The sequence below is a fragment of the Chlamydotis macqueenii genome, chromosome 10 (genome assembly GCF_036417535.1).
Source record: "Chlamydotis macqueenii isolate bChlMac1 chromosome 10, bChlMac1.mat, whole genome shotgun sequence".
NCBI classification, from domain to species: Eukaryota; Metazoa; Chordata; class Aves; order Otidiformes; family Otididae; genus Chlamydotis; species Chlamydotis macqueenii.
In genome coordinates this window covers 19,130,780-19,185,312 of record NC_141565.1, presented here as the reverse complement: position 1 = coordinate 19,185,312, position 54,533 = coordinate 19,130,780, and the positions used below count along the sequence as shown (strand labels likewise).

General features: G+C 38.5%; 1 protein-coding gene across 1 annotated transcript; it reads left to right on the top strand.

Moving 5' to 3' along the window:
* The first annotated feature begins 6,240 nt into the window (after nucleotides 1-6,240).
* On the top strand, nucleotides 6,241-52,224 carry SHQ1 (SHQ1, H/ACA ribonucleoprotein assembly factor). Its single transcript, XM_086755596.1, has 11 exons — nucleotides 6,241-6,413; nucleotides 7,447-7,511; nucleotides 8,399-8,521; nucleotides 9,318-9,469; nucleotides 10,974-11,086; nucleotides 13,094-13,239; nucleotides 17,969-18,123; nucleotides 19,214-19,267; nucleotides 21,881-22,004; nucleotides 29,682-29,802; nucleotides 50,398-52,224. Exons 1-11 carry the CDS (start codon nucleotides 6,271-6,273, stop codon nucleotides 51,044-51,046), a joined length of 1,845 nt encoding a protein of 614 aa, XP_086611722.1. The 5' UTR covers nucleotides 6,241-6,270; the 3' UTR covers nucleotides 51,047-52,224.
* The last annotated feature ends 2,309 nt before the right edge of the window (nucleotides 52,225-54,533 follow it).

Here is a 54,533-nt window from a genome sequence, read left to right as displayed (position 1 = left end):
GGCTGTTTGATCCCTTAGTTTTAAAATAAATGCTCAGTGCTACAACCATCCTGTGAAGTCCACCACTGAAGTCCCAGTGCTACCTGCAGGGAAGCAGAACACTTCAGACAGGCAACTATGTAGGCTGCGAGGACAAAGTCTCTTGTATTTGCAGACCAGGACCCTGCCAAGGTAAGAGATCAGCGCATTGTCCATGATGCGTCTTGTGCAAGAGGGTGAACCTCCTGCTGCACAGCCCTAGTCTGTAAAGTCAGGTTTACCCTTAGGCTAAGTCTTCCAAGAGTTGGTCCTTCACGACTTAAATGCATTTCACTTGGCAGTGGAGCTATGCACCCATTTCATACTGCTGTCACAACATGCCTTCAGTAATGGTATCCCAAAATGTACTTTATGTCAGTATCAATGCAAATGCAATGAATGATGACTCTTTCAGATTTCATCCAACTCAGATTTTGAGCAGATGCAAAAATATAAATTGCTTCATGCTAAAAGAAAATAGCAATACTAAATGAGAAACTACAGAAAAACCACAATGAATAAACATTCTCTTTTCTAAGAATATATGTACTGCAATAAAAACCTACAAAACCTTATGCTTAATAAAAAAATGAGTACCAGTAGCAACCCCCTGAAATCCTCAACCTGTGCAAATGTGTGCTTTTTTGCTATCAATAAATTCTCTTTCATATATAGATGTGCTAGCAATGTCTGCATAAAAATACCAAAGTAAACATTATGAAATCTGAAAAACATTCTAAGGTATTTTTAGATACTTTTCCCCATGTTTCTGTGACACGCTGTAGCGTACCGTTTACTTGCCTACTTGCACCATTTTCTTTCAAATTAAGTTGTGCAAATATAAACTCTCCCGTGCCACCAGCATGCATGCTCAAACAAAATCAGTTCCACTGCTGGACTGAGACAGAATTACATTGCACAGCTTCACATCAGTGCTGCTGAACCCACTGCACTCTCCAAAGTGCTCCACTTTGTTAGCAAAGCAATGGACTGGCCACAATGTGGAATCTTGATGCATGACCGTGGCTACTGAGATATTCAGTCAAACAGATGGCTTAGATCTAGAACAATAGTGAGAGCCAGCTTAAGGAAAACTTTACATATTTTAGACTTGAACAAATGTATTCATGCCTGGTGTGTTTGGCATAATTTGTGTTGCAGACACAGTATCATGGCATTGTCATATATATTAAAAGGCAAATAATTCAAAGGCCCGTACTATAATGTATGATTTTTTTATGTAGCTCTGTAAGGAACTAATTTAAAGCATAGTTATATTTTGAGAAAAACTTAAAAATGAAGCCTTCTTACTGATTTTTTTTAATTACAATTTCTGAGGTTGTGTAACAGGTGCTATTTTCCGCAGCAGGCAAAGATTAAAGCAACTCAATGCGAGCATAAATGGCTGTGTTAAAAGAGCCAGCCTCCAGCAAATAGGGCTGTAACAGAAATAGGGCTCTACAGATAAGGCATAGAAAGAAAAATGTGCCACACACTACCTAGTGAGTAATAAATTTCAAAAATTCACAGGCCTACAACTAAAACCCAGACTAGCAAACAAAGGTGTTCATGTGCTACTTCTGGAGTACAAGCTGAACTGCTCCAAGGGCTCTTAACACACAAGAGACCACCAGTCTGTGGACATACAGACCAAAGCTGTTTAAGAACTTGAAAGTTGCTTCAGGACAAAAAAAACCACATTTGCCACAAGTATGTGCCGTATCTGATGCGCCTGACTCTGCACTGTGCCGTGGGCCACTGATGTAAAAGCTCTCTTGTTCAGCCACAGCAGGTCGGGCTCTCACAGAGGTTCGTTAGGGCCTCTGTCACAGTTACTGGTATTACAGCTTATGCCCTTCAGTCACTAAGAAGCGAAACTATAACTTGATCTCTCACATGCAAACTTTACATACACCTACTTCAAAGCAAGCTGGACATCTGTCTAGCAGCTAACACCACAAAATGTAACACCAAGAAGCACATTACAGATTTACATCCCCAATTGTTACGATTTTATTCGTGCAAAGACTATTGCAAGTTTGATCCTGAATTTATAAAGACCACCATCCTCCCTCTAGAGACCCATGTTGTTATCCTTATCTGAAAAAGCACAGGTCTTTGTGATCCTGGATCCTTCCCTCCTCTAGAGAAATAAAATGAGAAGCTTCATTATCTTTGGATAATGGAAACTGCAAGAGGAAAGAGGAAAAATAAAGCTGTGAAGACATCATGGTATTAGGAACACAGTACTTCTGTAAGTGAAACTGTTAAGGATTATAAACTCCTTTAAAATCAAATCTCTAGGGAAAGGAAACTGAGATTAAAATGCATTAGATTTGGAGGAATGCTTCAGGCCACTTAGACAAAATAAGTCAAAATACTTGGTTTTCACTTGTTTTCAAAGTGAAAGGGAAGAATAGTATGGATTTTACTGAAGTGTGCAATGATATAATCTATTTCCATCTCAGGAAAAGCTCTCAGTTATTGTTCATTTACACTGAATTTTTGCAAAGTGTAAGTCTGACAATTATGGAACTATTTCTAATTGTTTATAAAAATTATATCACTGATAATTTAGATAATGGATATAGTTATGTATTATATTGTATTTGATAATGTAATTCACACAGAAATATATACCTACTTTATTTCCACTTGTTTCCTGGGTAGAGAAACAGTTTCATTCCTCTTTTCACTTGTTAAATTAAATGCATATTTTGTATCTGATTGCTGGTTTTATGTACATGCCAATTGTATATCTAGAACATAGTATGTATCCTATCCATGGGATTATGCCAGATTTGCTTGTTATTATTAGCCACGTAGAGGCAATTGTGCTTGTAAATTGCAAAGCTTCATGTTTCTATTTTACAAAGGGACAGGAAGTTTTAATAATTATTTGCCCAAAACATTGTAGATAATGCATTTTCATTCTTCAGTGCTCCATTAAACATATAGCAGCCAAGTTAACTTCCTAAATAAAAATTTTTAATTACAGTTCTAAAATCCTCAGCATGCTTTTTACAGTAGAAAGCAATACAAGTTCCTTAGAGATGCTCCTTCATACTTTGCTTGGATGGAAAAGCAGAATGGCTGATGCACCAGTCTCTTCACTGAAATCAGCATACAATATTCCTTTTACAAGGAAAGTACTACCAGACAAAAAAGGCTGAGAGTTCTCAGACTCTAAAAAAATATTTCTGAGGCAGTTTTGGAAAGTGTCAGTTAGACAAAAATAAACTCTCTGATGAAACTTCTTCCTGATCTTCCATAGACTTGTCTATGCAAATTTGAACTTATCCAGAGGAGTTGGCACCTACTAATTCATAATTCAGCTTCTTGTCCAGCATTCTTGCTATAGATTAAAGTGGTAAGGTTGAAAAGTTAATTAGTGCTGAAGTTCTCCGGAAATGCATGAAAAGTTTCTAATGACTTGACTGAAGCCTTGATCCAAGTCAAATCAGTGTCTGAAATTAGATGTCATTAACTTCTTAATATAAAAAAAAATGCATTTTATAAGCCATGCATCTTCAATCTCTGCATGTAAAATACTGGGACACAAGTAAGTTTAGGTCAAATATTAAAACTAACTATCCATTTTAGATCAACAGGGAGAAGGATCTATTTTGAAGTAGGTATTTCTTTTTTTTTGTGCAGTATTTAAACTGCTGGTTCAGTTCTGTACAAGAATTGTCTTCTCATGGACAGATGTCATATTCAGTGGCTTTCCAGCAAGAAAATTATTTTTTTTTAATAAAATAATTCAGTAGCCGAAGTTCAATTCAAGTAGCATTTGAATACATTTCAGAGGAGGCAGGGAGAGGAAGAGAGTCAGTAGCATTTAAAAATGTAAAGAATTATCTGGAACCTGAAAAACTTTCATGTTTTAATGACAGAAAAACCAGATTAATTCTACATTAGGTGCTATATTTAAAGATAAGTAAATTATGGCTTTCAACCAACTTTTCTGCTTTTAGCAATTTTTTGAGCTTCTTGTTGTACTTTCTCCTTAGTGCTGTATTTCTTTTGAAATACATCAGAATCTGCCGCTATTCACATTGTCAATCTTGTTCACGTTTATCTGCTGTCTTGGAAGAGAGTTATGTAATTGGGAATTCCTGTTCTGAGAGCGCTCATGGGGTCACTTTTCTGTTTAATCTATTTCTGCAGCCCTCCACTGAAATTCGATGTATTTCAGTTCTTGAAATAATTTTATTTTTACTACCTTAATTTAATTTACATTCGGTCCAAACCTTCCATTCCTATTTACACAATTCTTAACTTCATTCTCTCCTCTCCAGAGGTGTTTGTTCTCACTGCATGCTTTACTTACACATACAAGTATTTATTATATTCTGAGCTGTGAGGCACACAATTTACTGTCAGTAGCCTGTTATGTTTAAGCAGCAGTACGTGACCGTGTCAGATGCCAGCAGTTTTAGGTATGGCTGTCACAAAGGAGGGATCAGTTTAGGTTGCGTAGGCAATCCTCACACCACAGCACCCCATCCTCCCGTGAGCATTCCAACAGATTTGTCAGGATGGCAGTAGTCGAGGGTTAGGATTTTATAAAATATTATTTCGTTAGAAGTCTCTTGAACCAGGAGGTCTGGCCCGCCAAATCATCACTTTTATTAAAAAATAAGGCCAGTGGAGGGCACCTGAGGGACAGGCCCCCTCGCGGCGGGGCCCGGGGCGCCCCGACCACCACCGAACCCTGAAGGAGCGTGAAGGAAGGCCAGGCCTGAGGGGTTGGGGAGGGGGGGCCCTCCTCTGCCTCCCCCCGGGTCAGGAACCGCTCACTTGTCGCTACTACGCTCCCCCGTCTCTTCCGTTTTCGTTCTCTTACCGAAGGCAGGCGGGCGGCGGGGTCGGGCCGGGCCGGGCCAGCCCCTCGGGGCGGAGCTGCTTCCCGCCTTTCCTGGCGCTTCCTGCGCATGCGCGCTGCGCGCCTGAGCGGCAGGCACGCGGTGAGGGCGGGCTGCGGCGGGGAGCGGGGCGGCGGCGCCGCGGTGAGTGCGGCGGGAGGGCGGGCGCGCGGGCGGGCTGTTCGCCGCCTCGGCGGGACACGGCGTGGCCTGAGCGGAGCGGCCCCCGCTGGCACCCGCCTGCGCGAAGGGCTCGCTCCTCTCTCAGAGGCCTGCGGGGAGGGTGGCGGCGGCGGCGGCGGCGGTTCGCGGCCCTGGGCCGTGGTGCGAGTCTGCTGGAGGGAGCCCAGTTCGTTCCTTCCCTCGCTGTGGCCGGCGGGCTTTCTCCTTGAGTGCTCCGCGGTACGGCTTGGGAATCGGCCTTTGGCCCAGTTTAACGAGCAGCGGTGGGAAATTTTGTCTTACTGTAGTGCCTTTGAGGGAAAGCGGAGCAAAGAGTTTGTCCTTGTTCCTGCCAGCCCCTTGCTGCAACAGAAACAGTTCTGCTAGCAGGTTTTTTTTTTTTCTCTAGTGCATAGCGGTCTTTTTACAGAAAAGGCTGGGAAGCTGTATGATTTTGGGATACCTGATTTTAGATTGGAAGGAGCGCAGCTGAGGATTGAGCATTGCGTTGTTTTGGGATGGCTGTCAGCTAGCTGTTCCTAGGCTGTGGTCTGTGAAATCCCTGGAGTTTGTGTGGTAGCTTAACACATTAGTTTGGGGTCATTAATTTGTGTCAGGGATGCCAAAAGTGCAGCAGTGCTGAAAAACTCAGAGCAGGAACAGCTGGGCCTAGCTTTGGGGCTGCTGTTAAATGTTATGAACCTGTGTTTTGGGAAAATAAAAATGCAGGCTAGCATATCAGCCTTGAAGGGTCTGAAGGAGCTAGTGGGTTTTGTTGAACAGCATGTGGTGTTTAAATAGGTAAGAAGAAAGTCTACAGAAATGTACCTTGGTTCACAGGTATTCTTTCAAGCCAGGTGTTACCTGTCTTCTTACAACTCCGTGAGCACACAGCAGCTTCTCAGCCTGGAAAGGATGGGAATGTTGCCCTGGAATCAAGTGATAATGGTGAAATGGGAAGTTTTGAGTTTTTCATACCTGTCAAATGAGGTAGATTACTCATATGAATTACCTATATATTAAAAAAAAAAGTACTCTGTTAATTTAGCCCTGTTAATGGTTAATGCTCCATATTTGCTCATGAAGTTGTAAGAACGGGGATATATTTAATAAAGATAACTGTGAAGTATCTGTGGTGCAAAGAAACTACAATAATCTTTTCTTGTTTTCTTGTCTTGATAGGGCCACACAGCCAGTGCTTGCTTTTCCTGCTGGATTCATCATGATAACTCCAGCTTTTGAACTGACTCAGGATCCAGATTTTCTTACAATAGTCATCAAAGTACCTTATGCCAGAGCTTCAGAGTTTGATGTGTATTTTGAAGGGGAAGATTTTAAATTCTATGCTAAGCCGTACTTTCTCAGGCAAGTAGTGGAAGGATTTAAAAAAACTGAACTTCATAAAATAAATAAAATTCAGTAGAGAATGAGCTTCATTTTGGTCCCTTCAGAACATTCCTCATTTGCAGCTTTTACACTGTAAACTGCAGGCAGCCAATTTTGTGCAAGTAATTGTTCTTATGGATCTGACCTCTGTTCCTAGGCATTAAATCACATTAAAGGGAGTTTAAAGAAATACTTTTCTAAATTTACTTTAATAGATTTTTGAATTATAAAATGGCAAGACAGTTCTCTGGATGTATATAAGTTGTGTAGAATAAGTGTATCTCTTCCTTAGTGAGACCTAGATGCAGTATATTTGGTGAAGAATGAATTTTTATGCACTCGTAACATAAGGGGAGAGAAGTTGTGTGAGTGGAGGCAGTAGGAAGTGAAGTTCCAGGCTATATCTTTTCTCTAGGTAGTAAGTTCCCCACTACACTGTAGAAAAGGAACAATAGGCAATCTCAGAATGAAAGTATTAAGAGAACCTTTGGCATTAAGAGCTGATAAGCTATTAATTTTTCTTATGTTTTATTTCCCGTCTTCTTGGAAATGCTTCCCTTGTATACATTAGTGCACTATTAGGGGATTTCAGTGGACTAGTAAAATGCAGTGAATTAGTTATTCTGAGTAGGCAGTACAAGAGCTCTGGATGAATTCTTATATTCTGTCATTGTGCATTAGCTTATAGTTTTTAAATTGCAGAATCTTCCAAGTGGTGCACATAGTGCCAAGGGTGTTGTCTCTGTGGTGGCTGTGACCTCGTCCAAGCTGGGAAACCAGGAGTCACAAATTTTCTCTCTCTCAAATGCTCATCTGTTGTGCCAGTAGTTAGGGTAAAAGATTTTGAAGTACACGAGGATTTAACTGCATGACTTCCATTACTATCAAAAGGAGTTGTGTGGTTAAGTCCTTTGTGCTGCTTTTGGAGTGTGCCTTACGTTCTTACAGGCTGAAAAGTTAAGTTGCAGAATTAGTCAGGCATTCAATGAGGCATCTCATTTTTTGCCCACAGGTTGACACTTCCTGGGAAAGTTGTAGAAGATGGCAGAGAAAAAGCATCTTATGATACAGACAAAGGTATTAGTTAATGTTATTAGTGTACATGTTATTAAAAATGCTCTTAACTCTCCAATAATTTATACTTTGCTGCAGTGGAATTGTGTAGAACTTCAGTGAAGTAGATGATACTGTAAATAAATATCAAGTTTCTCCTATGTTATGTACTATAAAAAAATCTTGCTCAGCATTTATTGTACATTCTTAGGCCATCCTTAAGCACAAAGGATGTGTTCAGAACTGTTCTAATAATGAAAAAAATATGTACAGGTCCTCTTCAAGGCCTTTGAGGGCTAGACATGTCACTGTACCAAGATTGTTGGTCTAGTAAATCTGCAAAAGAAGTCAGGTCGTGCTGAGTAGAAATGAGCTAATCCTGAGGCAGTCTGTTGGGTACATCCTAAAAGAGAAGACATTATCCTTTCTCCACACATTAAGATGGAAGATATTTCTGGAATAAAATATGTACCTTCCAGAATTAAGGTATTCATTTAAAAAAGTGCAATAAAACCTATTATTTGCTGCTTGCAAAGCCTTTCTTACGTGCTTGACTTAAGACAATAATCAGATTGCTGAATGTAGTTTTTTGTGATCTTCTGTTGATTTCTTGATTGGTGTAAGGATTCAAAATAAAATAAAGCTTGTCTCCTGTTGGTTTATGTTTAAACAACATGAGTCAAGAGACCACAACTGATTCAATGTTCTCTTTCATGCTTTATCACTAAAACCTTTGATTTTTGTGAAACTTGTGAAGTAAGGTTAAAAACATGCACAGAGACTGATGCATAATAAAATGCTACCTGCATGTATCCCAGTTTCTGTGAGCCTTTTTCGTTAGGGGAAAACCACATATTTCTGTTTGTCTTTGATATTTTAATGCAATAACTGTATTCTGACTTTCCTTTAAGGGACTTTTACAATTTGCTTAGCTAAGGAGATTCCTGGCCAGTATTTTGAGGGACTGGATATGTTGACATCTCTTTTAGCACCAAAGAAGTCAAGATCGGCAAAACCTTTAGTCGAAGAGATAGGTATGACAAAAAAATCCTGTTTATACTAGTGATACATGTACATAATGAAATAGTTATAGATCTACATAGTGATACATGTAGAAAAAGACAGTATTTCTATTATTGTCTAGTCCAAGGTATGAGAAAAGGGTGAATGAATTTGAAAGTGTGGTTAAGTATAGGATGAAATGTGTTGTAGGTGATACACATGTTGTCTTTATAGACTTAGTTATGTTTACATTGTCCCAAAACGTGCTTAACATATGCTGATCCTGCGTAGGTCTTTGTACCCCTCTAGTGGCTGTGTAATACACGCGCATTTGAGTCTTCTGCTTTCTGCAAGCTAGCACAACTGGACTTTTAGCTCAAATTGTAGACCCTAATTAAAACCACATGCTCTAGTGAATGACCTGCTTAACATCAGTATTTAACAGATGAGAATATTTGAGTATCTGTGTTAATTTTTTTCATCTCTATTTTAAATTATTGATAACATCACTTTACTCCTGTCAGGGTTCTCTTAGCATCAAATTCTGTTCATATTGAAATCAGTGGGACAATTATTTCCGTCTATGAGGGAGTATACTTAAAACTATAGTGTTCCTGGCCTTCATTTTTTAAAGTTGGAGAATTTGAAGCAGGACCTATGGATTACTGATGTAAGCATCTGCCTGTATGACCCAGTGTTGTGTAGGATTTCTTAAAAGATGTACTGAAATGAGAGAGCCTTGTTGTGTTATCAATGTTTGCCTTTCTATTTAATCATATGTATTTTCTATGTAATAATTTTCTTTCTTTGACCATGCAACATATACAGCTGCCTCTGCTGAGTTGTATGAGGAGGAGGAAGATGACTTTGACTGGGAAATAGAGCAGACTCCTTACCAAGAAAGTGCAGAAAACACTCTACCACTACAGTACCGTTATGGGTTTGGGAATTTGCGGTCAGGGGTGTTCCAGCGGCTGCAGGTAGATGCGTTTTTTGTCTTTTCCTATCATAAAAGTTCTGGATAATGTTCTTGTTGGGTAGGCTTCCTGGCTTATCCCATATTTGGGAGGGGATCATTAGATAACTGTTCTCCATTATCTGGTTCTGTGACTCAAAATATTCTGCTTTTGCATGTAGTAGTACAGACAAATCCTTGTTTCTGCAGAAGGGAGTGGTTGACTCTGAGTGTGGCAGTCAGCAGATTGGTCTGATTCTGCAGTAGCTTCAGTGTTAGAGGGAAGGGCTGAATGGGGTTCTTGGTAAAAATGGCCTCTGGAAGTGGGCTGCTGCCAGCATGGTTCAGCTAGCCCGTGAAGGCAGGGAGAAAAAGGTCTGTATGAAGCAGGCCACATGCCAGGTGAATAGTTTTGGCAAGCTGCAAACAGTCTACAGGCTGTTAACAGTCTGCTGTTAACACTTTTGCTTTGTATTTGGTATTGTTCTCTATTCTGACTTCGAACATATGTACATCAATGTACAGTATGTTTCAGATGCCATGAGTTGTAATTTATTTTTAAATTAAAAATAAATTACTCCGAAACAAATCCCTACCCAAATAAAGCTGGCTAATCTAGAAGGTCTATTAAATTTTTTTCATTGTGAAATTAATCGTAATTTTGTACTTTTTATTTTAGACTCTGTGTGCTTTTGTGGATTAATTGGTAGGATAGGTGCTTTAAAGTGCAGTTACTTTGCTCTTATGCGTTCAGCAGTTTCTTTAATTCATGAGTAAATTTAAGCTAATCTACAACCTGTAGCATGTTAGGTAGTATAATAATATTAATAGTATACAGAGCTTTTATTAAAAAAGTAGATGATGATTTAATTTTTTGTAGTGGTCTTACTGTAAGCAATTTATGTTGTAGCTGTTTAAATCAACTTAATTATGTAGCTCTGTAACTCGTTATTGCGTGAATTGTAGTATTTCCAGGCTTTGGAGCAGAAGGATTGCTATTTATGGAAAAAGTATTTACATTCTGCTAGGATATATACACTGGCTTATTACCATGAAATTTGTGAAGTAGTACATTTCCCATCAGCATTAATGTACCACTCCTTAATGGTGCTTAAAAGGGCAGTGCAATTACCCATTAATTAATGTATGGCCACTTCAGAGTGTGAGAGTAATCTCAAAAATTACAAGTAGCCATGATTTTTATCTTGTCTTTGTTGTGGCTGTATACTTTTGTTAAACATTGCAAGTTTTATTGTAATGCAAAATAACCTGCCTGCCTTATGATAAAATGGCCTGAACAGACTTCATAATATCATGAATTCAAGGGAGCTTCAAATAATTGAATTTTCTTGGAATTTTGATGTTGTATTTGCACATTGGAGCCTAAATTGGGAAGATTTGAAAGAAAGATTGGAGAACATCTAGGGATTTCAGTGTAATGTTGATAAGCATCCTTCCTAAACTCTTACTAAATAAATCTTGCATATCATACCTGTAGCTTAGTCATAAAATTTTTATTCCATTTGCAGGATGAACTCAGTGATGTTGTTGACATTAAGGATCCAGACCAAACTCCTGTAGGTGAACGTAGGAGGAAACGCCTGGCAGCTGAGGCTGCCAAGTTTCAGCCTGATCATTACCTGTGAGCATTCATTTACTTCACCTGGTCAAGTAAAAGTACCTCAGTTGAAATATACTCACTTTGTCATTTCATGAATGATTGGTTTTAAGATTGCTTGTGGAAAGAATAGCTTTACTTTTTATTTTTCTGTTTCTTTGTCTCATCACAGCAGGCTTTAGAGGGTATTCTTAAGTGTGACACTGACACAAGACACTGCTTAGCTGTTTTGGGGTCACTCTGCTGTTTAACTACTGCTTAAGTCTATACTCAAGCAGGAGCTGCTGTGAACTGTTGCAGAATGTTGTTTCATAGTTCACCTCTTCAGCAGCTGAGTAGCCTGTCCCTGACAGCATTTTGGATTGTAGATCTCGGAACTTTGTTTTCCCCTTGTGAAACAAGGATTACTGACCCATCCTGGTCTACAAGGAAGTAAATTTGAGTTTTGAAGTTATGAAGATTTTGTCTACGCTGCTTTGTTTTTTTGCCTTCAACACATGGAACCTTTTTTTACAGCAGAATGAGGAAAAGTTCCAAACTAAGACTTTGTGTTTCTTTGTGCTTCATCCGATATAATGAAAGTGGAAATGATTCTTCGAGCCTTTCATGTTGGAGTATTTCAGGTTAAATTAGGTTCAGAAACTTCCAGATAAGTAAACTAAATTGAAGCCATGAGATCTGTTAATACAGTGATTCCTGCAAGATTGATTTAGTGGGAGAAGAGTGTAGTCCCGAGTAGGGAGAATTAATACTTGAGGTATGTTTTGTTGGGGAGAGGCAGGCTTAACCCATTTTGAGTTGTTTCAGAAGGTATCTTTGCAAACCTGGAATTTTTCCCCAGTCACGTGTTTCAGAGACAGTTGCATGTCTTTCTGTAGCACACAAAAATGAGAAGTTTCCTTGAAACATCAGTTGGAAGTGGATTTCACTAGAACTGAAGTAGTTCCTAACTTATAATGTGATGCAGATTACAGTAGTTGCAGGTTTCCATCTTAGACCCTGTGTTGTAGCCTGGTAGATGACTACAGCCATTTAGTTTAATGGCTGTGTTTTGGATGCTTTGGGACAAATGATACCAACCCTTCTTCGATAAAAATTGTTCTCCTGTGTACCCTGATGAGGAAGATGGCTCTGGGAGAAATGGTGTCAAACAAAGTGTTCTGTTGCCTTTGAGGAAGATGTACACTGCCTGATGTCTTTAAGTTGCTTCTTAAAGACACTTAAGGAAGGCGTAAAAAAAAAAAATCTGTCTCTATGTGAGAGTAAAGCAAATTACATTCTGTGTTCAGTAGACTGGGCAGGTTTTTTAAGATCATGATGAGGTATTAAGAAAAATTTCCTGCATTTTCTTTCAGTTCTCTATTTATACTATTTACATTATTGTTTGTCTTGAGGAAAAAAGCTGAAATGGTAAGAGGAGACTTAGAACTTGGATCCTTTAGTATTAATTGTCCCAGAATTACTATCATGAGATTTTTACCACAATGGCTTTGTGCTGAGATGGAGGTAATCTCTCTTCCACAATTCATGTACAACTATTATTTTTCTATCTTGCTACAACATGCCTTTGTTTACGTGAAAGTCAATCCCTGTCCCTACATTATCTTTTCCCTTCAGCTGCCTCCCCAAAGTATCCGCAATTTTAAGGTGGGAGAGCTTCCCAGTAAAATCAACTTTGTTGCCAGTGACATCTGGAATGTTTTCCTTTAAATTCATCCAGAACAAATCAGGTTTATTCACCTTCATGTCATGCTGCAAGCTCATGGATTTCTAGGCTTCTGGGTGGCTCAGGAAAGGTGGAGGAAGTAAGGAAGGGGTACTGTAAGATAAAAGAATATTGCCTATGCTTTTAACAATTACTGTTTTCTGGTTTTAAGTCAAAGAACAGATACTGGTCAAGTTTGTTCTATTTCTAATGTATGGAAAATAACCTGGAGCCAAGTCAGGTGTGTTCTATGTATGCATTAAAATATACCCATGTACACTACAAACTGAAATAAATAGCCTTTTTTTTTTTTTTTTTTTTCCTAGAGCTGATTTTTTTGAAGATGAAGCTATTCAGCATCTCTTAAAGTACAAACCATGGTGGGTTGATGCTCATAAAAAAGTGATAGCCTTGCAAGGAGCAAGTCAACAGGAACATGGCACTCGTAATTTCAAAGGAGCTGGCAGCATCAGTAAGTCGTGGCATCTGAAATCCAACCTATCTTTGCGTAGTGATTGTGATAACTAGAAAGTGAGTCCTTTGTTGCTGGTGCTTCTCTCCTCTTTTTTTCAGATTCTTGAAGCAGTTGTTCTCCCTTTCCTAATTGTATTTTCAGTGGGAAAAATACTCAAAACTGGTTTTTGTTCCCACTTCCAAATATGGTGCAGACACTTCACAGCAAGTTTTCCAAGAATCAGCTGTGGAAGATGGTGCTAATATCGGCCCTTATCTGTTTGATGAAGATAGCTTCTGTAGAATGTATTATTTACACGGTACAACAGAGATTCATGGTGTTTATAACTCTACTGATATTTTTATGGGTCTCAGAGACTTTTTTTCAAAGGAAAACCTTTGTGTTCATTTAGAAACTAAAAGGGATGGTTTCAGGTTTAGTAGATGACCTTGTAACAGTACTGTTAACAGGTAACTGAGATTCCTTTTCTGTACACAGTGATTGCAGAGAGCATTACAAGTTACTATTATGCATGTTCTTTTATTGTCCTTTGTTAATTTCCTATGTAGTATGAAAATCCAATATTACTAAAATACATAATGATAATCCCTTCGCCAGAGGTTCTTAAATATTAGTGCACTAATAATACTTGCACATTTTCTACAGGAGAACAACAATGGAATTTGGGTAAATGTTGTGTATTTTACTGTGAATGTAATCTGATCTTTATTACTGATATCTTTTCAGCCTCTGAAGCCAGAAATTTTTAATTATAGCCATCATAAGCATTTGATTTAACAAGCATTGGACAAAGGTACAAGAGGCTTGAAAACAGAGGGGTTTTTTTTTGTTTTTAGCCATTCATTCCTTAGTAAATGAAATACTGCTAATGTTTGCCTGTGTTACGGAATATAATGAAAATGAAGAGCTGCTGGATGATTTTACTGATAAAGAATATTTTTACTCCAAATTGAAATTCTGAAGAAAAACGCATACAGGTGTTGCTGGGTCTTAAGGGCAGCAACAACAAACAAACTACTTGGAAGCCCAGCAAGCTGACTAATGAAAGTTATGCAGAAAATGGTGCTACATAAAGGATCATATTTTCTCTAAACCATTTGTTATAACAGATGTATATTTAGTAAGGATGATAAGAGATTTAGTCTTCACATGACTTCACTTCACATGACTGAGTGAAGAGACTCATGTATTTTTGTGGATCTTGAGGCAATGTAAGTAACATAGGAGACTATCTGGTGTTTGGGTTATGTTACTGACAGCAACCCACCTTTTCCCTGAAAGACCTCAGTTTTGAAAACATTCTTAACTGCTGTTTGAACAGCAGCAGTGGCTTGGGGATGACAAGCTGCTGAATGAGGGTCTGAAACTGTTGGAGGATCCTAAACCAGTGAGTTGTGGTGAAAGAATCCACCATGAGAGGGAGTACAGGTTCCACTTGAAGGTCTCCTGTGAATGGAAATGCGAAAGGGCAGGACGTGGGTCAAGGCTGTTGGACCTGGATCATCAGGATGAATTCCCTGTGGTTTTGTATTCCTTTTATGCTTTATCCAGTCAAAGGGATGGTCCAGCTAATCTGAGTTACAGATTCAGGAATTCTTACAAGCTAAATGCAATTTAAGTACATATCTGCATTGATATGTATTCCAGTATGCAGGCTTAGTAAGTGGAAGTAACATAGAAAAGGCACATAAAAGAAACAACGACTGTGCTAAGTGAAGGACCTTCTTTACTACTTGAGAAATTTTATGTTATTTCCACTAGCAGAGGGGAGAAGTCTGACTGCACTAAGCCAAGGTGTGCTATGCAGCTAGAAGGGTAAGGAGGCTGTTGTTGGTATTAGAGTGTGCTTGTAGTAAGAAGCCTTTGAACACTAGTGCTTAGATATAAAAAGCTGAAGGGTACTCGAGCGTAGAAGCTCTAGGGGCACAAACATGATATGTATTGCAGTATGTTTAAAGGTATTTTATGAAGTGATGTGTGGTAAGTCTTTGAGCCTGCGTATGCATGTATTCCCTTGAAAGTAGGTGTGAGGTCAAACTTTTTTGAAACAATAATGAGATACAAATGTCCCCTGTTTACTTTTGAACCTGTTTAAGGGCATAAAGGGGGAGGAATTGAAACCTTTGTGCAGTTTCTTTTTATTGCTTATGGAAAACAGGCATAAAATGAAGAGTACTGTACCCAGATGTCTTACTCTTCTGGAGTTCCAAACTTATGTCTTATTTTAGAGGCTTTCCTTAACACAAGGTAATTTCCATCATCTTCCATTATGAGGTGAGGTACTTCCAAGCTTACAGCTTGAAAAGAGGCTTCAAACATTGGGGTGTTTAAAATCTGTACACCTTGTGAAGGAAGATTATGTTCCTGATTAAATGTCTGCTGTCCAAAGCCATTACCCAAGAACATGGAAACTAAGAGATATGGAAACTACATGTTGTCAGATGTGCAGCATCTCATACTGGGGAAGTCTGCTACCCTCAAAGATGATCAGAGGGATGGAGCACCTCTTCTATGGGGACAGGCTGAGAGAGCTGGGGCTGTTCAGCCTGGAGAAGAGGAGGCTCCAGGGAGACCTGATAGTGGTCTTCCAGTACCTCCAGGGGGCCTGCAAGAAAGATGGGGAGAAGCTGTTCAGTAGGGCCTGTTGCAATAGGACAAGGAGTAATGGTTTTAAAATAGTGGGGGACAGATTTAGATTGGATATTAGGAAAAAATTTTTTACAATGTGAGTTGTACAACACTGGCCCAGGTTGCCCAGAGAGGTGGTGGAAGCCCCATCCCTGGAAATGTTCAAGGCCAGGCTGGATGAGGCTCTGAGCAACCTGATCTAGTGGGGGATGTCCCTACTCCTTGCAGGGGGGTTGGACTAGATGACCTTTGAAGGTCCTTTCCAACTCTAACTGTTCTATGATTCTATGAAGTCTGCAGAAAAATAAGAACAGTAAAATTGCAAGTAGTATTGTTGAGACAGGATCACTAGTAGCTCAAGGATTCCAGAGGGAATTAGCAATGTGAAAGACAGAAAATCCTAAACTGGAAGAACAGGGAACCAAGTTGGGGCAGGAACTGTTGGGTTATCAGGTCAAGTCCTTAGTGCTGATGAAGCTGCTGGATGATGACAGCTCAGCAATATTCAGCGGTCTGTCTGTGGGAGCCACCTTCCCAGGTGCCTGCCTCATCTCAGTATGTTAATCACTAATTGTTTTGCACTTTTAAGTTTGTGCATCTTGCCTACAACTCTTCTTCTGCCCCTAGGTAAGTATGCCAGAACATAGTGACTCCAAACAGAGGTGGTAAAAGAATAATTGAAGAGTCATTTCGATATTAATTGTAAGATTTTGGCTTTGCTGCCCCCCTCCCCTGAATAAAGAATTAAAATTCAGTGAGTTAAGGGGTACATCGTGTATCTACCCCTAGCACTTAGGCTTTGTTTTGAAAGTGTCACAAGACTGCCACATTAGCCTTGTTCTGTCCTCAGATAAATCTCCTTGAATGAGTAGTATTTTAAACTCAGGCTGCCTCCAGTGTTACTGACGCTTGAACAAATCACAGAGTGGGACTTTGTCAATGCAACAAAGCATCAGCTGTCAAGCTAACAACACTGCTTTCTCCTGTCAAGTCACCTCATGCCTGTAACTTTCTTCTGTGATGTGACCAAAATGTGCTCACTACATCTATCCTATTCAGTAAATCGGAGCCTGTTGACATGGAATGCCTGAGCTCCGTGCAGCTTGGGTGAAAATCTCTTAGCTCTGCCTTCTGGCTGTTTCAATTGTAATAAATGGCTTCTTGATTTACTTTGGGTTTGTACAGAGATGGCTTCTAGTCAGTTATCTGCTTAATCTCTACTGTTACTTCAAGGGAATTCCACCATCCTTTCTGAAGTGTTTTAAATACTCTGTCTATACCACGCTTTCCTAGAGAAATACTTTGATGCGTTGTCACAGCATGCCTGCTATGTTGTTGTTGTCATCTTTCTTATGCATCCCAAAGAGAAAGTACTTGGTGAGAAGGTTCTTTGGATTGGCTCTCTACAGCCATTCTTAACTGAATGAGGTGCACTGAAGATAAGCAAAATGTGGTGGTCACTGGTGGTGGTCACCGTAACTGTTTGGAAGGAAATGCAGCTTTCATCAGTGGGGATAGGATTCTGATCTATCTTTTTTCTTCCTCACACACTGGAAGGATGTTATCAGTCAGCATAAACAAAGATCCTGAATAATGCCTAGGTCATGAGTTGAAATCAGTGAGGCTTAAAAATACATGTAGCTTTCCTTTTTTTTCCTTCCCTGTTTCTTTAGTTCTTATCCTTTTCTACAATAAGTAAATATAATTGGGTTTGTTATCCTGTTCACTTACTTTTATCCCATACAATGTGGACTTAAAAAACTTCAATTTCCTCTGATCTGATTGTGCATGTATCTGTATGAGATACCCAGGCATCCACAGAAATCCTTGGCACTTTCAGAGCGGTTCAGAATTGGCAGTGTGTACATGCAGTACTTTGCAGGGTTGGAACTTGACTTTGAAAGGACTGTGTCAGGGTGTAATAAAAGTTAAAAATGAAAGTAAGAATGATTTAGGCTTTTTCTTGAGGGGTGAGTGATTAGGCTTGTGATTAGTAACACACTTCTTTTTAAAGAGACTGTTGAAGTAGTATTACCACCTATTAAAATGAATGTGCCAGCTTTAAATTCATTATCAATTATCCTTTTACTTTTTATAGTTGTCTTCTCTGAAGAAGAGAGAGAGCAGCTGAGAAAGTTCACAAATAAATCTTATCTTCTGGATAAAAGAAGCCGTCATCGTGTATATCTTGGTTTAATTGATATCCTTCTGGCGTATTGCTATGAAATCCGTGTCAATGAAGGAGACAAGAATGTAAGTTTAAAAAAAAAAAAAAATTGATATGCCTTAGGAACCTAGTGCTGGACTCTGTACTGTCATTTAGGAATCTTACCTTTTAAAGTGAACTTACTTCCAAGCATTAAAAATATATAATTGAGTCAGTTAAAATGAAAGACTTTGTATGTCTAGATTGAGCTGTTGGGATGTATTTAGGGATTAATATGATTTCTAAATACTTCTATTCTTCTGGAGCATCATCTTAGCTGTAGGAGAGAAGTGAAGATGCAGGAGACTCCAGACAATTCTGTTTCTGATTTGCTTTGTGGTGTGATGAGTCGTGATTTATGTAAATGCAAATTTCACAAAAATAATTGTCTGTTTGTCTGTAATAATACCATTACTGAGTCAGATTCTGAAAAAGCATGGGGAACCATTAAGGCTGTACAGCTGAAACTGTGTTTAATATTTTTATATGCTACCATTATATGCTTTTAACAAAACGGAATTTTTCTTTTCTTTTTTCTTTTATTTTTTTTTATATTTTTTTTTTTACCCCCTTTTTAATAGGAAAACCAAGACATTCAGGCCACACAAATCTTTACTAGAGCCAGGACTATAGATCAGGGCTTCTTTGCTTTTTGCCCGTATCATCCCACTAGACCAGACTACCACACAAATACTATGAATCTGTCACATTTTAAGAATGATGACATTTTACATGTACTGCTGGCTTTAGGACCCTCTCTGAAAGCCAAAAGCCTTGAGCCTTTTTCTTGAAACAAGGCATTTTAGCTTGAGCTTTGTTGATTCAAGTTTGTTGCTTGGTGTAAAGGGACAGAATTCCACTAAAATACTGTTTTTCTGTGATTGCTGCTGTATTTTAAAGGCTTTGTGCATGGGCCAGATATTCCCAATACGGAAACCAATTCAGTTATTTAACATCTGCATTGCAATATGATTTTTAATGCTGTCCTGTGGCCATTTCAATGCATATAATATAATTACTGTTTTATATTCACAAAGGTTCTTAAATTGCTGCCAGAATGTTATCTTAAATAGTTTGCCAGCAGTCTTGAATGTTGAATTAGATAATACTTGTTTTACGGTCTCCTCTTTAAATCAGGTTGAATCATCTTGGAATGTCAGGAAACTGAGTGCAACGTTGTGCTGGCTGGAGGTAACACAAAACTTAAGTTCTGCGTTATGTGTTTGCTGTATTACTTGGTTTTAGTATTCTGTGATGCTTTTGTGGAAGGCTTACTCTTTCAGTAGTGAAGATGAATTAAGTGTATGTCATCTTTTTAATAAACGTTACAAGAAATTGCTCATGACTCCTGGGCTCCCGGCTACTAGTAGCCTCAAGAGACTGGAGTGTGACCTTTTGTCTGTCTGGGTGCTGGGCCACCTTCTGGCCAGTTCTGGGAAGCTAAGTGTAGGCACTATGAAAAAGCTACTTGTCTACACACTCTTCCTAGCTCCAGGACTTGATTCACAAGTCCTGACCTTTACTTAGGAAGTAACTGTAATTATTCGTCACGTATGTTTGCAGTATGTGTCTGCAAGTCCGTGCTTAGGGCAAGAAAATACAGCCTTCTAGCTCCTTGGTCAGGAGTCGTAGATATCTTCCTGTTTAGCTGGCTGAAGCATGTTAAAATAGAAAGGGGATAAAGGGCACACAAAGCAGGGAATGTAATTTCTCAGTGTTGTTGTGTCTTTTAAGTCCCACCTCAGATACGTGTTTTACTGTCTTTTGGAGATGGCAGCTTATTGTTCACTTCTGGCGGTTTTGACTGCTGAGCCTTTCATCAGCCTTCCTTGTTCATCACTCGGCAGATCTAGCTTTCTCTATTTTTCTTGGCTGCAAGTCAGGTGGCTTCTGGCTTCTCCTCCATTCTGCTGTGTGGATTCAGAGTACATTGGAGAGTGGAACTGGGAAGCCCAGAAGTAAATGCAAACCCAAAGTAGGAAAAACTCTTAAACTCAGTCAAAAGGTTTGGGTGTGGTTTTTTTACCTATCATGGAGAAGCTGAATTCCATATTCTTGTAGCAAAAAGACCTCAGTTCTGTAGTTGTAAAACTGTGGTCTCCTTAAGGCTTTAACGATTGTGTGATTTTTTTTTTTTTTTTTTTTGTTGTTGTTGTTTTTGTTTTTGTTTCAGGCAAGTGCTGAATACTTTCAGGTTTCTTGCAGAGTTAGTTGGTCAGTGGGCATGTGTTGCTTTACTCACCCCCTTCTTTTCAGCATTATTTCCCCATCCCCATTTGTTTAGTTGCTGCTAGCCCTTTGAAACCCACATAGACTAGAGGAAACAAACTGAATTATAGTATTTGCACTTTCAAGTTGTTTACTGAATGCACACATGCCTGTGTAATTAAGTTGTTACAGAGCTGGAAGTGGAGGGGACTTAACCTAACTTGTAATTCATTACTACTTATGATGGCAGCCGGCTAGAAAGGACTGTTCCACTCTCTTTCCTGAAATTACTGAGCCAAGTCTCAGTTTGCAGGGTCAAAAATGAAATTTCTGACCGGATTTTTGGGTTCAGTCCTTCAAACGATTCTAGTAGTGGCGAATATTATATTCAGTAATAATTTGTTCTGCGGTTTAATTTGTTTCCAACTGAATGTTCTGCAGCAGCAAGTCACAAAGGAGAGCAGTTAAAATGCAGTGATTGCCTTAACTCAAATTTTCTTCAGATCCATATCCTACCATAGTGAAGGAGTTTTCTGCATGTGCTTATCCTATAATGTAGCAGTTCTTGGCGCAGCCTGTACCAACAGTATATTTCACACCCAGAAAATTCAGTCTCCTGGCACCAAGCTGTTAATAAGTATATCTGTTACACAAACCATGTAGAGGCGGGTGTTTTCATCAATCTGTAAACAAAATTGCCTCAGCTAGGGTTTGTTTGAACTGACTGCCATTTTGCTGTGCATGACATGTACACACTTTAGACTCTAAATATTAAATAACAAAACATAAATTATTTAAATGCTTACTGGCCGTCCATTAAAACGAAAAATGGGTTGAAGTAGTCGTATACTGCAAAAAAAGTACTGGCTGTCAGCAAAGTGTTTTTGTTAATTTTAATAAATTGAGAGTTCAAGATGAAATAGGTATTTTTATATGAATTCATAAATGGAATATTTTGTCTTCAAAGGTGAATGCTGGAAAGGAAATCACTCTCTTAAAGTCTTTAATAACTCATTAATGCCTCTGAGTAAATTAGAGGTCTTCCTCACTTGTAGAGAAGGACAATGAACTGCTTTCCCTAGGCAGAGATATTTATCCCTGTCTTGAATATCTGTAACTTTCATGAAAGGCAGTCATGTATCATTTTTAAAAATCTTACATGTACACATGTATTTTGTTAATATCATATGGTTTTAATTTTTCTTTATTCTTAAAAGGCTTTTTATAGTTTCCCCTTAAAATATATAATAATGTGGGACAGATGTAATTTATTGCTTTAATCTAAAGAATGGTGAAGTCTTGAGTTAGATCTTTTACTCTAATGTTCTCTACGTTCTTTTTTTTCATTCAAAACCACTAAAGTGTATAGGACTTCTGTTATCCTGCCATGCAAACTAAATGTGCAGTGTCTTGTTTCTATTTAACATCTTGATTTCCATATCTATTAAAATACAGATTTTTAGATGCATAATATTAAAAAAAATGTGCTTTTTATCTATGCTGCTATGACTTTTTTCCTTAAAGGCAAAACAGACAAGCAACTAATTCTTTGTATTGAAAGGCACACAGACTAATTAAGATTTTTCACTGATACAGAGTTTCACTAGCATTCATGATGTCCTGGTGTCTTTTGGAAGAAGAGTGCTATGCTATCCCCTATACAGACATTTCGGATTAGTGACACGTGCCCTCAGTGATACAGTCATGATACTGCAAATAGGTAAGTTCTTTAGGGATTGCAAGTGATGCCTATATAGACACATTGTCTGTACTTCTGCTTTTTTGATATCTTTTGAATATTTTGGCCAGTTTCACCCAAACTTGACATATATCAAAATTTCTGGACATCTTATGGATTTGTGAAAATGAGGCTGGGGAGAGAAGAGAACAAAATTAGTGCCCTTACCAGGAAAAAGCCCCAGAAGGGACTCCTTTACTAGCCAATGGGTAATACGTGCAGTTGTGGTGTAAATTCAGCTGTATTATTTGTGCCAGAAAAATCCACACAGAAGAAATATCTTATTCTTCGAAAAATCTTTTATCAGATCTTCTGTCTTGATAAATCAGGATAATCCACCCATGATTTGTAAATCTTTAGGGAAAAGGTCTTCAGATAAAATAATAGTTTGCAATTTTTCACACAATGTTTGTTTTCAAAATCTTTTTCTCTCTACTGTGTACTTGCCTGTCTGCAAAGAGATTTTTCTGTTGGAAAAGACCTGGAAGATACTGTAACTGGTTTACACCCTGTTCTAAAGGTGTCTTAAGTTTTTATTGCAAAGCAGGGTCACTTATTGTTACAAGTGTAGCATAAGTCCTGTTGTTCTCTGTTGTTCTTTGTGTTCTTTAATTACCTGGCTGAAGCCTCATTAAAGAAGATTGGATGTATTTCTCCTAAGTCCCATAGTTTGTCTCCACCTAAGGGACGTTTTTAAAGCATCATCCTCTTCAATTTTTCCAGCTATTGTGTTTGATTAAGTTCTTTTCATCATGGTTCTGCAGTTGCAAATCTGAGCAGCTTCCCTGCATGATTTACTGCTTGGAAGAACTATTGTTTTAATTTAACCCTTGTCACTGATGTTAGGATTTTGAGAGGAAGGAAGCTTCCCCTAATGTTGAATTCCTGTTCTTCTTGCAGTTTTCTTTTTCTGGAACTAGATCATGTGGTGTTTTGTTTTTTCTAAACTAAGCCAGTCCATTACTTTTTTTTTACCTTTTGAAAATAACTGTATTTGATATCTAGCCATCTTAATTCCTAAACTGTTCCACAGTTTAGTATTGCCGTAGGGAATCACACATTTGAGGCTGAGGTGTAGTTTTGTGGTTTATATTTAGTGTTACAGTTCTTTGTAGGATTAAGGCAAAATGACTGACCTGACTCTGTGTTAAGTCCAGTGATAGTCTGGGAAGAACAGAAATCCTGAATTTATATCAGCATCAAAACATGTTTTGCATCATTGTTGTTTTAGTATTTCCTATATAACTTTTCTATCTTAGTAGCAGAGGCCAAAATCTCTTGACTTGTGTACATTATCTTAGTTCTCAGGTTGTTATCAGGAAAATAAGTTCTAAATGACAGCCAAGTAGAGCTGTTCATAAAAAAACAAGCAGTGAATACCATGAAAACTATTCTATTGAAAAAGAAATAAATAATAATAATAATAAAATAAAACTGAGGAATAAAAAAGCAACTACACACTACATATTTGTAGCTCTGTTTTGTTTCACATTCGGAAGTGGAGCTGTCATCATCTTAACGACTGCAAATTATTCTTTCAGCAGTGACATTCTTTTCATATATTCCCTGTTCATTCCAGGCCGCTTTCCTGTAACAGTACCAATTTTCAAACCTATGGTTATTCTAGCTTCAGTTGTGTGGTTGTACACAACCATGTTTATATCCTGAGTTGTTAAAGTTACTCGCAATTTTTCTATTTATTGTGAGTTACTACTTTCAAAAAAAGCACTCAGTATTGTTTGGGTTTTTTTTGTTTGTTTTTTTTTTTTTCTTTTTTTGGACAGAAGAATCACTGAGAAGCATCACTTTGATTTACTTTCAATGCTTGTGAGTTGCAGGATAAAAAAAAAAAAACACAAATGGCAGTATTAATCTCTACTACTGCCAAAACTGATTGATGCTTCAGAATACCATGTATATTATAACAGTAAGATGGTGAAATTTTAAGGGGAAGATACATGCTATACTTCTTCAGTTACCTTCACTGGCTTATGCTGCTGTTGATAAGTGTGGGGGAAAAAAAAAAAATTCTGGTAACACTGAAATTATACAGTGCTGCCAGCCTTTTAGATTATTTTTTAATTTTTTTTTTTTTTTCCTGAAGAGGATAGTACGTGAGAAGCAAGCTATTTGCTTTTAATGTTATGATGGAAGATGTTTTTGGAATGAACATTCCATGATCTAACAAAATATTTTCAGTAGTTTGGAAAGGGAGGTGGCATCTACAATAACGATGTGTCAGGTTTCCTGCTCCATCCTCCTACATTGGACATGTGGCTGCTGTTGCTTCCTTACCCTTTGCTTCCAAAACATGGTGGCCCAAGTGGTGCTTATTGTCATGGTCTCCCTGTGTTGCCCATTATGGTCTTGCTCCAACAGCGAAGTCCTCCATCTTCTTTGCAGGAGTAGTTTGGATATCCTAACTCATTCTCTACTGGGACAGGAGGTCGGCTAGCCTTAGTTTTTCTGACCTCACTAATCTTTATGAAAAATCACTGCCGTAAGTTTTAGCAGAAATTTAACTTCTAGTTGATGGTTTACAATGGTGTAGAAGCAGTGGAAGAAGTTAAGAAATGCAGCAGGTTTGGCTTTGTTCTGTGCCTGTCTGTGCTGTGCTGGTTGCCTGGGAGACAGTGCAGGATGGGCGACCAGCTGCCTCTGGAGAGCTGGCCGTGGATCTTCAGGATGCTGAAAAGGCATGTGGAAGCTTCAAGAGAATGTGTGCCCATTTCAGCTGGAGTTGTTAATAGTAGAGAAAAGGACACCATCTTGAGTATGAGCTGTGATAATTTCCAAGTGCCTCCTGGGAAGCAGACACAAATGTATTACTTCCTTCAGGTGGACGTAAATCTATTGGGAGGGGCGTTGGCAGGTCAACAGTGCAGTGATAAAAGTAATGGTGATTGATGTTAATTTCTGAAAGTTCTGGGATTTATATATCAAATTAGTATTTACTATTATGGTGCATCTATGGCATGTTTTTAAATAGCCAACTACCGAAGAACTGGGAAAGATACAAAATGGATGTGTTACCTGTCCATAATCAGAATCAAGGCGGAGGAGGGTGAGAAGTGTCTGTGTATTCATAAAAGAAATAGATTTGTAGATAACGCTTGTAGTGCCAGGCACACTTGTTCAGTCAAAATGTTTCCTCCTTCAGACTTCAGTGAAGTTGAGCCATGCTTTTGAGGAATTTCTGTTTTTACAAAATACTTAGGAACTATGCAACGTGCGAAGCATAGTAGTTACAGATAGCATTAAATACTCAGTTACTCTCTTTGTTTACTGGAAATTATGCCTCACCAGTTTGGCACTGTATTGCCATATATGTGTGGTGAACACAGGTAAAAATGACAGTCAAGTACCAAATAATGAATGCGATTAAATAGTACCACAAAACTAGTCCTTTTCATGTAGATGAGAGGGCTGATGCTTAACTTTAAAGGAAGAATTGGTTTGAGTTGACCTTATCCTGACTTGAGGTTTCTTTTAGGATACAGGTAATGGGAACATAGTGTAATACAATGTCCTGATAATAATAATGAGAAGCACAGTAACCTAATTGATTTAAAAATAGTAAAGAATTCTGATAGGACTGAATTGTTATGCCTCAAGTTATGAGACTTAACTTTAAAAATATTAGTGCTGTGTTGGTGGATCACTTCCAAGGTACAGGCTACTGCATTTTTAAGCTATTAAGGATCTTTGTGCTTGAAACACTCTTTATTTTGAATTAAGACTTCCTGCCAAAGTGTTAATTGTGAGACAAAACATTATGCTGATTAATATTGAGGTTTTAGGCAGGTTTTTTATATGCTGTTTTAGTGATCTGTAATACTTAAGGTATTTCAGCAAAGCTGTTCAAAATTCAGTGTAGTTATCTGGGATATCTGCTGCATTTATCTTTTCTTTGTATAGGATTAAAAATGGGAATGACATGCAGTGGTACATCCAGCTACAGAGCTATTTCCAACAAAATGTGTATACTGCATTTGACAGTTGCCTAACAGAAATTTGTCAGATGTAGGTTTTATGTAAACGTGTGGAGTCCACTTTCTTTCCAGTAGACCTGTACTAAGTAAGTGGTGTGGACTGGTTCTGTCAGTATTCACTGACACTGCATTACCATTGCATGATGCTGATATGGAAGTTACTGTCTATGAGCTAATAATGAAGAGAACTAATTTGTGCTCTTTTCTGTGGCATGAAATATGCTTTGCTTCTTTCCATATGGAAGGTAATACTACTAGATTTAGGATGGCAATGTTATTCTTTAAAAAAAGATCGTACTGTTGCCTAGCTGGGTAAGTTACTACCAGGATATTTTAATTTAACAGTCCGTAAGAGTTATTTTCTTGTTTTTAGGAATGCTGCTGTTCTCACTTTTAAATGAGACAGTAAAGTTCAGTTTATTTTTTTAGATGAATGCTCCTCCTTCTTGCAAATGTGGAAAAACATATAGAAGTCTGCAGGAAAAATAAATGTATTAGAATGATGGAACTATTAATTTCCTTTGCTTCCAAATATTCAGTGTGAAAGCTGACAGAATTTCACGATGGTGTAAAATCAGTAGCTTGTTACATGAAATGGCAGATTTTTTGACCCCAGCAGGCAGCTGGGGTCAAATTGTGTCCTTTTTTGAACTAAACTGTGGAAAGAGGACTGGATTTCTAAAACTGTCGAATTAAAATTGTGAGCTGTCATCTGCCAGCTGTCATAGCAATGAACTCCAGAAGAATCCAGTAGTCCGCACACATATGCGCTGACTTTTATGGATTTTGCCTTGTTTGCTCAGCCTCTCTGCTGCTTTTCCTCTGAAGTTGCAGCTCATCCACTCCCCAACAGCAGTGTAATGATTTTTAATAGCAGGAAAACCTTTGTCTCAGAAAAACAACAGCTTAGTACTTAGATTTAATATCCCATCTTGCAATATATGCCATTTTCAAGTTGGTTGTTATCCTCCTTTACCTCTAACACAGATCTTCATGCCAAAAAACACAGAATATTAGAGTCTGTCTTAAGTCATATATTTCTGAGTTCTACATCTTAAATTTTAATAACTTAGAAGATCAGATATTTTTGATTCTGCTACAGAAGTTGGGATATTTTTATTTGTACTTTTAAATGTATCTAGTTGGTTTTTTGAATAATAAGGAATAGTATCAGTACATAAAAAGCAGTGTATTTATTTATCAGTGTAATACAGAACTGTAACTTTAGACAGAAGATATGCAAAAACTGACTTAAAAATAAATCATTCATATCTTCCTGAGATTATTATAAAAGTTTCTTCTGCCTGCTCTTAAACATTTACTGCTGTTTTTCTAAATAGACAATTTTTCTTCTTCACCCTTAAACTTAAAAGTGCTTGCCTCTTTAACCTACGTGAAGGAAATGAAATCGGTTATCCTTAGCATGTCATCATCTTCTATTCCATGGCTGTTTAAATTCCAGTATACAGTGAATTTTTAAAAATGGCAATTCTAGGGCTACAAAAGAAGTAAGACTTTTAAAACTAGCAGACTTTAGATTTGATTTGATAGGCAGCCTTTTGGTGAATTGGACTGACATAGCTGCCAGAAAGCCCCCAGCCTGTTCCTCTTCTGGCTTCATCAGTTCTGTGACCCAGTTCGTTGTGGTTTCACAAATCCTTGCACTGACACATCACAAAGAGCTGTGGGAAAGAGGGAGGCAGAGGAGTGCATCAAAGAGTACTTAAGTCAGTGTAAGTAATAATACTATTGAGTATGTAACCACAGCCTGGAAGTTAAGACCAGATGTCTACTGAAGACTGAAGTAGATCTCCAAAGACAGAACCTGCAATGTGGAATTTCACAGAAATAGGCCAAGAATCATGTGTGTTGCGGAATGTCCTGCATTAAGGCTTTAAATAGTGCTTGCTCATCAGCTGTGATAAAGAGTTGAATGTAGTTTTGTATAAGGACTTCTTGTTTATAAGGTGCACATATAAGATGCTTATTCTGAAAGCAGAAGTTTGGTAATTTGCCTTGCTCCGTGTGTTTTCCTGTGTGTAAAGTTCCCTGTTTTATTAAATCTGGCTAGACCTGCAGCTTCTCTGATTAGAGGCCCATTAAGCTGCTATAATCCACAACTTTAATTTATGAAGAAAGACTTTTTATTGAGAATTAGTGTTACAGTCACTAATTTACATTGTTACTTGGCAGATGAGTAACAGCAGTGGCTGTTTTAAGTGGTTCAGACTGGCAGCTTGACAGCTAGAACCTTAAAAAATTAGGAAAATTTTAATTCCACATATCATTTATTTTTAAAAGAGCACACTTCTTTTTAGTCAAAATAGTTAAGTTTGACAAGCCTACCTTGACAAGCATGGGTGCTGATACAATCTAAAAGTTCATCAGTTATATTTGGGATTTTATGTTCTCTCTTGACTCTTCTTCATTTGGTCTCTTCCAGACAAGTGGGTTTTTTCAGTTCTGTTTGCCGTGGCTTTTTACTCTCCACGTTTTTTCTCCTTATTGCCATCTTCCACATCCTTTAACTTTCATTTCCTGTGTATATTTTTTCAGCACGTAATTACTTGCAAACAAACAAATTTTGTGTTTGAACAGCAGGGGGAGTTCTGATCTTTTTTTTTTTTTTTTTTTTTTTTTAAATCTGTAAAATGTAATTTCATCCATGTTAAGGTTTCATAGCCTAGGAGGAGCCAGCCTCTTGGGAGAGGGTTATTAGATTCCATTTGCAGTAGTAGCTGTTTTCATTTGAATGGGGTATTTTTTTCCCCCCATTAAGCAGTGAATTTTTTTTTTTTTTTTTTAGTCTTCCAGCACTCTTAACCCTTTAGCAACTTTCATGAGAAACGAAGGGAGGAGATTTCAGCTAATTGGAGGTTACATTAATCAGTTCTCTTCTTCATAAACAATAGTTGTACATGAAGAAAATTAAACTGACTACAGAGATTTCTGGTTGTGGAGTGAGAAAACATTCAAGTTTTTAATCTTTTACTGCATTTATCAACTGTATGTCAATTGGCACTTTCTTGAGCCTGAAATGAGTTTTTCTTTCTGGGGGCTCAATTTGCCAAATTATTCTGCAACTAACAGAAGCAGGAAAAGTTCTGCTGAATTTAAGCGATGGTTAGATGTTAGGCAATGGTATTGCTTACGCTGGCTCTCACAACTGCCGTGGCTCTTGTGTGCTTGACCCTGCTGTGGGCTGTGTGTTCCCAACCTTAGTATTTTCCAACACAGGTATTTATGTAGGCATACAGGGAAATAGGTTTTCTTTGTTCAGAGAAATAATAGGGCATAACTTCTTGTTATTTGCGAATTACTTTTCAGCTTGCCTTTTTTTTTTTTTTTTTTTTTTGGGCCAGCACAGCTCAGAGAAGTGGAAAAGCTGGAGGAGGGAGCTTTCAGCTGTAGAGAATTACACGCATGACTATGCCTTGAGGCTTTAGTCTTACAGAGAGATTCCTACTGAATTCAGAGGCTCCATGTCCACATAGAGGTGGATACTGAAGGGCATAGTCCTATAACTGCCGCTCTGAGGCTATGAAACAACTTAAAGTTACGAGATGCTTCTAGATAGCATGGTTATTAAAGCCTCAAAGGTGAGAAGATGGTAAAGATTATCTATTATGATTTCTAGTGATCTACAAAAATAAAAATCTGTTTTCAGGAAAAGCTGCAGTTTTGAAGTGTCTGCTGGATATTCACAAGATTTTTATGGAGAGTGACCCTGCCTACATCCTTAATGATCTCTTCATTACAGACTATTGCATCTGGATTCAAAAAACCAAGTAAGTTCTTAAGTAGTCATTGATATGGGAAGTGTTTTTAGCATACTTCATCTAAGAACAAGTATCAGTAAATTAAAAAGAAATGCTATCCCTGTAAATGGAAATGTGATCAGTTTTTCATTTAATAACCTTGGCTATCCAGCAGTTCTTACTCTGTCAGCAAAGACATTCAGTGCATTTTCTAGGTAGTGACATAATTTGTGAAGGGAGGGAGGAATTTCATTTTAAATAAAAATATGAATTTTCATTAACATATTAATAGTTTTTGGGGAAAAAAAACAGCTTCTGGGGAATTTTCATTCTATTGTAATCTTTCTTAGAAAGAAAAAATGTTTATATAGTACTTCTGTAACATTAGGAAAAAGGTTGGAAACAACTCCTAGTTCAGGACTGAATTTATAACTTCCAGTAGAATTGACAACTTCCAATTCAGGTCAGACACACGTGCAAACCATTTAGATTTGTGTGAAACGATTTATGGACTGTAGCAGTTGTACCAATTGATTATTAACACCAGAGTAAGTGTCACAAATCTCTCTGCACTGTGTACTCTTGCCCCTGTGGTCGCTTGCCAGCTCACTCTCCCTGGCAGTATGCTTTGGCTTCCACTTTACTTGAGAGGAAGCAGTGACTCCTGCCACTTCCGAAGTCCCTACACTTCAGCACGTCCATGTCTCACCTGTGTTCTTTCAGTGCAGTCAGCATGGGTATACTCACTTCCAGAGTCTCGGCAACTTTGCAACCAGACTGTTTAGAAGTATCAGCATGCTTTGATGGTTTAAAAACAAAAGTATTGGTAGGAACACAGTGAGAATTTGATTCAATGAACAAAGAAAGCTGCGTGTTCAAAACTTACCAAGCTTTATGTTGTTGTTGTCAGATTTATTCTATTTTTCATACAGCTTTTGGTTTTTCTCCTTCCCTTTTTATCTCTTCACAGCCTTTTCTGAAGGCCTGCAAAAGTATGTGTATGAGCCGCAAGTTTCTCTGAAAAGGAAGGCATTACTAATATAAACACAAAAATGCCGTTGTCATATTTGTTAATACAGCAACATATAGACATAAAACAGTGGTTAAAAATAGTCTTTGCATTCCAGTTCACAATTTAATGAGAGACTGTGGGAGGAGAAATAACTTAAGTGCACAAGACACAAGAAGCAGTGAGGGGATGTGGAGAGAACTTGGTAATAATAATCATGATCAGAAAGGGGAATATGAAAGAGAACTGAGCCAGAATGCATAGGCTGTATATTTAAGCTTGACCTTACCAGTACTCCTTAGAAAATTAAAGGCCTTCAGTTCATAGCTGCTTATTATGTGTTGTAGATATTGTTGATGCTTATTCTTCTCTGTGTGCTTTTAATGACTATATTCCTATAGGTAACAATGTACAAAGTATTCTAAAGCAACTGCAGGTGTTTCCAAACTTTTTGATTGATCAGTCCTGATCAGTTACAAAATAGCCAGTTCATTTGACGCTGTCATTTTTGAGGAGGTCTTTTTTGGACACATCTTAAATACAGGAATGGGGAAATTAATGTTCAGATTGAAATTGAGTTGAAAAAGTGCGGTAAATCAAGAAGAAAGAAAGTTTTCATGCATCTTTCACAAAGAAATGCGTTGTAAGATATAATATCACTACTGCCCATATCAATTAATATAACGTCCAGCAAGTCAGTCATAAAAACCAAGGCTTTCTTTACAGCAGCAGAAAATGTATGGCAGATAAAAGTGACTGATACATTAGCACATTTACTCACAGACGCATACATTATGTACCAGTTAAGCAGAACTGACAGCTTCTGGAAAGAGGGCAATTATGCTATCTTATTGTCATAATGACATGGTACAGTAGTTGTCATTAGGAGAACAAGAGGAAGAGGAACTGCAGAAACCATTCCTATTTTTAGGGTGTGAATCGGGGAAAGTATTTAAGGATATGCTTAAGTCAGTCCTGTTCAGTTTAGCAGTGAAGCAAGTGCAAAGTGAACAGGAACACCTTGTTTTTTCCCCGTATGTTGAAGGGAACAACCAAGTTCACTTGTCATTCAGAAAATATCTTAACAGATACAGAAATGAGTGGCGACTTGTCTGTTAAGGGCAAAGGTTCCCAGCTGCCCAGGGTGAGGAGGGTGGTCCATCTTCCATTCCAGGGAAAGAAGGTTATGACATCCCTCAGGTAATTGCCTTCGGGGTGAAAGAGTTTTGGGAGGGGAAGGTATTTATAAGTATTTTGTGCTGGTCTTTCAGTGAAGTTATTTGCATGTCCGATCACTCTGGATACTTTCTCTGTTTTGTTTCTCAGCTATTCTTTGCTCCATGTAAGCTTCATTAGCTTTCTTTGTCTCTATTTTCTCCTGTCTTTTCATAGCTGTAGTCCCAGGGCACTCTTAAAATCTGTGGGGAGTTTTTTCGTGTCTTCCTCTCTTTCTGGGGTATGTAATCAAGTCCTAGTGGAGGTTTTAAACAGTTAAAACAGACTGTAGGTTCTTTTTAGTGAAGAATCTGGGCACTTTAAAAACACCTGGAAGCGAGCTTTTTACCTCACCTATTCTGGCAAAGAAAAGTCTGGGAGCCGTCAGTTTAGGAAAAAAAGTTTGCCACAGGCAAAAATGTAATGGATGTATCAAGTGGTAGTAAGCATACAGTCCTACTCCAGATTAAGCCTCGAGGAGAGGAACACCACAGGTGTTCAATTTGAAAACAAAAACCTTATAGCCAACAGTGTGTCAATAGCTGATTACAGATTTGGTTTGAGATCATAGTTTGGCTGTGGCTAAATTAGATGAATAAGTGAATGTGTCACTGGGCTGGCAAAAGATGATGTATGTGGCACAATGTATCTGGAATTGGAAGTGATTAAGCTGCTGAATAAAACACATGCAGGTGGCTAATAGCCAATTTGGTATGGTGAGTACAAGCTAGTTCTTTAATTCTAAGGATTATTTTTTTTCAGAGAAATTATTTCATGCAAGTACCTGTTACTAAGAGAAAAGTAGATTCCTAGAATTCCTAGGATATTAGCATGTGTAGCTAAAATTTCAACTTCCTGTGTGCAATCTTCAAGCTAGTTTTACCTGCTTTCTAGGTTTCTAGTATCTTTTGAACTGCTTGTGAAGTTACCATTAAAAATTTGATCTATTGTATGAAGTGGCATGTAAAATCCTTTTAACTGTTCATTAGGTTTTCTTTTAACTGTTCATTAGGTTTTGAAAACTTATCAGAAAAGAGGGAAAAGTAAATGTTAACCTGGGTAACAAAAGCTAGACAAAGACCTATGGAGGCAGCTTGTAGTAAATCTCGGCAGGTAGTGTCAACATTTATGTTGAAAAGCCAGATGCAGCCAGATGGAAAATTGCATCTTTAACCTCTGAGGTCATAATGACATGTCATCACTTCATTTGATCCGGCCGCTAAGTGAGCTTATCAGCCACCCTGCTGTCACTTCTGTTATTCCTTTCATTTCCATAATAAAATTAAATTTCATTTGTCTGGTTTGCATGCTTTTTTCTTTAGGTCAGAGCTTTTACAAACTGCTATGATACATATGGCAGCCTCTCCAAGGTGAAGTTAGAACTGAATTTATATCGTAAGTTTGAGCTTTTCTCCATCTTTCATGCCTTACTTTGAGCAGAATGAGATGAAGGAGAGGAGAAGGAGCTTTGAGGAAAGTAATAGTTGTCTGATAGCTGCAAAGTGGGCTGCTAAGACCAAGGAAATCTGGGTGTGGATTTACTGCAGGAGAGCTTTTTCCCTTCTGCTGGAGGGGAGTTACGTGTCTGTGACCCCATAGGCGTTGTGTCCTCTATAGAAGTCAGAGTAGTTTACCCACTGACTCTTGCTGTGCTGAGGTTCCTTTGTGTGGCCTCATGTCTTTCTCCAGTGTTTTGTGTTCCCCTTTGTGCCAGTCTCTATTCACGTTGCTTTTTTTCACTGTTGGACATATGTGCCTTCTGGTAGCTTTGCTGCGTGATGCCTGCTGGCCATAGCATGAGTGGCTGGGTGGAAGGCAGAATGATTTCTGAGTCCTTGTCCAGGCAGACGGTTAAGTGCATGCTGTTCTGCATCCCTACGTAAGAGAACAAATGAGCCCGTACTGATCTAAAATGTTCTTACCTAACATTTAAATACATGTTTAGTTTTAAACATGTACCACTTTGCTATCAGTAAATGTGTTCCTGAATTGGAGGTGAAGTGCTCTTGTTAGTGCTCTTTGCAGTTTTCCAGGGGTTAATACACTTATGCACAGCTGAATACTTCTCAAAGTTTTATGGGTATGAGAAATTCAGGGCAGTAAGGTGCATGTAATCCCATGTAATTTGTATTATATTTTTCATTCTCACTATGTTTTTTCCTTTTTAACTTACTATCTCACATTTTATTCATTATCTATTCTGTTGCAAAAAGAAAATATAAAATCATTGTTTGTGTTGTGTATTGTAGTAGCTTCAACTTGCACAGTAAAGGAGATCTGTATTGAGGGATGAGCTGTGTGTCCTGTGGAATTGTATCTGCAGCTGGATTTGTTATACTGTATGCTGTATGGATTTGTTATACTGTATGTATGCTTGCTCTGTAGTTGCACCTTCATGTATAAGTATGTGCTCTGCACCCTAACACAAATGCAGTCATGCTGATTTTGGTGATTGTAGGTGTAACAAGCATGGACTATTTGCTTTAGAGTAAAAACCAGGATTCCTGGTGGCATTTATACAGTCTGTGTAGAAGCTGCTGTCTTTATTGGCACTAACCAAATTAAAGCCAAGTCAGATATTCTTAAGCATGTTGTATTTGCTTCCCTTGATTTGCAGGTGAGACATCGCCTGAAAGATAGGCTAGCTTCATAGGTCTGGTTTCCTTTTCATCTCTTTGTTATAATAGAAACCCAGTCCTTGTTACAACATAATTACATAGTCTGAAGCCAGCAGGGAGTTGCTGCTTTATGTGTGGGGTGTGAAGTTATCTAAATAAATGTAGGATTAATTACATTCACAGCATGTCATTGAGGTGATGAGATTGACTGTGATTGTTCAGCCCCCCTTTTCTTTTCCCCAGGTTTTTGGAATTACTCAATATAGTGTAATGTGGCCATGAAGTGTTAAGGCCTGATGTTGCAAAGGTATTAAGGGGACAAAGTCCTTCAGGAAAAAAAAAATAAGATCTGTGAGATTTACAATTTTTACTGCCTGCATAACATCAGATAGTAAAGCGCACAAAGGCGTAAGGGAATCAACCTTCAGCGTCATAGTTTCAGTCCATTGCACTGGTTAAAGTTTGGTAGAGGGAAGATTTCTTTATGTTCATTCTGACCTCTTTCTTGACTTTAACTGACTATTTTACAAGTTATCATCTCTTAATATCTGCAAAAAAAGATTGAGTGTATAAGACAGCCTATTAAAATTTTTTCAAAGCATACATTTGATAATCGGCTGCTGTTGTGCCCTTTTAAATGTGTGCCACACTGAATCTGCAAAAGCCTCTCCTCAGTTTTGCATAGCTGTATAGGTCTATTATTAATTTACATTAAGTTCTCTCCTCTATAGAGCATCTTATTTATTTTCCTTGTATCTTGCCAGACATACCAGCTCACCCATGTCCTATGCTGTACTTTCTTGTAGGGGAAAAAGCATTTGAGAACAGGTTGTGTATTACAGCCTTCCTGAAAGAGTAACCTTAAGGTTTTGCTAGATTTGGGAAAATATTTTGTAACCTAAAACATCTTTAAGCTTCTGCAGTCAAGCAGTATGATCTTTAGATGAATGTAAATAGAATTTTAGCATATATTCCAATTCTATGTTAAAATTATTTGTAAAACTGATCATCTATTTGCAAACTTAAGAAACTTGACCTAGTTATTATTTGCTAAGATCTGGAAAACTTTGAAAAGTGTTTCCGAGTATGTAGAAACTCTTTTGTGCCATTTTTGCAGCTGTTTCTTCTTGTTATTTTTCTTTTCTTTAGTGGTTTAGGTTTTGTAAAGCTGAAAATACTTGAAAAGAGGAAAAACAGGCTTTAAAAAAATCTTTTGGTCCTTGCTTTTTTGCTGCTTGTAGGGTTGATATTCATGAAGTCCTATTCACTCTCTGTGGCATTGCCATGTTCCTAGGACAGACGCAACTGTAACGTCAGAAATTCAGGACTGTACTGCAAAACCAGAGGTGAATTGCAGTAGCTTGTGCTGACTGTGCTCTCTACTGTGAAAATACGAAGTTCAGATAGGAGGATTTGGGAACAAAACTATCCTGAAAGGTTTTCAAATGGTGTACTACTAGCATGTTAATTGATTAAATTTTTTATCTGTAATGGGGGAGGAGGGAATGTATTAGCATATAAGAAAAATTAATCACTGCTTTAAAGCATTCTCAGACGTTTGAGGAATATGCTAATTTTCAGCTGTTAACCTCTTGGATTCAGAAGCCATTCAGAAGAACAAAGGCATAAAGCAGTAATATATTCTGGATGAAAATCCCACTTCTTGGCTCTGTGGGATTAAACTGGTTTGTACAGCATGTTTAAAGCACTTCATATCCTTAAGACCTTAGGAAGAATACACCTCATAGTATTGTAATTCGTGTGTGTTACAGTTTCATGGACATCTGCACGCTGGATGTAGTTTACGTTTTACTTTACCTTTGTTGCAAAACCCCTTATTTTGATCTCTCTTGTAGTTAGAGGGTTATATTTTTTCATTGTACTACTTTAATGGTATAGTCAGTGTGGATACACTGAAGCCACTTAATTCCCTGCCCCTCACCCTCTGCAAAACAAGACAACTTGTTGACTTTTGGAAATTTTAAATTTGGAGGCTATTCTTTCCTTTGCTGTTTCAGCTTAATAGAAGCCATACAGCTACAAGGGATAAACAAAAAAATCTTGCTCCTTCTTGTGATCACCTTTTCCACGAACGCAGTAAGAAAGCTGTGTTTTATCTGGTTAAATGGGCTTCACCCTTATTGTCCTGTGATGACTTGCTGTAGTGGCTCATGACTGCAATCTCCAGTTATTGTAATTCCATCTTAGAAGGCTTTACAAGCTGCCATTGCTACTGCTGGCAGCTAGTTCAGCATACAGCACTGCATTTGCTTACAGCTTTGAGTAATCATGCTGCATTAGGTTTGCTTTTCATTCACTTCTTTGGTGGCCTGTAGTGGTGTATTAACTTTCAGGTGTCCCAGCTGGTTTTCAAGTTTTTCCAGTAATAGGAGTGGCCACTTCGCATGCTCTCTTTGAGGTTCATTTTATGTGTATTTCAGTTTATATACCACCAACCATAGGAGTTACTAGTATGTCAGTGTTCTAGGAAATACTGGAAAATGGGAGAAAAAACCCCAACAAACCCTGGGAAAAGACAGATGGGTTTTTGTCGCTTTATAAAGTTAAGATCATACATTTTTTTCAGAGTTTTTCTGTGAGCACTGTCCAGTGGCTTTCACAATCTGTAAGAAAATACACTCTGTGTTTTTAGATAAAAATTTTTGTTAACATTAAATGTTATTTATTTAAAGGTAGAAAATGAATTGCACAGACTGACTCAGGTTGGCAATATGTGCTTATGTGAACAATGTGTATTTTAATACAATCAAGTATAAGATGGTCTGTTCACAATAAAAGACTGTAGATCATTGTTATGGATTGGAGAACATAAGACAATTGAGGGCAGCAGCTCCGGAAAAACTGCGAATAGTTGGAAGCTGATCACCCCTTTATCTGTGAGGAGGTAAGGGGAGGGGGTGAGTACAGTCTTATGCTGAAGCAGCAGAGTACGATCATTTAAGAGAAGGAAATGGTGTGACCTCAGAATGCATCATTTGTGAGACTGCTAAAACACAGTCTAATTCTAGTGTCTATTCAAAAAGGTGTTGAAAAATGGAGAGAGGGGAAAAAAAGGTTCTATAACTGTACGTGTCTGAATGATCTATGCTCTGGTGAGAGACTGAATAAGCTCAGTAGTTCATTGGTGAGAAAGTTCAAGGTTGATTTGGACTTGTCTGCAAATGTGATGGGACAGAGATTTTGGGTTTTAGCCATCGTGTAGTATAACAAAAAAGAATTACAAATAAAATTCATCTAGTTGAACAGGAAACAGGAAAAATTCAGACAGTACTAAGTTCTCACATTTTCCTAGTGAAGAGTAATTACGAGCTGGCTCATTCTGCCTTGGTTGCGTAATTCTGTACTGTCCTATTTGTTTCCATCAAGATAGCATAGTTCAAAAAAACACCTTGTGATTCAAACACTAGCTATGGGTCTGGTGCAGAAAGTATTTGAGATTCTGTGCAATTTACTATGCTACTAAAACAAGAGGAAATGCTATAATTTTCTTTATAATTTAGATGAAGGTTTACCATTTTATCAGTCTGACTGTTGGTGCCTGAATTTGGTAGAGAATTATTTCTCAGATTTATTTCCCAGATTTATTTATTGTCATCCTAAGTCATCTGCTCTTAATCCTTAGATCACAATTCTTTGATTTTAAAAATAGTAACTAATAATTTGCAAGCACATTATATATGTCTCCCCTTTCACTGTTTTGATGCGTGTTTTTAATAGTTCCTTTTTCTTTACTGTCATCTTGAGCTGCCATGCTTCTCATTAGATGTTGAGTCTTATTTCAGGCCTGAGCTGTCATTTCAATTGTTTGTAAAGCAGTAGGTGTGCATAGAGCACTGTGTAAATAACAATACCTGAGGAATGTAATATACTGACTTGAGGCTTAAAGCAAAACAGTTTGCCCTGAAGGCTGGAAAAGGTGATAGACAGGTGGATATAATAACAAAAATTCCCCTTTATGTATGTTTTAGCAAGCTCTGTAAAACATGGATTTTTAACAGGGGATTTAATCTCTGCTCCCGGCTGCTAGCTGCAGTTTCCTTTGATGTTTTTCCTCTCCTTTCCTCTGTTGTTTTTTTTATTTATTCCATTACTTTTCTATAGCTCATATTCCTTCAGGCTGTATCTGAATGCACCTTGCTGTGGGTAGAGCAGGCAAAGAAGAAAGCCATTTTTTTTTTTTCCCCCCCTCAGGCTACTGCTTTGATTTTCCCAAGTTGTTGGGAGGCAGTTCCTACCTGCCTACAGAAGGGTCAGCGATCTGTGTCATGTCTTTTCAGTCAGCACATCTCAGCCGACTCTTTTTTTCTGTTTTGACCAGGGAAAGGATGAGCTTGGGTCTTGTTGCCTTTCAAAGCAGGTGGGGTGTGCAGCTGTGATCAAAGGGGGAAGCTGATCTGCAGGCTGATAATGTCTTCCTGTTTTGTTTCCAGCCTTGTCAGTAGCTAGCTTGGTCTTCCACCTGCCCCTGCCCCTTGCTGTGATTGCCCCATAAATCTCAAGACAGATCAGAGATAGAAGGAGAGAGAGAAAAAAGGTTGAATGAGATGATAATTTAGTCTGTGGCCTAACACCCACTCCCCACTACTCCCTGGGTACTCCTCCTTGCAAGAACTGGGCAGCGTGGACCAGCTACGTGACGCTGCCTGCATGCTCCGCAAGTTTCCCTATTGCGGTGATGAAGCCAGATCTGCAGCCAATTCAATGGGGTGTGGTGGTATTATTATTATTATTTAGTATTATTATTCATAAGAGGCATTATCATGCTCTAGAGCATCTGATAGAGGGTGCCCTACAAACAAAACAGGGTGTGGGAGGGAGAAGAAGGGAGCAGGCTGTTCAATTTAGGCCCTTGCAAAAATCTACTTTCCTGCCAGGAATTTGCAAGATGCTCAGATTTGGTGTCTTTTTATGTTTAGACTGTGTGAGTTGAGAATGGACTGAGTGGTAAGGCTGCAGGTGATGTTTTCCCTTCTACTGTTACAGGTGTCAGTCAAAAGCAACAGAGCAGTGCCAGACTTAAAACTCTGACCTCACTGGGCCTTTTGTTGTTTGCTGCTTAAATTCCACTGTAAAGGGGTAGGATCTTGTTGGAGTCATGTGTTTACAATTGTGCCTTTCAGACTGTCCATTGTCACTGTTGTTCTTGTTATTTTTGTAATACATGACTCTACTAGCATTATCCTGACACTAAAATTCACATCTTCTGCACTGCTTTGTGTGAGGACCTTTCACAAGTTCTAGGTAATGGCAGTTAAGAAATTTGAGGGAGTCAGGGCTAACAGAGAACAGTTGTCAGCGTTCCATTTCTATAATGCTGCCAGTACTTACTATCACGTTATAAAATCTTTTTCTTTCTCTGTGTCTGTTTTGTGGCGAGTTATCTATTCATCTTTCATTGTTTGTATTTATCTTGTATAACTTTGGAAGCTGTGCCGTTGTCAGATGTTTGGGCTGGCTGCAACTTACTGAAGCTATTTTGGCAACACTGAACTGCTTCTAAGCTCAGTTAAAGTATTCTTAAAACATATAAATACTGTTTAGTTCCATTTTATAGTCCAATATTAATTGTCTGTTTTCTCTTATGAATATTTTCATAGTCTCATCTACATAGGTAAGCTGTACTTTATTTCTTTTATAACCCATGATATGATTGGTTTCAACTTATCACGTAATGAAAGTAAGATGTTATATTGGAAAGCTTCATCTTTTAAAAAAAAATATTTATAAATGTGAAGTTCAGCTCATGCAATATTTAAATTCATTATGAAAGAATCACTGTGCAATTTCAGAATAAATATGGAGGGGAAACTCACTTGAAATATCAGACTTCTTAACTTAAAAGAAGTCACTTAAATGGATACTATGGTGCTATGTTTTATATTTGATTTATGGTTAACAAACTGTAATCCTTAAAGCTAAGTAGATAGCAGTTCATGTTTACAAGACTGCACGTTGAATTGCAGTGTAAGTGTATCACTCTCTTAGTTTCGGGATTCATGTAATGCCCTTTGAAAGCCAGAATTTGAAGATGAAAGCATTTTATGTTCCACTTAAACCCCCTGATTTCTTCCACATCAGCCATTGTTTTATGGTGCAGGACTGCTTTCTGTCACCTGGAGATAAGTGGTAGCTTTCTCTTGTCACAAGTAGTCTCTTTATGCTGGATTTCTGCTCTTCTAATGCTATCAATTCAAAGTGATGGCATCTTGCTTACAGGGAGATGTATTTTCCAGACTTCTTTTTGAACCCAGTGCTCCCTTTTTTATAGTGTGGTTTTTCTATATTTAAGATAAAGATTTGATGTGCAGTGAACACTTTTCCGGTCTCTGCTTTGTCTGATGCCTACAAGGGAGGGAGGAAAAAAAGATTCTGTAAACTACCTACAAACCCAAGCCTTGTGCCCTAATCTCTTCGCCACATCCTTTGACACCTCGGCCAGGCAAGAGGCAGCACACGCGGTAGCTGGTCTTAGCACTGATCAACTGGTCGGTAAGCGCAATGCCGCGGCCTCCTGCCAAGCCAGTACACGGTAGTTGTGTTCCGCCGGCCTTTTCTCATGAGGGTCATTATTTTTGATCTACCTCTGCTTGTTTTCATGAAATATGTAGGAATTTAAAGATCTTTTTTAACCTCAGGTTGCTCTTAAATTTGACTGAAGTTGCATGGTATTTCTAAGAGTTGTTAGAAAGGAAATAATTAACAGTGAGTATAGACATGCACAGTATAACTGTGTAAACCTAAGTTATTTAGGCTGAAAATCAGAATCCATCCTCTTGAGGAATGGAGAGAACGAATTCTTACCTGCAGTTGCATAAAATATCTTGAATAGACTGAGCACATTTTATTTTAGCAGCTAGCTTTTCATAAGGAAGTGTAGAAATTAAACAGTCTTTAGTGCTGTGTTGTGGAGATGGTTTGTTTCTTTCCTATGAAGGCAGTGGTTAGTCTAGTACTAAATCATGTGAACAAATGTTGTGTTATTTCTGCTGTGTTTACACTCATCTGTCTTTCTTTTGCTGCAGATAATGTAGAAGATTAGTTAAAGTTTAGGTCAATTTTTACTGAGTCCTGAAGAAAATGGTCCTGCTTCTCCTTCACTAACACACTAAATTCAGCTTTGTTCCTATATTATCTTCTGTACTCATTGATCAGAGCTAATGAGATTTTAATGGAGTTATTTATTGGTTCTGCCTCTTGCTATAAAAATGCATGATAAACCAAGTACATGAAACTGTTGAATGGTGCTGTTGGTGTTTATCTCACTGCCTGTTCATTGTGCTACCTGTTCTGTGATTCTACCCTGGGTAGGGTTCTGATGAGCTAACCAGCTAATAAAGACTGGAAAGTGATTTAGTAAATGTTGCATATTCATCTTTCTGGTTAACTGATACAAAAGGGAATTTTGTGGGTAGAGGTGCCATTTTTAAAAAGGGATGTAAAATACATTTTAGACTTTTCTGTTCATTAAAAATTTATGGTATTTTCTGTGCATGGCACTAGTATAAAATAATATTATCTGTGTTCTTCTGAATGAGGGCTTTTTGTTTCCATGAAAGGGCTACCCTGTCGTTCACGTGCTATGTGTATTTTCTTTTCCACTTTGTGCCTTAATCTTCATGGTAGTATTGTTATGCTTTGTTAAGTTTTAGCCATGTTTCTCTGCAGAGAACAGTTGTTTCATCCAGAGCTGGATGAAATAAAATCTGTCCATAGTTTCCCCAGGCTTGTGGGGAATTGGGGTAAAGGCGTGTATAAGGGACTTTGCAATAAAAACAGTGTAAAGTGAGCTTTGTTGTTACGGTCTGTAATACAACGGTGTGTACAGCTAGGCAAAGTGGTTGTCACTATCTGTTAACACTTACCAAGACCATGGGCTTTCTGCTATGTATTTATTTCAGAACTTAATTTGGAGTATTTTTGTTAATTGATTCTGAACTTGCTTTTTAAAAAATACTTCACTATAGTTGGAGGTCATTGATTAGTGCGTAATTTGAAGGGCTTATTAGAAATAACCTTGAAAGTGAAATAAAAGATGGTGAAATATGGCATCTCATATAAAACACATGCTAAAGGTGTAATTAAGTCTTAGTCTCTTGTCTCCAGGCAGATTGTGAGGCTCATGTTCTTCTGTAACCCATGACTTTGAAAGACTAGTTTCGGCAAATGGATGGGTTTAGTCTGATGAGTTTCTTACTATTGCAGCTAAATGTCCATTTGTTAGGATTATTTTCCTGAACTGGAGAATTTTTTTTGTTGTCTAATCTCATTGTTTGACCACTTATGCTTTTTTTTGTACATGGTGACTTTAGATGTTTCTACATTAATTAAGTCTACTTTTGCATTCAATGCCATCATTGTTGTCCCTTCTGTGTTTTACTAGTTGGAGTTGATCAGATCTAAGCTCTTTCATCTCTTGAGTATGTTATTGAAATTAAATTATCTTTCATTTCTGTATCATAGAAGTTAAATAATTATATTATTTTTTTTCTCTTTAGCTGTTTGAAATTTCATGTCAAGTGTGGAAGGATGTTTGACTTTGTTAGTTGCCTTTCTGAAGGACACATGCGACTGTTGGTCTGAAGCCATGAAGTTAAAATTATGTTACAGTGATTCAAGAGTATGTGTCTCTCCACCCCGGGTGTCAGAATATGCTGTTCTGGTGACTTACGGTGTTGCCTAACAGGGTGAGCTCAATTATCAGCTTCAAGAGACTTTCCCTGAAGATCACCAGTTCGGTTGCTCAAGCAGCTGTGAAGGACTAGATACAAGCTGACATCTAAATTTTAAATTGGAGAAAAATTTATTTTCTTCATATATAAGAATATATAAGTATGTGAGTAGCTGGATGGTTTGTCAGCTGTGTCATTCTTGTATGAGCTTTTTTATCTTTTGATATCACGTTTGACTGTAACTTGTTGAGCCTTCTGCTTCAAAAGAGCTTAAGCAGTAGACTTACTGCCATAGGGGTATTAATTTTCATCAAGATCATGACAGAGTTCTCACGGGAAGTTAATGTTGGCATTATCAAAGAACTGAACATTGAACAATGTCTCTTCGTACCCCTTGTATCTGGACAGATAAGGCTTGGGTGGGAAGGCACTGACGGATGCAGCCCAGCATCTGGGCAGGGGGAAAATAAGATGATCTGAAGGGTCTGGAGAGTCTGGCCCTTTTGCAGGTGCCCTTTTGTTCACCACTGACAGTCTGTGCAGAAACATCAGTTAAGTCCTATTGCAGCCTGTCCTCAACCAGTCTTGTGGCAAGGCACAAAATTTCATTATCCCTTGTAGTTTAACTGACATTTCAGTGTCTTGCAGATACTGAATTTCCAGATCCTCTGTATCTGAACTGCTGAGGCTCTGCTTTGGGATCATATCTGAGATAATATTAACTTTAGAATTGTCTTAATATGTATGATGCCTCTGGCTAAAAGAATAATTGTGGGAAACTGTAAGCAATGCTGCCAGGGATGTAATTTGGAACACATTTGAAGTGGTTATACTCTTGGCTGGCTGTATTGCGTATCTTGTCTGTTTTATCTAAGAAAAAGGGTGTCTGTGAAACTTTCTCTCCTAAGTCTGAGTTTTGCCAGGCCTTGTTGAGAAAGGTAGCTTAAAGAGAGACTGATGCTTTCTCCTTAAACTTGGTAGCTTCTCATACAGTAAGTGTGTAAAATTGAGGCAGTTGGGAATGCGTTGTGATCCAGAAGACAGAGCCCTTTGCTTAATGCAACAGCTTTGCTATTAGATGGATCCTGTGCATCCAGAGCTCCTGTGAGCAGAGAGAAGTTAAATAACTGCCTTTTTTATATTTGTCAGCCCTGCTGACTGGCGCAGCTTGCTACCAGTTTGTATTTGAATGCATTTCAAGGAATTGTAGGCCTACTGGGGGACGGCTGCTTGGCCACGAGACAGGCCCATTTTCATATTTGGTGGAACCTACGATACCGCAAAGGCACGTCTGCACTTGAAGTATCTCCTGTTTCTTTGAGACTTGTTTATCTTGCCTGTAAGGCTTACAGATAATTAATGTGAAGTGTTTTACATGTAAAATAGGGCTTGTCAACCCTGTAGAACCAAGTTAGAGCATTGCTAGCATGGAGGACTGATTCCCATTGTAACACAGTGAATAGGCCCTAACCGCCTTCGAACAACATAATATAACCAGACTGTAGTTGGTTCCAAGATTAGTTAAGTTTCAGCTTGGTTCCAAGACCAGTTAGGTCACATTCAAACACCAGGCTGGTAACCAAAGCTGTAGTCAATGTTTTTGATACACAGGTTCCCATGCTTGGTTGCTTTTGTTGTGCTTGGGCAGGAATAGCTCAATCTGCCACGACAGCGCCTGTGCACTGTGTGGTGACTTGATTGTGATGGAGCTGGGGTAGATAACAAGAAAATCCTGTTACCTTATAGTTGTGTTTTGCTGTGTCTTACACCTAGTTTACACTGTGTGCTTCAGAAAAGTGGATGTTTGTATATGTCTGTGAAATGCAAAGCCAAACTTAAGAGGCTGTAGAAATAATCCTGCTATTGTTTACAAAACCAAAAGCGAGCTAGAGCTTGTGCCTGCGCAAGAAAAGTCACTTTCCATTCCATGGTGAAATGTTACTGATGCCTGCTTTGAAAGGCTGTGCTGACCATTTGACTGTTACTCCTGTGTTTGGAAATACTCCGCACAGTGTTTTAGATACATAACTCCCATGCCTTGGTAGAGTATGCAGTGCCACCTATCACACAGAATGAGGAGCAGAATGCTGTTTTTCCTATTTTCAAGTTCTCTTTGAGTTATTCAGTTCTTTATGTTTTTTTGTTGTTTTGGTTTTTTTTAGCTTAATTAAACTGCTAAAGCAAGAGAGTTGGATGTGAGGCAAGTACCAGGCAGATGTAAGGCTTGGCCTGTTAACATTTTTTTCTTTAAACCTTTTCCTTTTGTAGTGCTATTTCTGATTGATGGACATAGTATACAGAGGCATAATTACTTATTTTTATTTTAACATTCGGGAAAAATTAGGATTTTGTGGCTGGATGTATCCTCCAAGTCCTGCGTTTATTTTTTTACTTTCTGTGGCTAGATTGACTTTTTTGTCTTTCCTTCCAGTTAATGTTAAATCTTCCTTGGAAACAATCAAATCCCTAATGTATGTCTTCTGTGAGACCTTTTTCTAGTAGCACCATGTTCTGAACAGCTATTTTGACTCATTAGATCCTAGTGCCCTCTTTACTCCTTGGAACAGAAGGTAGAACTGGAGCTTGTAGTCTTTAACTGGAGAAACTGTCCTGCTTCCCTCTCACCCCGGCTGCTGCTTGTGTCTCAGCACTGCAGTCAGTCTCCATCACCATCGCATCTCTTCTCGCTACCACAGGTGGACTTTGCTGTAAACATGTAATGATTTCCCTTTCCTGTTGCCATAATAATACTTTTTAATTTTATTTTATCCATCTCCCTTTATTTGCTAAATCTTCTTTGATTCTTTTTTGTTTTTCACTTCCATTTTACTCTATTATAATCTGTGACCTGTGGAACAAGATTTTTTTTTTCTTTTTTTCCCCCCTCGTTCTTGTGCATGGAGAAACTCTCCTGCTGCCTAGACAAGGATTATAGTAGTTCTGTCTTGAAATTTTAATGCCAGACTATATGGACAAGACCTGAGATGCCTCTGTTATCTGTTCCTGAAAGCTATACATTAAACAAAACATACTTCTGATCAGTTTAACCTGTAATTAAACATTTTCCTTAAGCAACTGATGTCTTTATAACTAATAATTATCATGTGTAGCACCTTTAAAGCCTATTATGCATGTTTGTGTAAGAACACTATTACCATAATAATACGATATCATTACCGCAAACGTGCATACTGAATGAGCATGTCTTAAAGTAATCATGCCATTCCATTAATCATACTTGAAAAATTAAAGTATTTGCTGTCTAATGTCTAAAAGACTGCTCAATATTTTGGAAACAGCAGGACCTGTTTACTACAGGTCTCTAATATATATCTTATTTCTGGTGTCTCATTTTTATTTCTTGAGTTGTTATCTTTCAGCTAGGGAAATCATTAGCTCAGAGACGCACAGTCTCCTGCTGAAAGCATTTCCATGCTCTAATTTCTATGCTGTTTACCTTGGGTTTTTTTTGTCCAGGGAGTGCTGCCACTTGTTCTTAAGGCTGATATGAAATGCCCTCCTGAAGCTCAGTTCTCCTCGAAATAAGATAATTGCCTTAAACAAGATGGACTGATAGTTAATTGTAACTCTGTTAGTCCTTTACATGGGGGGGGGGAGCTGTTCTTCAAATGCTCTTTTTTTTTTTTTTTTTTCTTTTAATAGAAGATTGAAAAGTTGGGGAGTGGACTTTTCTGCTTTTATGTATAAGTTTGTCAAGAGTGTGACAATTTTTCTCATATTGAAATGTCAAGCTCTCTAAACTGTCAATTTTTTTTTCTGGAAGAGACTGGATGACCAGAGTGAAAGCTTGGAGGAAACTTTTAGGCTACTAAGAAATCTGAGTAACGGAAAAGAGACTTTTTCATGCTGTTTAAATCCAGTTTTAATCAAATACCTGATGTGGCTAACAGCTAAAAAAAATAGTAAAAGCATCTTCTAGGTTTTTAAAATTATTTATTAGAAGATTGCTGTTGTGGTTGACCTAACGGGATCTCTGGGACATTGATGGTGCAGAGAGAAAGAAGGTTGTGCAGCTCTGCGTGAAGTCCACCCCCCTTCCCCTTTCCTGACATGTGCTGGTTGGTAGTTCATGGAGCTTGTGCGTGGTGTTGGCAGTCACACTGCTCCACGGGACCACTGTGTGGGAGAGCTGAGGGAAGGCACTTGGAGATACGTGGAATTGTTGGCCTTTTGCAGGCATTTGCTCATCCAAGCCGAGTATCCATTTGTGCTGTTACTGTTAGAAGGGAAGAGCAGGCTGTTTAATCAATGACTTTTTTTCTGTAATCCTTTGTAAAGATAAAAGCATGTCCTCTCTCAGCAGTTCTATCAAAACTTTTGGGAAAAGGGACTAAAAGGACTAAATATGAAACCTGAAGCCACAGTTATTTCATGAAATCAGTTATTATCATTATTTTGTAGTGTTATTTTGATCACCCGGAAGGAATTAACCCAAGGTTTTAAAGCTAAGAATGCCTTTTGCAGTTTTACAGTTGTCTGGTAGGATAAGTGTTTGTCTGTGGCTGTCAAGCACCAGCCTTTTAATTCATTCTCTTTGAACTCATTGACAAAAACACATTTGTGTATAGACTAATCAAACACTTGCTGCCTTAGAGAGGCCATTCTTTTTTCTGTCAGTAGTACCAGATCTAATTTAGTAACATGATGTGTGGTGAGTCAGATGAGCGTATCACTGTGTATTTTCTTCCTTAACTCTTGGTATTAAGTAATCTGAGGCACAATGAAGTATTTATTAATGCCACAACGTACATAGCACCATACATCTCCTTAATACTTGGTGGAATCATGTGGCATGTTTCTGTATCTAAGGTGTTAGCTGCCTCGTAAGAGAATAGTAAAAGAAGAGGAGAGGATTTTAAGGGAGTGATTTCAAGGACTGAGAGAATCTAGTGGAAAAGTACGCATGAAAAATTAGAATGGCAGAAACAGGGAAAAGGCAAAAACATACTTATAGGATTGGGAAATAAAGTGACAGATGGGATAGAAGAGATGTGAGGACAAACCGGACTTTCAAGATGGATTTTCTGTCTATGATGGCAATAGTAAAACAGGTAGGTGAGACTGAGCTAGCTGGAGCTGAAGATGTATCACTGGAGGAAATTGTTGTGCCTACAGTTAGTTGCTTATGGCTGACCATGAAATTAAAAGGAACTACATAGAAAATGGGTGCAAAACAGCGTTCTCTGTCACAATTTAGCTTTTGGAGCTCATTGTATTCCTGCAAACAGGCAGTACAACAGGAAAAAGGATTGTACCTTCATGTTACATTACAGGGAAAGGGGCACATGCACATATATACTGCCTGTAGTTAGAAGGAAGGAAAGAGACTGTTTCAAAAGCAAAGCAAAATGTTTTCTGAAAGGGATATAAACTCTTGTGGCTCAGGGTATAAATCAGCTTCTCCAGTGGATTCAGGAAGCAGATTCCCTGCAAGAGTTATTCTGGTACCACCCACCTGCAAGGCTTCATGAACCTTTCTGTGTATCACTTGGCTTCTCTTTCTTTCTTTTCACTTGTGGAGCAGGGAGAATGCTTACTTTGTTCCCAATTTCTCAAATCCTCTATAACTTTTCAAGAAAAAGTCAGGTTCTTCACAAAAATAAAATGGAAATATATCACCACAAAGAACACATTAGAATAGTTTTAAGTAAGCAGATTTTTAAAAATTGGTAATTGTGTATATATTTGAGGCCACTAGAATAATGTTGTGATTTAATTCTTAGCTTTAGATTTAAAAATCCTAGGAATATAAATTCTTCTCTGTTAGTTCAGTTACTTCTTAGAAACACTTATTTCTTAGTTTTCTAGTCTATGAGTTGAACTAAGGAAGTTTAATATATTTTATTCCAAGTTCAGCTTTGAAATGTTGCACTGTCTCTGTTAAATGTGTAAGAAGCTGCATTGAATTTCCCTTCCCCCACTTTTAAATCCAATTCCTTTAGGAGCAAAAAAAAAATCGAAGCGTCTTATGTTATACTGAGTAATTATGCCCCCTGGGAAATAGAATATAAAGATCTTTAAAATCATTCAACTGAGAGAACAAGCACTTTAACTTTTGCCTTGCAGGAGTCATGTATTACATTATCAGCTACTTGCTCCGGTGTCAGTGTGTCATGCCTTGCAGGTTAGCAGCTTTGGCAGAGGAAATGAAACCCCGTCAGTTACTGCAGGATTTATAGTAGACCTGCTGTTGCAGGAAGTGGTGAAAAGTTGATTGATAGTCTGAGGCAAAACTCTAGAACAAGAAACAGGATGTATGTTTGTTATTTTATACCCGTTGTCCCCTCTGCCCCCCACCCCTCCATTTCAAGGGATTCTTTTACTTTTTCTTCTCTCTGTTTATAAATCCATGGTGCACTTTTCTGTTAAGCGTGTGCTGACTTCGAAACGCTTGAGGAAATGGGTATGGCTGTACCAAAGATTTGAAGCTGACGTAGCGTGCCTGCTTTTAGAAGCATTTATCTAAATGGTCCTGATACTTTTGTTGAATTATATTTCAGCTGAGTTACACGTGAAAGGTAAAGCACATCTACAGACAGAGTGTTGAACTTCTCCTGCTGTCCTGGGTGCAACAAGTTAGTTGTGAAAGGAGGAGGATATATCACTGAGATGGATCTGATCAGCTATGCTCTGTTGGTTCAGCTGCATTTAACAGACATATCTGGAAGGGTAGTAAAATAAAATTATTTTGCTGCATATGAAATTAATCCAGCAAGCCGCTTACTGCAGAGTTCACTGCTAAAGACAGCAATCTGAAGAAGTTTTGTGCTTAAATCTATTTTCCCTTACTGTACACTGCTGAAACATCAAAGCAGTGTATCTTTTCTGAAAGTGACCCCGAAGACTTTCAGTGGGATATTGTCCAGCCTTGTGCGAAAAGTTACTCAAAATAATAATTATGAATACTTTTGATTTCTTTTTCCCCACAGCATCTAGCTTTACAATCATGATTGAAGAAGAAAGTTGTTGCAAACCAAACAAATAGTATAAATGCTTAAGATTAGTGTTCTCATTATCAAATAGGAAAGTTCTCTTTGTAAAGTTAAATAATATATTTTGTTCTTTGTTAAAGGTCAAAAAAGTTGGCTGCACTCTCTGAATCCTTGCAGAAAACCACACTTGCTAAGTCTCACATAGGATTGGAACTCGAAGAGCTGGAAGCAGCAGCAGTGCTGGTACAGGAGGAAGAGAGCGCATTAAAAGCTGCTGGCACGGTTTCCAAGCAACAGCTGCCTTCCTCTGAGTCGGAGACAAGCAACTCTGAAGAATCAAGCAGTACTTCATCATCTGAGACAGAAGGCTCTGATTCAGATGAGCGAGAGTCCTCAACCAGTGAAGATGGGAAAATAAATTCTTTACAAGGCACGCTTCAAGAGGAGAGGACAGCTCCACTTACTGACTGTAATGGATTAAGGCCGGGCACAAACACTTCGACATTTGAGGTTAGTGATGAAAAATCAAAGCTTTCTTTGCAATCTACATCTGTTCCTGGAAAATTGATAGAAGAATTAGAAAAGCAAATGCACACTGCAATTAGACTTTCAGAACAGCCTGAAGGATTGGCTACTGCAAGCTGTGTTTTACAGGAACAAGAGGAAAACCTTGTATCTGAACCTGACAGGTTTTCAAAAGATACTGCTGGAAGGGGAAATTTCTTGGAGGTGTCTTCAAAGGCAAACCCACTGCTTTTTCTTTGCAGCACAAATGAAGACGACGACTAAAGGACCGTGTTAGAACATGGTGTGACCCACTAGCAGCACCGCTCATTGCTGTAATGAGATGTTCCCAAGGCTATCCTGAGCTGCAGAAAGAAGTTGATATTTTTCTTCTTTGTTGTGTTGACAGCTTGGAGGACAAGACTGCTTTGAAAAGAATTGATATGACTATATGACAGATACCCTCATAGTTACAGTTTTATTTTTCTTCCCTGATTCAACAGAGTTTCAGAGTTGATCTCTATGTGTGGGAGTGTATAATTTCAGTAAACTTCTAGAAACAGTTTTCATTACGTTTATTTGGTAGTAGAATGATGTCCTAGTCAAATACAACTGAAGTGAGTTGTAGCATCATTTTAGTTATCTTTAGCTGTTGGGATTTACTTGAAAAATAGCCTTATGTTTGTATAAACTTGTTTATGACATTTTGCTGCATTTAAAAAAAAAATTAAAATGCTTTATAGCGAAACACCTCAAAAATAATGGTTATAAATTTAAAAGTCGAAGTAGTGCTGAGAAATTATTTTTAAATATGTTCTATTTTTTGTACAAAATAGAGGACATTTCTGTATCAGCAGTGCAAGACAGAAGGGTTATACCTTATATTTCTGCAGTTCTTACATAAGTTATTTCAATAGTTTTGTCATGTGTTTATTGTTCTGTGCTGTTTTTGAAATATTTCCATATGTGGACACTACTATTGCTCTTTAAAGAAGAGAAATCCTAGTTACTTCTTATGTCTTTCTGTATATGCTCTTAATATTGCCAGAGTAATGTTAACCAAAGTGAAGAAACAACATGGTACAGCAGTCTTGAGCATAGGACTGAAAGCAAACCTCTGCTCTCTAGACCTGGCTTGGTTATTAGTTTGTCATGTAGTTTTGGCCAACTCATTTGCTCCCTTTTGTCTTTATAATGTTAAAATAATCCCATTAGTCAATAACTTCTGTGCAGATTTCTGTTAACTGTAGGTAGATTCTTGAAATGGGGTGGCTACTGCAAATTATATGTAGGTATATATTATATCCCTACAAAAGGATTTGGGAGGGAGGCTGGATGGGACATGGACCACCCAGTTTGGTTCAGCAGCCTGACAAAACAGGAGCACCTGAGTCATGCCTCTGGAGGAGCAAGCTGTGATTACTTTTCAACCTTGTTACTATTAAAAAGTGCATAAAAATCCTAAGCTTAAAGACTTATTCTTCATCAACACTACACTCTGCTGGAAATCAGCAGGCTAGCTCTGTTCCTGTGCTGACTCCTGTTCAGTGAGAACTGCAACCCTGGTCTGCCGCTGTTTTTTATGTTCTTAAATACCTACTGGTCGCTTCATCAGTTTCTGTGTTCTGTTCCCCAGGGGAGGAACCTTTCCCATCTTGCATGCCACTGAGCACTTACTCTTCTAAATGCTAGCAATAAAATCTACTATGTCTGAGAGAGGGAAAAAAATGTGCTTAAGAAGAAAAAAAACAAAAAACCCTCCCACTCTCCCCAAATTACAGGTATGAACTCTGAAACTTCCTTCAGCTCAACACAGGCTGGAGAAGGCTGAATGAGTATGAGTTAGGACATACACATTGTGAAATTTGGTAGGTGTTTGTAATATCCTATGTCTTCAGCTCTTTTTCTTTCTTTTTCTTTTTTCTTTTTTTTTCCTCCATTCTCCCATTTTTGTGGCAGACTGTTGAGGAGAATGTTCCTCTTTTTCCAGGGCTAGCTGCCTCTTCTGGAGTGAGGACGTCTTTGGTTAATCTTCTTGGTTTTGCGTGCCTAAAAGCATAATTTATGCCATTTGTGAGCCTTTTCCATCCATGTGTGAATCCAGGTTGGATGCAAGTATCTTCAGTGTCCATACAATGTGATGCCACAGTAGATGCCAGATGAGAACACGGCACGCACACTGATGTTAACTCCCAGATAGACGTCATTGATGTCCTCACCTTTGAGATCTTGCATGGCTGAGTTCTTTCTGCCTCCTTCTATCCAGTTTTCTGCTTTCTCCCTTCCCACAGGTCTCCGGCATGCTGTCTTGCCTTCTGCTTCTGCCCTGCTATTCCTCTGCCTGTCTGCACCTGGGGAAACGTGCTGTGGTGTGTTGTACCCTCAGTCCCCTTCCCATTCCCAGAATTATTCCCCTTTTTGTCTGGTGTTTATGTTCATCGTAGCCTTTTTGCAAAACTATTTACTGCTTGTGGAGCTGATAATGAATGTTGGTTTATATATTGATTGATAGCAATTTTCTGTGACCTCTGTAGTGGTGGGGTGGGAGGTGTTTCCGCGTTGGGTGATAAGAATTTCATGTGTGGCTGCATCCAGCACACCCAGAGCGCTCAGGGTGAGCAACATCTGTATGAAGGAGAAGCCCTGCTTCTCTAAAAAAACCACAGAGACACTTCTAAAAGAAAAGTGGAGCTCTGTAATGTTGTTTGGCCAGAACTGAGTCTTGCTAAATCCATGTTGATGGATTGAAAAATGGGAAAAACTTGGGAAAAACAGAAGTTTCTAGTGCTCCACCCTATCCACCCAAGTTTATTTGTAGCACAGCCAATACTTTGTTTTAAGGCATTTGTTGCTCATCATCATAATCAGTCTGGAGGGAATAGAACTGCAGAGTCTGGACAAAATTCCTACTGAAAAAAAGTTTGAATTTGAGCTAAGCCTGAGAGGGGAAGAGCTGTGGGATTTTGCTGGAGGAGGGGAAAGCGGGTTGCCTGAGGTGCGCAGAGTGCTCTGGTGGAGAGATTAAATGAAGTTGGAGATGTAACTTGTTTCATGTCCGGTTGTTAATCAGTTAACTTTATATTGGAGATCTAGGCTGTCTAAATAGAGCATCTTTGTCCCAGCCTTACGCTGTGGCAGGGGTGTAGAGCTCCCCTGAAGCCAGCAAAGGTGGCTCCAGTTAACGCCCTGAGACTTCGCCGCCGCAGCGGACTGTTGTTGGGACAGCACCCACCTCTGCTCTCACCCAGAGCAATGGTAAGGTCTGGTTCCCAGCCCCACATCTTCACAGAGAGGTTTGTGAGCTGTCCCTGCAGAAAGCTGATCTCCCTGGGTAGGTTAACGGCAGCAGCCTGGATTCATGCCTGAGGCCCTGGGGGAGCTCTGTTCTCCATCCTCGCTGCTGCCTGGAGTGCTGTTCCTGCCAAGGAGAGCAGCAGAGGGATCTGCAGGCCCTTCCTCTTTGTGCTTTCGGTGGCGTATGTGCCAGCCCTGCTGTCTTGAGCCGCTTGAGTGTAAGAGAGCCCTGCTAAATGAGAATGAATGCAAATCCGGTGCTCCCAAGCCTTGGCTCTGCTGCCTGGCAGGACTGAGGGGGCAACACGATGTGTGTGTGTGGAGGGAGGGAGTCCTTTGAGTCCAGGAGTTGGCTCTGAAAGAATGGAAATGCAGTTATGTTAGGCAGGAGACACTTGTTCATGTAGTGCTTAAAGAATAAGATGTTAAAAGCAACAAGTGAAATACTGGAAACAGTCAGAAGTAGCTCAACAAAACT

Bases quoted from the DNA above. Each gene is read 5' to 3' on its own strand.
- SHQ1 (XM_086755596.1), top strand. From the start codon at position 6,271: ATGATAACTCCAGCTTTTGAACTGACTCAGGATCCAGATTTTCTTACA. The intron at 11,087-13,093 runs GTGAGCATTCAT...TTTTTTTCCTAG, and splicing joins TTTCAGCCTGATCATTACCT to AGCTGATTTTTTTGAAGATG. The intron at 18,124-19,213 runs GTAAGTTTAAAA...TCTTTAAATCAG, and splicing joins TCAATGAAGGAGACAAGAAT to GTTGAATCATCTTGGAATGT.